This window comes from Haliotis asinina, chromosome 1 (assembly GCF_037392515.1).
Source record: "Haliotis asinina isolate JCU_RB_2024 chromosome 1, JCU_Hal_asi_v2, whole genome shotgun sequence".
Taxonomy (NCBI): Eukaryota; Metazoa; Mollusca; class Gastropoda; order Lepetellida; family Haliotidae; genus Haliotis; species Haliotis asinina.
This window is the reverse complement of record NC_090280.1, coordinates 29,457,182-29,529,270: the sequence shown is the minus strand read 5'-3', so window position 1 is coordinate 29,529,270 and position 72,089 is coordinate 29,457,182. Positions and strand designations below refer to the sequence as shown.

At 38.9% G+C, this 72,089-nt stretch overlaps 4 protein-coding genes and 1 pseudogene across 4 annotated transcripts in view; 1 reads left to right on the top strand and 4 right to left on the bottom strand.

Moving 5' to 3' along the window:
* Window positions 1-2,301, top strand: part of LOC137278323 (beta-porphyranase A-like) — a 6,743-nt gene extending 4,442 nt beyond the window's left edge. The window contains exon 3 of the mRNA XM_067810594.1: window positions 748-2,301. Within this exon, the coding sequence (XP_067666695.1) occupies window positions 748-2,204 (1,457 nt within the window). The 3' untranslated portion in view covers window positions 2,205-2,301. The remainder of the gene's footprint in view (window positions 1-747) is intronic.
* Window positions 2,302-23,003: 20,702 nt separating this feature from the next.
* LOC137278314 (beta-porphyranase A-like) lies at window positions 23,004-34,563 on the bottom strand. Its single transcript, XM_067810580.1, has 3 exons — window positions 34,249-34,563; window positions 33,267-33,411; window positions 23,004-24,494 (listed from the first exon to the last, which is right to left on the bottom strand). Exons 1-3 carry the CDS (start codon window positions 34,480-34,482, stop codon window positions 23,023-23,025), a joined length of 1,851 nt encoding a protein of 616 aa, XP_067666681.1. The 5' UTR covers window positions 34,483-34,563; the 3' UTR covers window positions 23,004-23,022.
* Window positions 34,564-43,131: 8,568 nt separating this feature from the next.
* LOC137278307 (beta-porphyranase A-like) lies at window positions 43,132-46,884 on the bottom strand (annotated as a pseudogene).
* A 5,402-nt stretch (window positions 46,885-52,286) lies between these two features.
* Window positions 52,287-59,480, bottom strand: LOC137278302 (beta-porphyranase A-like). The gene is made up of 3 exons (XM_067810554.1): window positions 59,202-59,480; window positions 57,948-58,092; window positions 52,287-53,762 (listed from the first exon to the last, which is right to left on the bottom strand). Exons 1-3 carry the CDS (start codon window positions 59,427-59,429, stop codon window positions 52,306-52,308), a joined length of 1,830 nt encoding a protein of 609 aa, XP_067666655.1. The 5' UTR covers window positions 59,430-59,480; the 3' UTR covers window positions 52,287-52,305.
* A 6,929-nt stretch (window positions 59,481-66,409) lies between these two features.
* Window positions 66,410-71,830, bottom strand: LOC137278292 (beta-porphyranase A-like). The gene is made up of 3 exons (XM_067810542.1): window positions 71,499-71,830; window positions 70,278-70,422; window positions 66,410-67,961 (listed from the first exon to the last, which is right to left on the bottom strand). Exons 1-3 carry the CDS (start codon window positions 71,730-71,732, stop codon window positions 66,505-66,507), a joined length of 1,836 nt encoding a protein of 611 aa, XP_067666643.1. The 5' UTR covers window positions 71,733-71,830; the 3' UTR covers window positions 66,410-66,504.
* Window positions 71,831-72,089: the final 259 nt, after the last annotated feature.

The window sequence follows — 72,089 nt, the reverse complement described above, 5'->3', positions numbered from 1 at the left end:
AACTTTTTTTAAATGTTGAAAGATCATTGCGTTGTGATATCCTATGCATTTTAGATTGCTATATCAAGGTTTAGATTCAATGTTTTCAATACTGCGGCTGATATGATACAAAAGTCGCCCACATAATTTGAGCGCATAAGATAGCTTTGGCTGTGATACATGGGTCTGAAAACGGACATTTACTATTCCAATATGGGTTTGGCTATGCTTGGAAAAAAACAAGAAATTGGAAATGTTAAATATTTTGTTATCTATTCAAAAACAGGCTAGGTGATAGCTTACAACAATCTTGGTACTCATCAATTAGTGAATCTCTTAAATACATATTATATAACGAGTATGAAACTTTGTTCAATTTTGAAAGATATTTGTGTTGGGATATCCTGTGCATTTAAGAATTGCTATATCAAGGTTCAAATGGAGTGATATCAAATATGCGGTTGATTGTGGCAGGTATGATGGAACTGAATATGACGAAAGACTATGCTCTTTATCAGCATTATATAGACCATGAACATCATGTACTAGATATTTGTAATGCTTATCATATGCACACAACTAAATATACAACAAAGTTCACTAAAGAATCACTTTCTCATTTCTCTTTTGTAAACATTTTGCAAAGCTGTTATATACAATGCTGACCTATACTTTCATCATGTGCAGAGCTTGAGGAACTCCAGGAGTGTCTGTCTCTCCGTTTGACTAATGTTTGACTTTCCGTTTCTCTCACGCTCTTTTGTACAGGACTGAACTGGCCCGACTGGATGAATAAATCACGTCATCAAGGTCAGTTCCCAAACAACGTTGATGCTGCATCAGAATTTGTGTCGCTAATGGTTCAGAGTGCTAAGGACTACACAGGAGGACGCCTTCCTTACACATTTGAAGTCATCAATGAACCTGATTGGGTCGAAAAGATTATTGACCAACAAACAAATATAGATTTTCACAACTCTGTTGCCAAGAAGCTGAAATCACGATTTGGAATGAAAGTTGCCGGACCAACATACACCAGTATGGCCATGCGACAAGCAGATGAAAATAACTTCAGCTATTGGAAAAGAACTGCGAAGTTTATGGACATGACGCTTGATCATTTGGACTTTTTCTCTTTCCATTCCTACAATTATCTGCGGGTGTCAGGTGGAAACTATTCACGTTTTGGCATCAACGAAGCTCGTCTGGTCGCCTCTATTGACATGGTGGAGAATTACTCCCATCTCAAGAAAGGCAAAAATGTTCCGTTAGTTGTCAGTGAATTTGGTAGAGGAAATGTTTTCGGACTTCCCGACGGTTTCGAAAATGGAATCATTGACTTTGAGACCATTTATCAACCCAACGGTTTCATGTTTACTTTCCTGAACTTGAGGGAGTTTATCGAAATAGTTCTAGTTTTTCTTCACGGAAATGTTCAATATCCGGGTCATCCCACCCTAAGGAATTCCTTATTTACCAAAGACGGTCATGCTCTTACCATGACGAAATATTTCACGTTTTGGACAAACTTCGTTTATAACCACAAGTTTCTCCGTGTTTCAAGTCAATACAATGGACAAGAAAGAGTAATTGCACCCCTGGCTCTGGCAAACCCTCTCACCAAAGAGGTGGTAGTTCTTCTTCACAACTATGATAGAAATTGGCAAAATGTACAACTTGACTTCTCCAACAGCTGGATCAATCCTCCCACAGGCGAACGAACATGCGTTCTTTTCGAAAACAGTAATCCAGCAATTCATCTCAACTACCATTTCAACATATCTAAGGATCATGGCTCCGTGGGTCTGCCTGGATCATCAACATGCTTCTACACATTCAAAACCAACTACAACTTTGGCAGAATGCCCACGTGCAACCAACGCACATACTATGGCAAAGACATGGTCATCCCTATCAGCCATGGTCATGCTCAGACAACCATCCGTCTTCCAAGCTCTGGTTACAGTTCTGCGCATCTTAGGGTGGGAGTTAGTAGAAATTTGAATGCTGACGCAAAACCGAAGGCAGTTGTGTTCAATGGCCACACGCTGTCATCAAGCTACATGCTCTTTGATTCTATGAAGACCGACGGAAAAACAAAATGGAACGTGTGGGTGTTCATGGTCCACGAATCACAAGTCCGTGCAACAAACAACGTCAACATGACCTTTCAAGGCGACGGTGGTCATGTATCATCTGTTGGCCTCATTGTCGGCAAAATATAGGTGAAAACACTTATCCTCAGAACATGGCTGATCTTAGGACTGAAATTCTCGTAGATGGCTGCCTGTCATTGATGGAATAAAGATTATTAAATCTCCATGTGGGTTGTGATTTGGTATGTTTCTGTCCAGATTTATTGAAGTCAAAGAAGAAAGACACATGTGCTTTCACGTTGAGTGAGATAGTTAAAGTCTAACGTGGGCAATATTTCATCTTTGACGTTATATAAAACTAGTAATAGTGTGCTTATAAAGCTACATACATTATATCAACAGATTGGGTCTTCACTTATTGTCGCCGAATGATGAGCGTGGGAGAAGTTTCGGTACAAAGGGTACTATGTGTGAAGCGCAGTTGGGGTGTCCTCTGCAGCGATCATGCGAGAATATAGCAACAAGTATCTAGGATTGATCATGCCTTTGTCAAGAAGCCGTCGACAATCTTTGGATCTTAACGACTGACCCAGACAACATAGTGGATGTTATGAGCAAGACAACATTGTGGGTGTTATGGGCTGTGGCACTGGCACAGTGATTGCGATTCTGTTTCAGAACACTCTGCAGATACCTCAGTGAATGAATGAGTAGTCTTTTACGCCGCTTTCAGAATATACCAGCAATATCATGGCGGATAGTGTTACATAATCTTGACATAATTCTTAAGAATCAATTATTGTGCTAGTTTAAATAATGAGTGAGAGAGAGAACTTGTATGTATTGTCACATCGGCAATGTTTCAGCCATACAGTGATGAACACAATCATTTATAATACAATAATTAATATTTACCAAACAAATGTTGACGAAGAACAGTGAAAATATAGTATCAGAGAGAAGGTAAAAGTTCCAGGTAATCATAAAACGATATCATTAAATGAGACCAAGACAAAAATATAAATGGGCTATAGATCACCACAACTAATGATAGAACGCCATACTAGGGACCATAGGAACTTCCATTACTTAGGTTATCTACACGGGCCCTAGTTAAGAAATATAGTTTGTTCTACCACCATGTATAGTGTAATAAAGCACTATTTCGCCCTGAACTATTATACTTGCGTCCGAGTGCTTTAACGTTATAATAGTTCAGGGCGAAAGTGTGCTTTATTACACTATACATGGTGGTAGAGCGAACTGTATTTCTTTTCTAAGATGCCATATTCAATAACTTCTAAGCCTAATTTCGATTAATCTATGGCAGAAAACAAACGACGGTGTCTGTGACCTAAATTAAGAATCCTCGCACAGGGCTATCTGACGCGCTGTTCTTTTAACGTGTCAGCCCCCTACGTTAAGACAAAGATTAACACTTTTCAGGTACCCATGTTAAACAGCTGGGTGGTCTGAATGCAATGTGGACGAGTGAGTGTGTGAGTTAATATTTAACGTCACTTCGGCAATATTTCAGCCATATCGTCACAAGAATATTTACCACTGAAATGGAATATATGTATATCATAAAAACTGTCAACAAAGGACAGTAAAACAACTAGAATATCACAAATGGAATTAAAACTAGCGTGAAAAGTTAAAACGAATATCACGATTCGGACAATACAATACAAAAACAGGCTACAGATTGCCAACAACTAAAGGTAGATCACCATACACATGAACCCGATATCGCACTGTAGGTTAAACATAGACCATGGATATACACTCACGTCATATATAGTAATAGAGTAAAGGAGCAGCAGCTGCCATATTGGATTATCGTGCCGACATCGACTCGCTCCGATTTCAAGCTGAAATGTACGCTAAGAATTCGGTGACATTCAAAACTATGCACACGTACCTCTCATTTATACATGTCCCCACACATCCTGCCTGATTTCCACGACATAACACCCATTTTATTAACTTTAATAAGTCCTCAAACTCGAAAATCAAACCAAAACATCCCTGGAGTGAGTGAGTGAGTTAATATTTAACGTCACATCGGCAATATCTGAGCCATATTGTGACGAGAACATTTAGCAAAGAAAAAGACTATATGTATGTTATAAAATCTGTCGGCGAAGGACAGTAAAACAACTAGGATATCACAATTTGAATTAAAACTAGCGTAGAAAGTTAAAACTAATATCACTATTCGGACAATACAACATAAAATCAGGCTATAGATTGCCAACACCTGAAGGTAGATTACCATACTAGGGACCATGGGGACTTACAGTACCTTTGCTACCTTCATGGACCCCAGTTGGATTTACATCGTCCCCTCAGCCGTTAGCAATTTAGTCCCATCTAGCCAAAATTTAAAAATAGACATATGCTACGATTAAAAACAGTGGAAGTCTAAACGGACAGGAAATGTTTTGGGACTTACGTACCCTCTCAGGAGGACAATAATTTTACGGTACTTCAACCCCCTTTGAGGGTACAGCCACTAACAATTCAAGTTACTGATCTAAACTACCATGAATTACCATAATAATCAAAATTCAACAATGAAATCAATTTCTTTTAAAAATCCAAGAATTAAATGTTAAAGAGTTAAAAAGGTCCTTCATTGTTTTGACATTCAAATATTTATCCCTTATGATGGAGAATTCAACACAGTCAAGCAGGATATGCTTGACCGTGGTTCTCTCATCACAAGGGATACAAAACGGAGGATCTTCACCTTTCAATAGGCATGAATGAGAATATAGCTAGTATGGCCAATACGACATCGCCGCATGATTACCTCTTCAAATCTGGACTGACAACCCAAGTAGGAATAACCAATATAGGGTTTTATTTCATGTAATTTATTGATGCCTACCTGGGTGTCCCACATCTTCTGCATCAGATCACGGATATAAGATCTAATGCTAGCTTTATAATCAGTGTATGGAATAAGAAGTGGTGTCACAGATTTGTTGAGTGCTGCCTTGGCAGCAAGATCGGCTATTGTGTTACCAGAAATGCCTACGTGGCTGGGTAACCAACAGAAGATGATGTCGTATTGGCCAGTAGCAAGATCATTATACAATTCAATAATATCAATTAAAACTGGATGTTTACAAGACATATTTTAATAGCCTGAAGACAAGAAAAAGAGTCGGAATAGATTATATATTGTTTATGTTTAGGATGTCTTTGAATATATTTAAGAGCCGTTAGTATGGCATTGGCTTCAGCTGTAAAAATAGAGGTGTTGTCTGGTAATCTAGAAGATATTGTTCTGGATCCAATGACAGTGGCACAAGCAACTGCACCACCGTCCTTGGAGATCATCTGTAAATAAGGATTTATATTTGCTATATTTATGTTTTAGTTGATTATATTCTTGTTTGTATTGTAATTCATTCGTTTCTGATTTTTTAAATGTACTTAATGTTAGGTCCACTTGGGGCCTAACCAACTGCCAAGGAGGAGAAGAAAGAAGACGGGAAGGAGCTATATTTTCCAGCTCAATACTAGAAGCAGCAAGAAATGGTTTAATACTGAGCCCAAGAGGCGGAACAAGGGAAGACGTTTTGTTATACAAATCCTCATAAAGAGGATTAAAGACACAATTAATTGCAGGATTAAACTCATTAGAAGCTAATTTTGTAATGTACTGTAAAGATAGTTTTATACGGCGATGGTTGAGAGAAAGCTCATCAGCCTCGACGTACAGACTGTCGATAGGAGAAGTTGTAAAAGAACCGAGACAAAGTCTTAGGCCTTGGTGCACAGGATCAAGTAGTTTTAGGTTGCTTTGACAAGCTCCACCATATACGATGGAGCCGTAATCAAGTTTCGATCGCACGAGTGATCTATATAAGTGAAGGAGGGTAGACTGATCCCCGCCCCATTTTGAATTAGAATCAACCTTTAATAAATCGAGAGCCTTCAAGCATTTGGCTTTTAGGGATTTAATATGCGGCAAAAAGGTCAAATGTGAATCAAAAATAAGTCCCAAGAACTTAGCCTCCTTGACAACTTTGATAGGGGTGCCACTTAGAAATATTTCTGGGTCTTTATGCGGTATATATTTACGGCAGAAGTGTACACAATTGGTTTTTGATTTAGAAAATTTGAAGCCATTTTCAAGACACCATTTATCTATTTTGTTTAAACAAAGCTGCATTTGTCGTTCAATAGTATGCATATTTTTTCCACGAGAAGAAATATTAAAATCATCCACAAATAACGATCCATCAATTGAATCTTTTAAAACTTTAGATAAATTGTTGATCTTGATGCTAAAAAGAGTGACAGACAAAATACTGCCTTGTGGAACACCCTGATCCTGATTGTAATGATCAGACAGGGTAGAACCTACACGGACCTGGAACTGTCTGTCATTTAAAAAGTTGGCAATAAATTGAGGCAAACGACCTCGCAAACCGAAGTCATGTAAATCCCTTAAAATGCCATATTTCCAGGTTGTATCATATGCCTTCTCAAGATCCAAAAAGATAGATACAGCGTGTTGTTTATTGATCAGTGCGTTTTTAACAAATGATTCTAAACGCACTAAGTGATCGACTGTACTTGTTTTGACGCACCCGTGAAGGTCCCGGGGTAGAATACGCCTTCAGCAACCCATGCTTGCCATAAAAGGCGACTCAGCTTGTCTTAAGAGGCGACTAACGGGATCGGGTGGTCAGGATCGCTGACTTGGTTGACGCATGTCATCCGTTCCCAATAGCGCAGATCGATGCTCATGTTGTTGATCACTGGATTGTCTGGTCCAGACTCGATTATTTACAGACCGCCGCCATATAGCTGTAATATTGCTGAGTGCGGCGTAAAACTAAACTCACTCACTCACTCACTCACTCACTCTGTTTTGACGGAAACCACACTGTATATCTGTTATGGGGTTATTAGTTTCCAAGTACCAAACAAGTCGATTATTTATCATGTGTTCCATGGTTTTGCAAACACAGCTAGTTAATAAAATCGGACGATAATTGGATGCATCAGTATGATCCCGTCCAGGTTTAGGTATTGGTTCTACTATGGCATCACGCCATGAAGAAGGAAATTTTCCGGCAGTCCAAATATCATCAAAAACCGATAAGAGCGTCTCTAAACAGGATTCTGGTAAGTGCTTCAGGAGTTGATAATGTATGTTATCAGCTCCTGTAGCAGTGTCATGAGCTTGATCAAGAGCAGTATGGAGTTCATGAATAGAAAAAGTTTCATTATATTCTTCCCCATTATCAGAATTGAAATTAATATTTTTTTCTTTTCTTCCTGTTTTTGATATTACTGGAATTTAGGTGCATAATGTGAAGAGGAAGAGTGTTAAGCAAGTGTTTCACCCAGTTTGTTAGCAATATCTGAATTATCAGTAAGCAATCGATCTCCATGTTTAAGATGATGGATAGTGGATTTAGTACCTTTACCTTTAATTTTCTGGACCATGTTCCATACCTGGGACATGGGTGTCCGAGAATTTATTTTAGCTACATAATTTTGCCAAGATTGGCGTTTGTTCTATTTAAAAGTACGCCGTGCTTTAGCATTAAAAAGTTTGAATTTATTTAAATTATGCACCATAGGATGGCGACGGAAATAATGTTCTGCTTTTTTCCTTGCCTTCCTAGCTTGTTTGCACTCATATTTGAACCATGGTTTTCGAATATGTGGAACTACAGAGGAATTTGGTATACACACATCAGCTATGGAATTCAATTCATCAGAAAAACACTTAATAGCATCAGGAATGTCAATAAAACGTTCAGGTTTAAGCTTTTCAGCACACAGTGTTTCATATAAAGCCTAGTTAGCCTTTTTAAAATTCCGCCTTGATGATGGAGGAACATCAGAGGGAATTACAGCTTTTAATATTGTAGGAAAATGGTCACTTCCACAGAGGTCATCGTGGACTGACCATTCGAATTCATTTAGTAGTTCTGAATTTGTGAGTGACAAGTCGAGAGCAGAATAGGCCCCTGTACCAGGGTGTAAATATGTGTTGGAACCATCATTATAAATACATTAATCATTATCAGAACAAAAGTCCTCCAACAATTTACCTTTAGCGTTTGTAGTTACACTACCCCAGAGTGGGTTGTGCCCATTTAAATCTCCCATTAGAATACAGGGCTTCGGGAGCTGATCGTATAGAGCTTGAAGATCGGTTTTGGCAAACGCCGTCGACGGAGAAATATAAAGAGAGCATAGCGTAAACGCTACATGTAAAGTAATTCTCACAGCAACAGCCTGCATATTAGCAGTAAGTGGAACAGGGCTTTGAATAACGTTTTGTCTGACTAGAATGGATGATCCGCCACTGGCCCTATCACCCGGAGGGGAATAACAATGATATGCATTAAAATGACGAAGGTCAAATGTATCTGTTTGCTTTAAATATGTCTCCTGGAGACATATCGCTGAAGGTGTAAAATCTTGGACTAATAGCTGTAATTCATGTAAATTAGTCCTCAATCCTCTGCAGTTCCACTGTACAATATTACTGGAATAAACTGTCTTTTGGGGGGATTTATTGGGGATCTACCCCGCACTCTTTTGGAGGGCGACAAGCTATGTGCCATAGAATGGACGTTTTCAGAAACGTCCATGTCTTCAAGAGACCCATATTTATTGAACAATTGAATTTTGTTCTCTGACCCTTTAGGAGCTCTGCCACTTTGTTGTTTTGAAGCATCAGCCTTAGGCTTCGGTTTCCTTTTTACCGTTTGCTGACTATCAGCTGTCGACTGAGATTTTGAGTTCGACTGAGATGATGACTTGTTAGCAGAAGAAGACTTTGAGGTACTAGGAAGTGATTCCTCAGTCTGAGATGACATAGTAGGGGATAAAAGCTGTGGAGAATCGCAATTTACCCAAGTCAAGGTAGTTTGGCAGCCTGTAGATGATTTTGTTATTTTAGATCTGGACTCAGATGGTGGTTTTGCGACTGTAGCGTAACTGTCTGTAAGGTCAGATCTCTTTACCAGTTGTTTTGCTTCAGAAAAAAAGATGTTTTGGGTATACTTTATTCTGTTTATTTCCATTTGCTCTTTCCATATTGGGCACTGTTTTGACGAAGATGAATGGTCGCCTGAGCAGTTGGTGCATTTTCTAAAGTCACTGTCACAATCTTCTGTTGTGTGTGTCTTCTCACCACAGTGAGCACACACAACAGACAATGTGCAGGTAGATACACCATGTCCATATTTCTGGCATTTAAAACACCTGAGCGGGTTGGGGATGTATGTATCAACCTGAATATTACAGTAGCCTGCCTTCACTGATTTGGGTGCATTTGGAGAGGAAAAAGTAAACAGACTTTTCGTCAAACAATCGGTCTCGATCCCTAACGATACCTTTGCTTGTGTTCAGGGTTTTGTGAGCAGACGCTGTGACGGGAATGCCCACGAAAGATTTGATGTTCATCAGGTTGGTGGATTGTTGTGTTTTACTACATTCAACTAACAGTGCACCCGAATGTAATCGTCTAATGTTTTTCACATCTCCAGCCATACCTTGAATACCTTTGGAGACAGCCCATTCAACCACCCGTCTAGGTGAAGTAAGGGCCGAAGATGGTGTGTTGGGCAAATGGAACACAGTTAAAAACCCAAATGCCCTCAACCACCAGGATCCCGTCCTTCACCGACACGGGACGCAACCCACGGCAAACAGGTTGCCCAATTTAGTCGCCTCTTACGACAATCAATGGGGTGCTGTGAACACATTCTGTCCCGGGTCCACACGGGAGAAAAGCACTTAGCGTCACCCACCACCCACCACGAGGAGGTGGCTCTTCATGGGTGCCAAACACATCTGGGGTGAACATTATACCTAAAAGTGTTAAAAAGGTCCTTAATTGTTTTATCTGTAAAATACTTATTCCTTATGATGAAGAATTCAACACGGTCAAGCGGGATATGCTTGACCGTTACTCTCTCATCAAAAGGGATACAAAATGGAGGATCCTCACATTTCAATAGGTATGCATAGGTATATCGACATCGTCGTAAAATAACCTTTTTAAATCTGGACTGACAGCCCAAATGTAATGCCAAGTAAGTGTAACCAACATGCGGTTTTATTTCATGTAATTTATTCATACCTACTTGGGTGTATCACGTTTTCTGCATCAGATCACGGATGTAAGTTCTAATGCTAGCTTTGTAATCAGAGTATGGAATAAGAAGTGGTGTCTCAGATTTGTTGAGTGCTGCCTTGGCAGCAAGATCGCACATTGTGTTACCAGAAACGCCAACGTGGCTGGGTAACCAACAGTAGCAAGATTACTATACAAATCAATAATGTTGGCAAGAAATATTTTAATAGCCTGAAAGCAAGAAAGAGAGTCTGAAAAGATTATATACTGTTAATGTTTAGGGTGTCTTTGAATATATTTAAGAGCCGTTGATATGGCTTCAGCTGTAAAATTCGAGCTGTTATCCGGTAATCAAGAAGATATTGTTTTCGATCCAATGACAGTGGCAGATAAATAATGATTTTTAATTACTATATTTATGTTTTAATTGATTATATTCTTCTCTCATTTTTAAATGTAGTTAATGTTAGGTCCACTTGGGATCTAACCAATTGCTCAGGAGGAGAAGAACTATATTTTCCAGCTCAATGCTAGAAGCAGCAAGAAATGGCTTGATTCTGAGCCCAAGAGGCGGAACAAGGGAAAACGTTTTGTTATACAAATCCTCATAAAGAGGATTAAAGACACAATTAAATGCGGGGTTAGACTCATTAGAAGCTAAGTTTGTAATGTATTGTAAAAATAGTTTTATACGGCGTTGGTTGAGAGAAGGGTCATCACCTTCGACGTAAAGACTGTCGATAGGAGACTCTGAGGTTCTAAAAGAACCAAGACGAAGTCGTAGGCCTTTAGAATAACTGTTGATCTTTATGCTAAAATGAGACATAAACAGACAAAATACTGCCTTGTGGAACACCCTGATACTGATTGTAATGATCAAAAAGGGCAGAACCCACGCGGACCTGGAATTGTCTGTCATTTAAAAAGTTGGCCACAAATCAGGCAAACGACCTGGCAAACCGAAGTCATGTAAATCTCTTAAAATGCTATATTTCCAGGTTGTATCATATGCCTTCTCAAGATCCAAAAAGATATACACATCGTGTTGTTTATAGATTAAAGTGTTTTTAACAAATGATTCTAAACGCACTAAATGATCGACAGTACCTCTATTTTTACGGAAACCACACTGTATATCTGTTATATGGTCTTTTGTTTCGAAGTATCAAACAAGTCGATTATTTATCATGCGTTTCATGGTTTTGCAAACACAGCTAGTTAGTGAAATTGTTCGATAATTTGACGGATCCGTATGATCACGTGCAGGTTTAGGTATTGGTACTACTATAGCGTCACGCCATGAGGGAGGAAAGTTAACCGATGTCCAAATATAATCAAAAATAGTCAACACAGTTTGAAGACAGGATTCTGGTAAGTGCTGATGATGTATGTTATCAGCTTCTGTAGCAGTATCGTGGGCTTGCTCAAGAGGACCTGTGAAGGTCCCGGGGTAGAATAGGCCTTCAGCAACCCATGCTTGCCATAAAAGGTGACTAGGCTTGTCGTAAGAGGCGACTAACGGGATCGGGTGGTCAGACTAGCTGACTTGGTTGACACATGTCATCGGTTCCCCATTGCGCAGATCGATGCTCATGTTGTTGATCACTGGATTGTCTGGTTCAGACTCGATTATTTACAGACCGTCGCCATATAGCTGGAATATTGCTAAGTGCGACGTAAAACTAAACTCACTCACTTGCTCAAGAGCCGTATAGAGCTTGTGAGCAGAAAATAGTTCATTATAGTATTCCCCATTATCAGAACTGAAGTTAATAGGTTTCCTTTCATGTTGTTTTTGGTACTTTTGGAATGTAGACACATAATTAGAAAAGAAAGAGTGTTTAGCGAGGGTTTCACCCAGTTTTTTTGCAATATCTGATTTATCTGTAATTGATCTCCATGTTTAAGATGATGGACTCCAGATTTAGTATCTTCACCTTTAATTATCTTGACCATGTTCCATACCTTGGACATGAGTGTCCAAGAATTTATTTTGGATACATAATTTTGCCAAGGTTGGCGTTTGTTCTGTTTAAACGTACGCTGCGCTTTAGCATTTAAAATTTAAAATGTATTTAAATTATACACCATAGGATGGCGACGGAAATAATGTTCTGCTTTTTTCCTTGCCTTCCTAGCTTGTTTGCAATCTTCACTGAACCATGGTTTCCGGATATGTGGAACTGCAGAGGAATTTGGTATGCACTCATCAGCAATGGAATTCAGTTCATCGGGAAAGCATTTAATAGCATCAGGAAAGTCAATAAAACGTTCAGGTTTAAGTTTTGCAGCACACAGTGTTTCATATAAAGCCCAGTTAACCTTTTGTAAAACGTCAAAGACGGAGAGATATAGAGAGAAGATAATGTAAACGCAACGTGCAAAGTTAGTTGTACGGCAAGGAATTGGTATTAAGTGAAACGGGGCTATGGATTATGTTCTCATTGACTAGAATGGAAGATCCTATTGTGGCCTTATCACCTGGAGGTGAAAAGCAATGACATGCTTTGTAATGATGAAGGTCAAAAGTGTATGTCTGTTTTAAATACGTCTCCTGCAAACAGATCGCTGAAGGTGTAAAAATTTGGACTAATACCTGCAAATCATGTAAGTTAGTCCTCAGTCCTCTGCAGTTCCACTGTACAATATTAGTGGAATAAACTATCTTTTGGGTGGATTTATTGGGGATCTACCAAGCACTTTTGTGGAGGGCGACAAGCTATGTGGCCTAGAATGGACCATTTGAGACACGTCCTTGTCTTCAAGAGATCCATATTTGTTGAACAATTGAATTCTATTTTGTGACCCTTTGGTGCTCTGCCACTTTGTTGTTTTGAAGCATCAGGCTTAGCTTTGGGCTTATTTTAGCAATTTGTTGTCTGTCAGCTGTTGAGTGGGACTCAGAGCGTGACTGTGAAGAAGAAGGGGATTTATGACCAGAAAAATACTTTGAGGAACTAATAAGTGATTCCTCAGTCTGGGATGATATAGGAGGGTACAGAAGCTGTGGACAGTTGGAACTGACCCAAGTCAAGGTAGTTTGGCATCCTGTGGATGATTTTGTTATTTTCGAGCTGGATTCAGGTGATGATTTTGCTACTGTAACATAACTTTCTGGAAGGTCAGATCTCTTCACCAGATTTTTTTTGCCTCAGAAAAAGAAATATTTTGGGAAAACTTTAGCTTGTTTATCGCCATTTGCTCTTTCCTAATTGGTCATTGTTTCGGAGAAGATGAATGGTCGCCTGAGCAGTTCGTGCATTTTTTAAAATCACTGTCACAATGTTCTGTTGTGTGTGTCTTCTCACCACAATGAACACACATAACAGACATTGAGCAGGTAGATACACTGTGTCCATTTTGACAGACAGACATTTTTATTCGGTAATATACGGGCTTATGGACCAATTTGCAGTTGAGATATACTGCGTTTATAATGTCACGTGAACACAAATTAAAATAATTATCTAGCAATAAATATATGTTTTAACAAAGTTGCAACTGAATGTATCAGAAGGGGATTTTGAGATGTTAGTAAATTTACCATTAACATATTGTTTTTATGCCTGAGCGGGTTGATAATGTGGGTCTCAACTTGGGTGTTACAGTAACATGCCTTCACCGATTTGGGAGCATTTGTCGATGTACATACAGCACACTTTGATCTTTCATGTCTGATGTTTGGAGGGCCACCATTCGATCCTTTTTGTCAAAGATTGAAAACAAAGTGGCTGGAACACCCCCGTTATTACGCTAACGCCGTGTATCGAGATGGGTACACGATTGTTTGTGGACTTGTGTATGCTTGATGTGTCGGGTGACTTTGAAAGCAACCCTGGACCCAGAACTGGTGGTCGGTACTATAATAGTGACTCCAATAATAACGGATTACAAACAACATTGACAACAAAAACGTGGCGGGCGAATGTTTATCGGGTGGGAGTGAACAGGCACAGTCCGACCGGACTAATATGGCTGCCATTGCAAAGAAAACAATTCAGGATGAGAAATCATCTATGAACTCAAAGTTTGATAGACTTTCTGAAGACTTTGGGGATAAATTAGTTGACCTAAAGGCAGAAAAGTAGGATTGCAAACAGAAATTGTTTGATTTAGAAATTAAAACTGACAACATCGAGGCACAGTCACGTAGATCAAATCTGATATTTCTTGGAATCGTTGGAGGATAGTGAAGCCAAAGTGAGAAACTTCTTTTACGATATCCTTAAACTAGAAAACTCCGATACTGTACCGATGCAGCGGACACATCGACTGAAAGCAAAAACAGCCATTCACCCTGCCCTTGTAAAGTTTACCTCTTACAAGGATGAAAGTAACATCCTACAGGCTCGAAAATCTCTCCTGAAAGATGATATAAACTTTCGCATCTCAGAAGATTTCACGGAGAGGGTGAGATGGCTTAGATCACAACTCTTCCCTTTCATGGACAATGCACAAAGTGAGGGTTGTACTGCCTTCTAGAGTTATGACAAACTTATCAACGACATGGTCTTGAGATGCTCACTCTTGGTAAAACCATGCACATGCATATCGCCAATGGGCTAACTGGACATATATTTCTAACACTGGAACCAGTATAGTAGACTATGTTATCTTCAGTACTTGTTTATTTCCTAATATGGAGGATATGTCAGTCCTCACAAGGACAGAATCAGATCACCAACCGCCACCAACCACCTTTACTAATATTTTCTCTACACAGCAATGTACAAATGTCCATAATGACATACCGATGGTTCGAGTACCTCGCTTTAGAATGAATGATACTAGCTATGAACAATTTTAGGCGGTGGTTTCTGATGATATTATAGATACATGTAAGGAGGAATTTGTTTGATCCCTAGACACTTATGTTAATGTCGCTGTGAGCTATAATGCAAACAATTTTAAAGAAAAAAGTAGTAACCAATGAGTGCAAGTTTCTGAAATCAGAGAAGTATAAATATCTCACTAAACTTAGAAAGTATCATTGCAAAAATGACCTAACAAATTATTTGCAAGCTAAAGCAAACTTTAAACGTTACTGCAAGCTGAGGAAAGACCAATACGATAAAGTACATGCAGATGAGATCTCAAATGTCGCCTCTGGAAGGTGATTGTAGACTCTTCTGGAGAACAGTGAAACGTCGATTTTTATCAGACAAAGGAACGGGTAACATCACACCAGACGTATGAACCCAAAGAAAAAAACAACAGAATAATTCGTTCGATGATGAAGTGTATAGTTTTGTTGATAACCACACTTGTGAATTTTGTGATAATTCCCCAATAGACCTTACTAATGACATACTGATTAGTGTAATATCTCAGAAAAAGAGTTACTTAACAATGTTCGGGACTTGACACCAGGTAAAGCCCCCTGGTGATGATGGTATACCACCTGATTTTTTAAAGCTGAGTAGTTCATATCTCTTACCTTTTCTACTCTTATTGTTCCATAAAGTCTTGGATAGTGGTGTATTTTCAGATAGCTGGAATACTGGTATGATAATCCCGTTATTTAAATCATGGCCAAGAAATAATCCAAACAACTACAGAGGCATATATCTCTTGACCTGTTGTGAAAAGACTTTTACATTAATTATAGAAAAAAGTATAAGAATCTGGTTGCATTTTAATAAACTCATTGCTGAATCTCAAGCTGGGTTTCGCCCAGAGTATTCCACTGCAGACCAAATATTTACTTTACAGGCCTTATGTACTAATATCTGAATAAGCACAAAGGTAGATTTTATGGTGCATTTATAGATTTTTAAAAGGTCTTTGACCTCGTTGACAGAAGAAAATTGTTATATCTGCTTGTAAAAAGCTATAATGGTAAGAGCTATAATGTCTTAAGAAACATGTATAATGTCGTTAAAGCAGCGGTCAAAGTCGATAATCATAAGACACCAGCGTTCAGTACATCAGCTGGAGTTAAACAAGGTTGCATTCTAAGTCCTGTATTATTTATATTCTTTATCAATAAACTTGTGCACGAAATGTGTGAGGCCCGCAATTATGGTATATTTGTTAACCAGAGTATTGACGATTTAATGTTGTTGTTATTTGCAGATGATGTTGTTGTTTTCCTTCTTCACTGTTGGTCTGCAAAGGCAATTGGATGTCTTACCTGAGTATTGCTCGAAATGGGGACTAAGTGTAAACATAAACAAATAAAAAATCATTGTCTTCAGAAATGGAGGTATACTTTCCAGACTTGAAAATTGGTCTTATAATAATATAAATCTCGAAATTGTGACTTATTACAATTACCTGGGTATTATGTTTTCCTGAAGATTGATATGGACAAAGGCATGTGAAACTTTGGCAATTCAGGGACGGAAAGCAATGGGACCAGTCTTATCATTGTTTACTTGCAACAAACATATTGATTTTCAAACTGCGTGTAAAATATTTGATTCCAAAATATCTCCTCTTCTCACATATGGGTTACAAATCTGGGGTGTAAAATACCAGGAAGTTATAGTGAGTGAGTGAGTTAATATTTATCGGCAGTATCTCAGTCATATTGTGACGAGAACAATACAAAAACATGATATATATCAATAATACTTGAAACAATCTGTTGACAAAGAACAGCAAAACCACTAGTATATCACAGACATTCATTTAAATCTAGTAATGATATCTAAAACAGTTTAATTACTGAGAACACTACAATATAAAAACGGGCTATAGATTGCCAACAACTGAAGGTAGATCACCATACTAGGGACCATGGGGACTTACAGTACTTTTGCTACCTGCATGGACCCTGGCTGGATTTACATCATCCCTTCAGCCGTTAGCAATTTCGTCATATCTAGCCATATATTAAAACTACACGTATACTACGAGTAAAACAGTGGAGAGCTTTAATTTACTTCGAATGTTATGGGACTTACGTACCCTCTCGGGAGGACAATAATTTTACTGTACTTTAACCCTCAATTTAGAGCTCAGACAACAAATCTAAGTCTTTTAAAAAAGCAATAATTAAATGAGAACTATGATTAATAAAAAGATCCTGCAAAGTTCGTGATATTTATCCCTTGTGATGGAGTACTCAACACAGTCAAGCAAGAGATGCTTGACTGTGATTCGTTCATCACAAGGGATACAAAACGGAGGATCTTCACCTTTCAATAGGTATTGATGTCTATACCTGTTGTGGCCAATACGGCATCGTCGGATGATGACCTCCTCAAATCTGGACTGACAACCCAAGTAGGTGTAACCAACATAGGGTTTTACCGCATGTAATGTATTGATACCTACTTGAGTGTCCCATCTCTTCTGCATGATATCCCGGATATAAGATCTGATAACAGCTTTATAATCAGAGTAGGGGATAAGAAGTGGTGTCACAGATTTGTTCAGTGCTACCTTCGCAGCACGATCGGCCATTGTGTTCCCAGTAATACCAACGTGGCTGGGTAACCAACAAAAGACGATGTCACACTGGCCAGTAACAAGATCATTACATAATTCAATAATTTCTATTAAAAGTGGATGTTTACATGATACGTTTTTAATCGCCTCAAGGCAAGAAAGAGAGTCTGAATAGATTATAAATTGTTGATGTTTCGGGTGTCTTTGAATATATTTAAGAGCCGTCAATATGACGTTTGCTTCAGCCGTGAAAATTAAACTGCTATCGGGTAATCTAAAAGATATTGTTTTAGATCCAATGACAGTAGCACAAGCCACTGCGCCACCGGTGGTCCTTGGATCCGTCTGTGAATAAGGATTTGTAATTGCAATATTTATTTTTTAGTTGATTATATTCTTGTTTATATTGTAATTCATTAGTTTCTGATTTTTTAAATGTAGTCAGTGTAAGGTCTACTTGTGGCCTAACCAACTGCCAAGGAGGAGAGTAAATCAGACGGGAGGGAGCTATGTTGTCTAGCGCTATACCAGCAGCAGAAAGGAAAGGTTTCACTCTTAGTCCAAGAGGCGGAACAAGGGAAAACTTCTTGTTATACAAATCCTCATACAGAGGTTTAAAGACACAGTTAAATGCAGGGTTTGACTCGTTGGAATATAATTTGGTTATATACTGTAAAGCTAATTTTATACGGCGTTGTTTAGGAGATGGTTCATCAGCCTCAACGTACATTGTGTCGACGGGTGAAGTTCGAAATGAGCCAAGACTAAGTCTTAGACCTTGATTGTGAACAGAATCTAAAAGTTTTAGGTTGCTTTTGCAGGCTCCACCATAGACGATGCAGCCGTAATCAAGTTTTGATCAATGATCGATAAAGTTGCAGGAAGGTAGCTTGATCCCCTCCCCACTTACAATTAGAAATGACTTTCAACAAGTCAAGGGCCTTCAGGCATTTAGTTTCAAGGGACTTAATATGTGGTAAAAAGGTTAAATGGGAGTCAAAAATTATACCTAAGAACTTAGCTTCCTTTACCACTTTGATGGGAGTGCCACTGAGAAATAGTTCAGGGTCCTTATGCAGTTTATATCTTCTACAAAAATGTATACAATTAGTTTTCGATTTAGAAAATTTAAAACCGTTTTCAAGACACCACTTGTTAATTTTGTTTAAACACAATTGCAGTTGTCTTTCAATAGTATGCATATTTTTACCGCGACAAGAAATATTAAATCATCCTCAAAAGTGATCCATCAATTGAATCATTTAAAACCTTAGATAAACAGTTGATTTTAATGCTAAATAAAGTGACAGATAAAATACTGCCTTGTGGGACACTCTGATCCTGACTATAATGATCAGACAAGGTAGAACCCACTCGGACTTGAAATTGTCTGTCATTTAAAAAGTTGGAAATATATTGAGGCACACGGCCTCGCAGTCCAAAGTCATGCAAATCTTTCAAAATGCCATATTTCCATGTAGTGTCATAGGCCTTTTCTAAATCAAAAAATATAGAGACTGCATGTTGTTTATTAATTATAGCGTTTTTGACAAATGATTCTAAACGCACTAAGTGATCAATGGTACTTCTGTTTTTACGAAAACCACACTGAATATCTGTTATGAGGTTATCGGTCTCTAAGTACCAAACTAGTCTATTGTTTATCATTCGTTCCATGGTTTTGCAAACACAGCTTGTGAGAGAAATTGGTCGATAATTTGAAGGATCAGTATGATCACGTCCAGGTTTAGGGATTTGGACTACTATAGCATCTCGCCATGAAGACTGAAATTTTCCCGAAGTCCAGATGTCATCAAATATATTTAAAAGGATTTCTAAACAAGATTCTGGTAAGTGTTTCAGGAGTTGATAATGTATATGATCAGCTCCTTAAACAGTATCATGAGCTTGTTCAAGAGCAGTATGAAGCTCATGAATAGAAAATATTTCATTATAATCTTCTATCATTATTTGAACTGAAATTTATAGCTTTCTTTTCTTGCTGATTTTTATATTTCTGAAATTCAGGCACATAATTTGTAGAAGAGTGTTTGGCGAGGGTTTCACCCAGTTTATTTGCGATATCGGATTTGTTAGTCAGTAGCTGATCACCATCCTGAAGGTGTTGAATGCTGGATTTAGTGCCCTTACCCTTGATTTTCTGAATCATGTTCCATACTTTTGATATCGGCGTACGTGCACTGATCTTTGATACATACGTTCGCCAAGAATGGCGTTTACTTTGCTTAAAGGTACGCCGAGCTTTAGCATTAAGAATTTTATATTTGTTCAAATTGTGGACCGTAGGATGGCGGCGGAAATAATATTCAGCTTTTTTCCGTGCCTTCCGAGCTTGTTTGCAATCATCGCTGAACCACGGTTTTCTAATATGTGGAGTTGCGGAGGACTTAGGGATACATCCATTGGCTATGTTGTTCACCTCATCAGTAAAACACTTTATAGCGTCAGCAACATCAGTGAAAAGTTCAGGTTTAAGTTTGTCAGCACAGAGAGTTTCATATAAAGGCCTGTTAGCCTTCTTAAAATTCCATCTGGATGACGGAGGAACGTCAGAAGGGGTTACAGGTGTTAGAAATGTAGGAAAGTGATCACTTCCACAAAGGTCGTCATGGACGGACCATTCAAATTCATTCAGGAGGATTGAGTCAGTGACAGATAAATCAAGACTAGAATAAGTACCATTCCCAGGATGTAGATAAGTGTGAGAGCCATCGTTATAGATGCATAAATCATTATTTGAAATGAACTCTTCAAGTAACCTTCCTATATTGCTTGTATGCACACTACCCCATAGTGGGTTATGACCATTGAGATCACCCATAATGATGCAGGGCTTTGGAAGTTGGTCGTAAAGTGCTTGAAGATCAGTTAATTGAAGCAACGATGTTGGGGGAATGTAAAGATAGCACAAAGTGAAAGGAAGTTATAGAAAAAGTACAAACAAACTTCTTCAAATGATTTCCAGGAGTGGGTAAATATATGCAGCAAACAAAGCTATTCTTGGAGAAACCGAACGATACTGTTTATTCATAACAACACGGATAAAAGTTATAAAATATTGAATTAAGTTGTTAAGAATGAATGTTTCACGTTATGATCGATATGTACATCCAATCCTGACAGCAGAATATTGAATCATCATCATATATATCACACTATTTTAGTAATAAAAACCTATCCCAATGTGAAACATATATACATAAACTTGAAAATAGAAACTTAACTAAATCGATATGTTAATTTCGTTCGTATATCTCTTCATGATTTCAGGGTTAACCAAGAACATAAAAAAGTCAGTGATAAATCCGACATAGAATCGATTTGCTTGCACTGTGATATGAATACCACGTTTTCTTTATCTGTGATAGATATGTTCTGCTACGCAATGAGTACTTTTTGTCCATCAAAAAATATTGCAAAGCTAGATTAACATTACACTGTACAAATAAAAAAATAGTGTTTATGCTCTCACTTTAGTTTGGAGTATAATTCTGTGATAGACAAGTTATTTATTGTCTTTTGTAGACAGGCCAGTAGAAAGACTGTAAGTAACTTAAGTTTCATTTATACAGAAAACTTTCACCGAAATACTGCCAGTGTAATTTTAATTTTAACTTGCTCACTCAATTTGTGATTTGCTGCAAAGATGTGTCTGTTGTAAACACAGAGAAATTCTTTTCTTGGACATTAAGCCACATCGGAATAAAAAGGTAATAGTAAAGCCGATGCCCGGGAGAAATCAGGATAAAAAAGCAATCGTCCTCATACCAATTGAAGTCCCGCAATTAAGGAATTATGTTGGTGTTCAAATTGGAATAAACAAACGACAATCAAGCTGAATAACATTCAGCCAATGATCAGTCATACCAATATCAGTGTTGTCTGCTGAAGAGATGATAATGTGTTACGTCAGTGCCAAACAGGTCATTCCCACTATACTCATGGTGCCCTTCTAACATTTTATAGTCCCTTCCTTGTCGACGTCAGGTAACTGTGAAAGCCATTCTTTTTGACTGTGTGGACAAAATGGTAATTCCTCAATATTATGGCAGTGTTTCTACAATGGCAGTGTTTGTACACAATTTCATTAGTAGGAGAATAAAATAATTGAGAGAAACCATTTTGTGACATGGCATTGATTTTAATCATAATTTCTGAGTTTTATCCTTTTCTGGTATGAGTGACTTTTATCCACTTGTTTGTTTTAACTATGTTAGAATTATCATTAACGAGTTCTCTCATCACAGAGCTGAAATATGGCTGATGCGGCATAAAAAATGATGATTTACGGTTACTTTTGCAAGTTTATGAACTACCCCTGTTATGAACTACCCGTGGTTTGTTTGCAAGAAATTTAATTTAAAGAAAACCATTGCATTTCTGGTAATACAATGCCTATTCTACGGCACTATGTTCAGCAGTGAACAAATCTGTGACAGTTGTCATAACATACTTCCATTTTAAAACCGTGGTTAGATCATACACCCAAAATCCTATGCAAACGATCCAAGAAAGTGTTAAATACACAAAATTAGACCAAATATCGGTTACACCCATTGGGTTGTCCAGATGTGAACGCTTAAGAATAAGAGCATCCTACATTTTGTATCCCTTGTCATGCATTGTTTATCATCTCTTTCAAAGTTTTATTTCAAAGTTTTATCCAGAAGGATCTTTAAAATATGGGTAATTAGTTTTCAGTTAATTGTTGGTTGTTTTTGATGTGTAAAGAGGATATCTGTTGTTTTGTTTCTTTAGATCAGATTAGTTTCACAATTCAGAATGTTTTCATTTCTATTATATGAATTGTTTTCGTCACGATATGGTTGCAATATTGCCGCTGTGACGTTAAGTATTATTTCACTGACTCAGAGTTGCGACACTATTGTTTTCAGATTAGTAACAAAGATTGTTAGAAGTTGGTTCAAAAGTATTTGAAGTATTGAAAATGTTATTGCCTTCCAGTGAAAGTATGTTAGACCATATCTTTTAAAGTAAATAGAATAAATTTGGTGTTCTACAGTCCGTTCTGGAAGCATGATTAAGCGTGCATTGTGTTTCAGGACCCGGACTCTTTTCGGCATCACTTAATACAGCATTCGTATTGTTTATGAATCAAATTAATCACAACTCTACTCTTTTCTCATGTGGCAAAGGCACTGTAAGGTTCCATGGTCCATAGTATTGTGATCTACCATCAGATGTTGCTGATCTAAAGTCCACCTTTATACTGTATTGTCCTAATTTGAAATCCGATTTGAGAGAGAGATGCTAGTTTTAATTCTTGTTGGTCTTATATTCTAGTTGGTTTTATTGTCCTTCAGTCACAAACTATTTTAATAATACCATTTACATCACTTGTGATAAGAATTAAAACAAGTCAGATATTCTCAAAGTGAAATTTATCTACTGAAGTTTTCCAACAACAAGGGCGACAGATGTCACGTGACCACCATCTCCATTAAAGGTCATGCTGACGGTGTTGGTTGTGTTGACCAGTGATTCTGGAACCATGAATTCCAAAACGTTCCATGTTGTTTTACGCAAGCTATCATCATTCTTCATAGAGTCAAATAGCATGTAACCTAAAGACAAAGTCTGACCATTGAACTGCACTGCATGCGGTTTTGCATCCGCATTGAGGTCTCTGCTCACTCCCACTCTCAGGTGAGCGGTATGGTATTCAGAGCTGGGTAGGTGTATGGTTGTCTGTGCATGTCCGTCATTGACTGGTATGATCATGTCCTTGCCGTAGTATGTGGTCTCGTTGTTCGTGCGTAGTTCAGCAAAGTTGTAGTTGGTTTTGAACTTGTAGAAGCAGGTTGAAGACCCGTCCAGACCAACAGTGCCATGAAGCTTCGATATGTTAAAATGATAATTGTCATGAAAAGCTGGATTACCATTTTCGAGCAGAACGCATGTTTCTTCACCCGTGGAAGGGATGAGCCAGTTGTTTGGAAAGTCCAATTTAACATTCTCAAATTTACTACCATACTTGTGGAGAAGAACTACCATCTCCTTGGTGAGAGGGTTTGCAAGGACAAGAGGTGCAACCATTCTGTCCTGTTCATTATACTGACTTGAGACTCGAAGAAATTTTTGGTCATTAGTAAAGTTTTGCCAAAACCTGAAGAATTTGGTTGGTTGAAGGGGATGGCCATCAAGAGTAAATAAGGAATACCTCAGGGAAGGATGACCAGGGTATTGTCCATTTGACGACAGGAAGACGGTAACTCTGTCTATAAACTCTCTCATATTTAGGAAGGTAAACATGAAGCCGTTTGGTTGATAAATGGTTTCAAAGTCTATCAGTCCATTTTCAAAATTAGGACTGACTCCGAAAATGTTACCGCATCCAAATTCAGTGTTAACTAATTGAACATTTTTTCCTTTCTTGATGAAAGAGTAATTTTCTACCATGTCCAGAGATGCAACTAGACGAGCTTCATTTATGCCAAAGTAAGAATAGTTTCCAGCATTTGATATACGGAGATAGTTATAGGAATGGAAACCAAAAAAGTCCAAGTGGTCAAGAGACATATCCAGAAACTCAGCAGTTCTCTTCCAATATGTGAAGTTATCTTCGTCTGCTTGACGTAAGGCCATACTTGTGTATGTGGGTCCAGCAACTTTCATTCCATATCTGGATCTGAGTTTGTCAGCAACTGCCCTGTTGAATTCTATATTCGTTTGTGGGTCAATGATGTTTTCCGCCCAATCAGGTTCATTGATGACTTCAAATACATATGGAATTCGTCCTAATGTGAAGTCCTTGCAACCGTGGACCATCAGTGACACGAACTCTGATGCTGCATCAACATTGTTGGGGAATTTGTCATGATGTTTTGACTTATTCATCCAATCTGGCCAGCTTAAACCTGTAAATAATTATGAGATTAAGAGACGCAGATCAAACATCAAACTACCCTCTGTGTACTATAAGGCATATTTAAAATTTCACTTTCTCAGTAAACTACTGCACCGCTTTGTTGAGTCCCATTCCGGGTCCAAACCAAGCCTATTCTTTGCACTTTGTAACTAATAACCTGCTCAATCTCACCAACATTCGCGTGGCTGGTTGATTCCATGGCCGTTAGGCCGAGGACCAAAGCAGCAGCGCAAATATTGGCGAGTCTGAGGAGTTTATATCGCTGAAACATAAAAGCATAGATATTTACGCCCTGGTTTCGTAACTCTTGCACGCGAACACAGCAATATAAACATTTAAACAATAGTAATAGAAATAAATGGTTTGATAGTGAGTGTGACTATATGAAAAAGAAACGATGCAAATTATGAAAGGCTTTTTGAAAACAGAAAACAACTGAATCCCTCGAAAGCTATCACAGATCTAGAAATGGTTTTCCAGTCGACTTTCTTTACAGAATGTATGTCTTTACTGCTTCCTCTTATGAATAGGCTGTTTAATCGAGTTCTAGATCCCAGTGTTTTCCCAGATGCCTGGAATGTAGGACTGATAGTACCTCTGCATAAGTCGGGAGAAAGTAGTGACCCAAACAGTTATAGAGGCATTGCACTACTGAATACACTAAATAAGATATTTACCACTGTATAAGATAATCGCATTAAGTTTTGGGTGTCTACACGCGAACGTCTATTAGAGTGCCAAGCAGGATTTCGAGAAGAATATTCAACTATGAACCACTTATTGACTCTTAATAGTATTATCCATAAACACCTACAGAAGAAAGGGGGGAAATGTATTACCTTTTCGTAGACTTTAAGAGAGCGTTTGATTCTGTTAAGAGAACGAAACTGTCATATGTTCTACTACAGTCAGGAATACATGGTAAACTCCAAAGTCTTCTACGTAATATGTACACCAACTTAAGAGCATCTGTCAGAATTAGTAAACTTCCAATGAGTGACGTATTTGATACATATGCGGGAGTCAGGCAAGGTTGCATTCTATCACCGGTTCTTTTCTTGTTACATGTCGAGGAACTTGTTAAGGAACTGTTATCAAATGATACGAGAGGTTTACTTATTAACGAACATATCAGAGATCTTGAAGTGCTGCTATTTGCAGATGATGTCGTGATCCTTGCTGATTCTGTTGTCCAGTTACAATGTAAGATAGATACTCTAAATGAATATTGTCTGAAATTGGGCCTCGACATAAATATGGGTAAAACTAAAGTAATGGTTTTCAAAAATGGAGGTAAAATGTCCAATAGTGAAAAATGGTACCTCAACGGCCAAACATTGGAGATGGTATCATATGATAAATATTTAGGTATCATATTTTTCTTATAGAAATACATTTTCCAGAGCCTGTGAAACATTATCTATGCAAGCCGAACGAGTCCTACATGTCATAAAGAAATTCATATGTAAATGCAAAGAACTACCGCAAGTTTTAAACGCAAGTTTTAAACTGTTTGATGGGAAAGGTCAACCAATTTTGCTGTACGGTTCTGAAATATGGGGCACTAGGATACATATGAATATTGAAAAAGTACATTCAAAGTTCTGTAAGTTCCCTGTTACGTGTTGGTTACAGAACCGCGTACAAAGTTATTTTAGCTGAATGTGGACGTTTTAAACTATTTATTAACGCCCGCTGTCGGGTTACATCATCTTGCCTAGAATGATGAGAGAACCAATTTCACGATATTCACGACGTAGTTATGAAATGCTTAAAACATAAGATGATACAGGAGATACTAATTGGGTTTCTTTCGTCAGAACTATTCTTTTCAGTCATGGCTTTGGAAATGTATGGCTTGCTCAAAATGTAAGCAATGCAGAATATTTCATCGAACTATTCAAGCCGAGTTGCAAAGATATTTATCAACAATACTGGTACAATGAAATAACTTCATCTACGTCTGTAAACTTTTATACAGCATATAAATATTGTATTAATACAGAAAATTACTTTTCAAAGATTAAATCAACTTAAGCTTGCGCGCACTAAATGTAGATGTAATGCCCACAATTTTAATGTCCAAGCCGTGCGATTAGCCAAAACTGTAAATACAATAGTACAGTGTCCATTCTGTAATCTATTGCAAGAGGACGAGCACCATGTACTACTTATATGCCCGCAATATTCAGAAATTAAGAGAAAAATATCAGCCTCAATTCTTTCATAACCAACCATCGAGACAAAAATTCTGTATGCTGATCCACACAGAAGATACGGCCCTATTGTTTAAGGTAGCGCTTGTGTTGTACCACATACTTAGGGTCAGAGAAAGTAATGTAAATTACAAATGAGGGTCTATAGATTTATCATGTGACAGCAACATACGAAATTACAGGTAGCGCATATATGCAATGTTAAGATTTTTCACAGATGTACTATTGGCCTAAGGCCACATATACAAATAAACTATATGTCTGTCTGTCTGTATGTATGTCAATACACTAAGTACACTAAGACCTGTAAACGGAAGGAGAAAGAATGTTTTGATCAGAAAAGGGTATACTTAGAAACAAATATAAACGATTCGAAAATATTCTGTTCGGAATTAAAACAACATAACTCGAAAAACAACCCAAACAATACAATAGGAATTGAAAATTGGTATACATATTTTGAAAATCTTTTTTTAAGCCGGAAATAAACGATACTGTTGCAAATAGTAAGACACCAACACACTTTGGAAATACTGACGCAAACCTGGATTATGCCTGTAACATTTTAGATGCACACATAGATAGACAGAACCACAAGTGCTAAAAACCATCAGGGATGGACAATGTTATCCCTGAATTTTTTAAACATTCGTCTGATATATTATGTTATACTAGAAACTGGTTGTTTTCCTTCATCTGGGCCAACTGGTATTATTGTTCCCATACATAAACATGGTGATGTAAACAATCCAAATGCTTATTGTGGAATTACACTCCTTAGTATGTTCGGAAACCTTTTTACATATATCATAGACAGGGCTACATCACAACTGCTAATATATTCATACTTCAATCCATTGTCCAAAAATATTTGAATCCAAGAGGTGGAAAATGCTATGCCCTTTTTTTTATTTTCCTAAGTCATTCGATTCTAGAAAGAGAAATAAGTTATGGGGCCTTTTACAAACTCGTGGACTTAGCCAAAAAATTAATAAACTTCTAAGTAGTATATATCAAAATGTCAAAGTGTGTGCGAGAAACAATAACGAAGTCTAAGAAACTGTTATTTGCCATTTAGGTGTCAGACAAGGCTGTAATTTAAGAACCTTTCTGCTTACATTTATTATCAATGATTTAGCTGTGCAATTATGTGATAACTGTACAATCGGATCCAGTTACATCCCGACTTAATCCAATTATTCCTGTTACTCTTCGCTGATGACATTGTCTTATTTTCTAGCACCATAAGTGACCTACAGAAACAAATTGATCAACTTGAAATCTAATCTGATGAATGGAATTTTGCAGTTAATAGGAGAATGGCAATGGTGGAAAACATTCAAAAAGGGAGAAATAAACTTACAAAAGGCGACAAAATAGAAACTAAAAACTTATATAAATATGTTGACGTCTATTTTCCAACCATCTTTCGTGGACTAACCACACAAAACAGGCATCTGTGCAAGCCCTTAAGATTTGGATAAACATAATTATAAATCTCAACATTTTGGGGGAATTATCGTACAAAACATTCTTCAAATTATTTGATACTTAAGTAAGCCCAATACTGTTACATGGATCAGAAATATGGGGACTGAAAAATTATGAATCTATAGAAAATATCCATTTATATGCATGCAAAAAATACCTCGGCTTGAAATCTAACACATGGTGTACGGCGAGTGTGGCAGATTTCCGTGATGCATATATTCTTCTATCAGAGTTATAAAGTACTGGTTACGTTTGTTAACAAGTCATAGATTTCCTAAGAAATGTTATAATATGATGATGATATATGACAAAAATGGGAAAAGAAACTGGGTGACTAATGTAAGGGAATTTTTATTCAAAACGGGATATGGTTATGTTTGGAATAATCAAAACACCCAGCCAGAAAACTATTTCGTTACGTCATTGACCCAAAGAATGAAAGACATCTGTCAACAAAAATGTCTTGAATCAATCTGTCTTTCCTCGAAATGTCTGTACTATAAACATTGGAAATCTGAACTATGCAAAGAATAGTATTCATCAAACATCACTGTAAGGAAATTCCGTGTGCCTTTATCTCGTTTTCGCTGCTCATCGCACGAGTTATTTGTTGAAACTGGTCGTTATATTAATATTCCTCGTAACCATAGACTTTGTAACCTCTGTAACGATAATGTTGTAGAAGATGAATACCATTTTCTTTTCATATTTTCCGCCTATGGAAACCTTAGAAAGAAATATCTAGCATCCAAATGAAATAGAAATGACAATGTTATGAAAAGTGAATTACAGAATTATTGAATTACAGAACCTGTCAGTGTATATCTATATTGCATTCATACAAAGAAAATCTAATTTAAATTTGTAATTTCTAAATATCCCACACGTGTTTTACTGCTGCTCAGTTGTAAATGTCGTGTATACAAATGTACTATAGGCTTTTTGCCTCGTTAGTACGGAATAAAGATTGATTAAAACTAAAACATTGGAGTCCTACATCCTACGATGCGACGCTAAATATTAACTCTCTGACTTAAAACTTAAAATAAGAGAAAGAAATTAATATCGTTTTAAAAAATAGGGTTTTTTTAATTACACATAACGGCGGCTAAAGTGTTTGCATGCAATGCATATACAACCTGATTTCAGGACAGTGGGTTATGATAATTTTTACCTTCCTCCACTCAAGTATCCTAAGCCTATCAATTGGTACTCTACAGCTCTTATAGGGAGACACATTCTGGCTTGGGTGGTTCAAAGGCTGTGTGCCAGGACCGGATTTGAAGGATTCTATAATAACCTCTAAGACCTACAACGCCCACATGTGTGTGCGAGAGCGGTTTAGGTGGACTGCTCAAAGAACAGGTGCCAGGGCGACAGAAAGTCGTGTCAAAGTATGGGATTTGTTTGACTGGCATTATTAGAAGCTGGTGAGTGAAAAGAGGGTATGATTCTTTATGGATAACAACTTCTTTATTACATATGACGCGACGTTGCGGTATGGATCCGTATGGTCAAGCAAGGGTGGAGTAATACATCACAGAACAGACTTATATACATGGACAGGGATAAAGCAATAACAACATGTAGGTATGAATGAAAGGCGGGGGATTAACAACAACAACAATTGGTGGTAGTAATGATGTGGCAATGAGAGGAAGCCAATAGTAGCTGTAGCTGTAACAAAGTATACTTGGCTGATAGGGTAATTAGTAATGATGGCTGGTGAGCTCTAATCTGTTATTTTTATCAGTTCATGTTATGCAGTTGGGATGAGATATCCCTGATCTCTGTTGATTGAGGGCTTGTGTCTGCTGATTTGAACTGCTTCTGCCAGTTTTCTTTGGGTGAAATCCTTGTGGTTTTTTGGATAATATCTCTACATTGTCCCAAATTATGCAGTGATTGGGACATTTGATGATGTGGTCGGATTTAGCAGATTTCCGATCTGATTTGGTTGTGGATGATAAGTGTTCTTTGATTCTGATGTTTATGGGCCGTGAGGTTTCACCTACATATTCACCCACAGTCGCAGTTGATTTTGTAGACGACACCTGTCGGTAGCTGATGTTGTTTAGAGATGTTCCTGCCATTCGCTTTGAGCAGGGTTTTCAGTGATGTAGAGCTGGTAAAGTAGGTTTCAATGCCGGCTTGTTGCTTTAGGAGACGGCTGATGTGGTTGGAGGTTTTTCCAATGAAGGGCAAAGCGATGCGGATAGGTGCTGGTTCAGGTTTGTTGGTGGCCTCTTTTCTTGTTGGGTGGAGCGTGGATCTGATCATTTTAACAACTAGCTTTGGTGGGTAGTGGTTGAACTTGGTGAAAACACGTCGGAGGTGTTCTATTTCTCCACTGGGACTTATGGGGGAGAGGTTTATGGCCCGTCTGGTGAGGGTAGAGATGATTCCAGTTTGGGTTTTCAGAGGATGGTTGGAGTCGAAATGAATGTATTGGTCAGAGTGGGTTGGCTTTCTGTAGACACTGGTTTCTATCTTGTTGTCTGGGGCTCTGGTTACAAGGACATCTAGAAAGGGAAGCTGACCATTTGTTTCTGTTTCTAAGGTGAACTGGACACGGGGGTGCTGTTGGTTGAGGTGTTGCAGGAGGGTAGCTGGGTCTTGGTCTTGACGTAGGATGACAAAGGTGTCGTCAACCTTTCTGTACCAGCAAGTAGGCTTGATGGTCGAGGTGTTGAGGGCTTGCTTTTCAAAGGAGGTCATATAGATTTCTGTGAGTAATGGGGACAGAGGGGAGCCCATGGGCAGGCCGTGGATTTGGCTACAGCTACTATTGGCTTCTTCTCATAGTCACATCATTACTACCACCAATTGTTGTTGTTGTTAATCCCCCGCCTTTTATTCATACCTACATTTTGTTATTGCTTTATCCCTGTCCATGTTTTTAAGTCTGTTCTGTGATGTATTACTCCACCCTTGCTTCACAGCGGTATAAGGATCCATACCGAAACGTCGCGTCATATGTAATAAAGCAGTTGTTATCCATAAAGAATCCTACCCTCTTATCAAAGTATGGGAATATTGCATTTGAAATACCCATATACTGAACTACATATGGATTTGATCACAAACTGACATTTGTGTAATCACACATATGTGCCTGACCAGGGTGTGGCCAAAACGGAGCATTTGCCAAGTTAGTGCCAAGCTATTGCTCTGCCATGACATGTCTATAGTGTTGTCTAATTATGCCTGGTTCTGCTTCCAAACCACACGAATCTAATATCTCAGTCAGTTAGGAATTATTGTTTATAACCGGTTATATTATTATTTATTTTACTACCTTTCTATGTACGTTTACTAAAGGATGTAAGATCCTTAAAAGATATCTTGCTATCAGTTTTAATGACTGTATTATTCCTAAAGTGTACCAATGTACCTCTCCTGCATGAACAAATTTATGTTGTAACAAAAATTAAACAATATTCTCTTCGTTAAGAAATACAATTGTATTTAATTCCCTCCAATATTCCAGAAAGTCACTATTCTTCTGGCATAGCTTTCGTCTCGATCCACATCTCCTTTTGGAAATTCCGAAATATTTAAGGCATGGTCTTATAGACACTCAATGCTTTTCATATTTTGGATATTGCGTGATAGGCATCTGCTTACACTGTCCCTTTGAATTAAAAATATTACTCCTCAAATATTTTGAGCTATTGACGGATAGTATACTGCAGAGAAGCCCTTCAGATTGTGCTCTTGAAACTTGACAACATCATAAAATGTGTGACAAATTTAAGAATATGTAAGATCGAAGGCAACCATATACATCACATTGTTCTGTAACAATGTAACAAATTGTGCCATTTAGGTCTTCCTTAACCGAAATCAGATCGCTGTCAGATTTGTTTACATTGTGTCACGGCCTTCTCGCCTGTCTCGTTTCAGTTTTATGGTCTACCAAAACAATGCCCAGTATTGACTACAACGTTATGCAAAAACAAATTTTTTACTTACAAAATTTATCCGTGTTATAACACTTGCGAAGCCTAAAGCTGCTAGTTGTTGTCATACAAATGGTAATGGTTTTGCAAACGTTCGAAAGTGTGGAAATTCATGCAAATTCTCAACTTCGAGCAGACGTAGGTTTCGAGAACGATGGTGCCGACAATTAACTGATCGTGAGGCCTATCGCATTCCTTGATCCACCTAAATTTTGTTTGTCTTCACCAAAATGGTTTTGTTGAAGGCACTCATTAAATTGCAGTAATGTATAACAGATACTACGAGTGTGAATGGCATAATTCGAAGCACATCGCTTCGGAGGCTTCGATTAACTCCGGAAATTAGTCTAACAAATCCACGATGCACACCCGGCCTGCTGATTGGCCGAAATCGACGCATGCGCCAGTTTTGATTGACAGACTGGATCGGTCTATTCTTAACTTTGATGATAGCCTATGTGGTAAGAATGGGCTTAAGATGTTCGTAGGGCTACGGACGTTTCGAGAATGGCTAGCATGGACCATCACCATGTGAATAAAAACCAACATGTACAGTTAAAACTAGTAAAACTATTATTGGGGCAACACGTAACATAAAAGCAGGCTATTGATCACCTGGAGTGAGTGAGTGAGTGAGTTAATATTTAACATCGGCAGTATTGCAGCCATATCGTGACGAGAACATTCTTGAAAAAAGTATTTATGTATATGGTAAAAACCTGTCGACAAAGGACAGTAAAACAACTAGAACATCACAATAAGAAATAAAACTAGCATGAAACGTCAAAACCGATATCACTATTCAGACAATACAACGTAAAAACAGACTATAGATCACCAACAGCTAAATGTAGATCACCATACTAGAGGTCATGTGATCACCTGGAACTGAAGGCATATCACCATGCGTTAGGATACAAGAACGGTCCTTGAAACAAATGATTGATGAAGGTATTAGAAAATTGATGAAGGTATTAGAAAAGTAAGAAAAAACTAAACATTCATTCCGTCTAGGACACTGACTGCTCTGTCTTCTTTCTATCCATATATGTTCCTATATTATATCCCTCTTCAAACGTTTGATTCACTTGCCGTGTAAGGTCCAGACCATGTTAGAGATGTTATTCCCGTAGCCATTCAGTTGGTTCATGTAGGTCGCAAATATCGCTTGCTGACGTCCATGGTCCTGGAGGTAAGCTGGATCTGGGTAATCCGGCCGACTAGGACTTTGTGGCCACTGAAGGAAAAACGATGAATAACTGTGCACAGCTTTCATGAGATGACAAGATACAGATACATTTTCCCAAGACAGTGAGTTAGTGAGTTATGACTTAATATTCCAGCTATATGGCTGCGGTCTGTGAATAATCTAGTCTGGACCAGACAATCCAGTGACCAACAACATGAGCATCGATCTGCGCAAATGGGAACCGATGACATGTGTTAACCAAGTCAGCGAGCCTGACCACCCGATCCCGTTAGTCGCCTCTTACGACAAGCATAGTCGCCTTTTATGGCAAGCATGGGTTGCTGAAGACAGGATTGTGAAACAACCGTTCGCTTTGAAATAGTGACGACATCCGATAAACTAAATGAGATATTTCACCTGCTCAGATACGTGTACTTCTATACCACTGTCTTTATGTAATATAAATTAGGGCAGGACTATTCTAAAATAGATCCAAATAGGGAAGAACTGTTAGCGTTACATCTTCTTCTAAGTTTGTGCTTAGGACAGCTTAACCCACTTAGGTAATACTTGTTTATGTGTTTGTTGCTTAACGCCGAACTAGACAATATCCTATTTGTGTGGCCGGAAATGTTCGTAACGATTCGGGAAGGAACTGATCATGTTGTTGATCACTGGATGGTAAGGTCCAGACTCGATTAATTACAGACCACCGCCATACTGGTATAATATCGTTGAATGCGGCGTTAACCACCCAACCAACCAATATTGTTGTAAGAGTTTGTCAGATATTATCATCTACAAGTACATAACACCATGCATGGGAGATATTTCCCAATAGAAAATACAATCATATATGCACAAGGCCTTTTACATAGTACTTACATTTGCAAAAAGGCCGTCGTTCACGTCTCTGTTCAACCACCGTCCGGTCTCCGTCGCGATAGATTTACACTTTGGAATTAGGTTCTGTTGGGTGAGGCCGTTTATTTTTTTCCATCTTTCAGGTTCATAGTGGACACGTCCACCTTGAGAGAGCCATTCGTTGTAGATTGTGATAGTTGTGTCAGCTAGCGCTGCTCTACACAACAACAAAGGGAAAAGGACCAGGGGGAACATTTTGCAGTGAAAGTATGATACTTCTGTTCACCAGCAGAAACTGTTAAATTGACACATGGGAGAACAGCACGTGACAGTTTTAGATAGACACATTATTAGAGATAAGTAGAAAAAACGGATGATAAGACTGCAGACCGCGGCCATCTAGCTGGAATATTCCTGAGTGCTGCAAAGCAACCATATTGCAGACTGGGCCCACTTCAACATAGTGTACCCCCACCGTGCCCACGTTTCTTAAAACAACAAAATGCAATGACCCTTAGAGCAATAGGAGCAGCTTAGTTAGTCTGTGTCAAGGTAAGTGTGGTGACGCGTGACCACACGTCTGAATTGGTGAACACATGTCACAGTTATTTATACATATGTTAGAAAGAAACCCCACTTCGTCATTCAGCACCGTGGCTAATGTTCAAGTTGACTTTTCAGTTCAGTGCAAATGTTCAGGGTGGACACAATCTGATTTATTGCAACTGAAAGTTTAGGGTTACGAACCGAAATGATAATAAAGTCTACTGATTATTTCAAACTCATTACACTTATGCCCTTTGCAAGTTACATAGTACTTTATGAATTAAGTAATTTATGACTTATGGGTTAAGTAGATATTCCACTGCCCACTAGCCTAATGCAGACTATACACTAGTTGTTTTAACACAGCCTGTTATGACGTAAATTGTAATTAAAAAAAACCCAAACAAATTGTAATACTTGCAGGCAACTGTAATACACTTGACGTAAATATTAATAAACACGTAAATTGTACGTACACTGACGAACATTGTAACAATTTTAGTTGAGGTAAATTGTAATAAAAATTTACGTAAATTGTGAAAACAGTTTAATCATTCATAAATACGTATGTCTTTGTTTCCTTGTATTTCATGCATCATATAAGCTTGTTACGGGGATAAATCAAGAAATGATGGATTTCCCTCAAAGTTGGTACCAATAAGTAACTTTCTTGAGTTATCACTTTAACAAGCTTATATGATGTATGAAATGCAACAAAACACCCCTCAAAACATGCGGAATTACGAGTCAATTTACGTCAATTCCTATTACATTTTGTGCATTGCAATTTACTTTGACTTGTGCAAATGGCGAGGAATTAAATTTAATTTTCACACTCCAGTTGAATTCTTCAATAGATGCCTTCGACGACACTCTTGAACGTTCAGGAGTTTTCATATACAATAGGGCACCCATGAAGAGCCACCTCCTCGTGGTGGGTGCTGGGTAACGCTAAGTGCTCTTCTCCCGTCCACAGCACCCCATTGCTTGTCGTAAGAGGCGACTAAATTGGGCAACCTGTTTGCCGTGGGTTGCGTCCCGTGTCGGTGGAGGACGGGATCCTGGTGGTTGAGGGCAGTTGGGCTTTTAACTGTGTTCCATTTGCCCAACACACCACTTCGGCCCTTACTTCACCTAGACGGGTGGTTGAATGGGCCCGATTCAACCAATCGGCTGGTCATGCCAAGCCCTGTGCATAGACTACATGTGTGTCATTGCAGAAATCTGATTTGGAATTATTTTGAAGTTTGGTCTTGGCACTATTGTTAATCTGTACATTTAAGTATTGTGCATTATGATCATATGAACTTTGCCTAGAGTCTTGTGCCAGAAGGCGATGGCTCAAGGGCCAATCTGGTAGATTAATTTCTTATAATTCTTCTACTAGAGTGTATCATCCGGGTATCCTTGGTGCTGCAGGCTGGAGGCCCGCTTGCTTTAGCATTGTCCTTGTGATACTCCGTGGTGGGTGGGGAGCTCGGATGATGAACCAAATTAAACTAACCATGGCTTATGAAATTCCACCCAAGAAAACAAAACGTTTACTTGAAACTGACCCTTATGATACTGACCATAGACCGTCTGCATTGATTGAGTATTGGCCGCGTTTCGTTGTGATTGAGACTCCTGACAAAACACCTTTAAAGCTTAACCCCTTTGCTGTCTCCAAAGGTATTCAAGGTATTGCTGGAGATGTGAAAAATATTAGACGATTACGTTCGGGTGCACTATTAGTTGAATGTAGTAAAAAACAACAATCCACCAACCTGATGAACATCAAATCTTTCGTGGGCATTCCCGTCACAGTGTCTGCTCACAAAACCCCGAACACAAGCAAAGGTATCGTTAGGGATCGAGACCGATTGTTTGACGATATGTCGGAACTTGATATAAGATCAGAAATGAAGGATCAAGGTGTACTCCACGTCAAGCGCTTTTCAACCCGAAGAAACAACGAAACCATCAAAACCAATACGTATCTGTTTACGTTTTCCTCTCCAAATGCACCCAAATCAGTGAAGGCAGGCTACTGTAATATTCAGGTCGATACATACATCCCCAACCCGCTCAGGTGTTTTAAATGCCAGAAATATGGACACGGTGTATCTACCTGCACATTGTCTGTTGTGTGTGCTCACTGTGGTGAGAAGACACACACAACAGAAAATTGTGACAGTGACTTTAGAAAATGCACCAACTGCTCAGGCGACCATTCATCTTCGTCAAAACAGTGCCCAATATGGAAAGAGCAAATGGAAATAAACAGAATAAAATATACCCAAAACATCTCTTTTTCTGAAGCAAAAAAGATCTGACCTTACAGAAAGTTACGCTACAGTCGCAAAACCACCATCTGAGTCCAGATCTAAAATACCAAAATCATCTACAGGCTGCCAAACTACCTTGACTTGGGTCAACTGCGATTCTCCACAGCTTTTATCCCCTACTACGTCATCTCAGACTGAGGAATCACTTCCTAGTACCTCAAAGTCGTCTTCTGATCACAAATCATCATCTCAGTCACACTCAAAGTCTCAATCCACAGCTGATAGTCAACAAACTGTGAAAAATAAATCGAAGCCAAAGCCCGATGCTTCAAAACAACAAAGTGGCAGAGCTCCTAAAGGGTCACAGAACAAAATTCAATTGTTCAATAAATACGGGTCTCTTGAAGACATAGACGTTTCTGAAAACGTCCATTCTAGGGCACATAGCTTGTCGCCCTCTAAAAGAGTGCGGGGTAGATCCCCAATAAATCCCCCCAAAAGATAGTTTATTCCACTAATATTGTACAGTGGAACTGCAGAGGATTAAGGACTAATTTACATGAATTACAACTATTAGTCCAAGATTTTATACCTTCAGCGATATGTCTCCAAGAGACATATTTAAAACAAACAGATACATTTAACCTTCGTCATTTTAATGCATATCACTGTTTTGCACCTCCGGGTGATCGGGCTACTGGCGGATCATCCATTCTAGTCAAACAAAACGTTATTCAAAGCCCTGTTTCACTTAATACTAATATGCAGGCTGTTGCAGTGAGAATTACTTTACATGTAGCGTTTACGCTATGCTCTCTTTATATTTCTCCGTCGACGACGTTTGCCAAAACTGATCTTCAAGCTCTATATGATCAGCGCCCGAAGCCCTGTATTATAATGGGAGACTTAAATGGGCACAACCCACTCTGGGGTAGTGTAACTACAAACACTAAAGGTAAATTGTTGGAGGACTTTTGTTCTGACAATGATTTATGTATTCATAATGATGGTTCCAACACATATTTACACCCCGGTACAGGGACTTATACTGCTCTTGACTTCCCACTCACAAATTCAGAACTAATAAATGAATTTGAATGGTCAGTCCACGATGACCTCTGTGGAAGTGACCATTTTCCTACTGTACTAAAATCTGTAACTCCCACTGATGTTCCTCCATCATCAAGGCGGAATTTTAAAAAGGCTAACTGGGCTTTATATGAAACACTGTGTGCTGAAAAACTTAAACCTGAACGTTTTATTGACGTTCTTGATGCTATTAAATGCTTTTCTGATGAATTGAACTCTATAGCTGATGAGTGTATACCAAATTCCTCTGCAGTTCCCCATATTCGAAAACCATGGTTTAATGATGAGGGCAAACAAGCTAGGAAGGCAAGGAAAAAAGCAAAACATTATTTCCGTCGCCATCCTATGGTGCATAATTTAAATAAATTTAAAATTGTAAATGCTAAAGCACGGCGTACTTTTAAACAGAACAAACGCCAATCTTGGCAAAATTATGTATCTAAAATAAACTCTCGGACACCCATGTCCAAGGTGTGGAACATGGTCCAGAAAATTAAAGGTAAAGGTACTAAATCTACTGTCCATCATCTTAAACATGGAGATCAATTGCTTACTGATAAATCAGATATTGCTAATAAACTGGGTGAAACCCTTGCTAAACATTCTTCCTCTTCAAATTATGTACCAAAATTCCAGCAATATCAAAAACAAGAAGAAAAGAAAACTATTAATTTCAATTCCGATAATGGGGAAGATTATAATGAAACGTTTTCTATTCATGAACTCCATACTGCATTTGATCAAGCTCATGATACTGCTACAGGAGCTGATAACATACATTATCAACTCCTGAAACATTTACCAGAATCCTGTCAGGAAACTCTCCTAAATATTTTTGATGGTATTTGGACATCGGGTAACTTTCCTCCTTCATGGCGTGACGCCATAGTAGTACCAATACCTAAACCTGGACGTGATCATACGGATCCATCTAATTATCGTCCGATTTCATTAACTAGCTGTGTTTGCAAGACCATGGAACGCATGATAAATAATCGACTTGTTTGGTACTTGGAAACAAATAATCTCATAACAGATATACAGTGTGGTTTCCGCAAAAACAGAAGTACTGTTGATCACCTAGTGCGTTTAGAATCATTTGTTAAAAATGTACTAATTAATAAACAATATGCTGTGTCTATCTTTTTTGATCTCGAAAAAGCATATGACACAACCTGGAAATATGGTATTTTAAGAGATTTACATGACTTTGGCTTGCGAGATCGTTTACCTCAATTTATAGCCAACTTTTTAAATGATAGACAGTTTCAAGTTCGAGTGGGTTCTACCCTGTCTGATCATTACACTCAGGATCAGGGTGTTCCACAAGGCAGTATGCTGTCTGTCACACTTTTTAGCATAAAGATAAATAGTTTATCAAAAGTTTTAAACGATTCAATAGATGGATCGTTATTTGTGGATGATTTTAATATTTCTTGTCGTGGGAAAAACATGCATACTATTGAACTGCAGTTGTGTTTAAACAAAATAAATAAATGGTGTCTTGAAAACGGCTTTAAATTTTCTAAATCGAAAACTAATTGTATACATTTTTGCAGAAAATATAAGCCACATAAAGACCCTGAACTATCTCTAGATGGCACTCCCATCAAAGTTGTAAAGGAGGCCAAGTTCTTGGGCCTAATCTTTGACTCCCACTTAACATTTCTGCCTCATATTAAGTCCCTTAAACCTAAATGCCTGAAGGCTTGTTGTTGACTTGTTGAAAGTTGTTTCCAACTCAAAGTGGGGAGGGGATCAAGCAACCCTCTTACATCTATATCGATCACTCGTGCGTTCGAAACTTGATTATGGCTCCATCGTATATGGTGGAGCCTGCAAAAGCAATCTTAAACTTCTTGACTCCGTCCACCATCAAGGCTTAAGACTTTGTCTTGGGTCTTTCAGAACGTCACCTATTGATAGTCTCTACGTTGAGGCCGATGAACCATCTCTTACTCAACGTCGTATAAAACTGTCTTTACAATATATTACTAAATTATATTCTAATGAATCTAACCCTGCCTTTAACTGTGTGTTCAATCCCCTTTATGAGGATTTGTATAACAAAAAATCTTCTCTTGTTCCACCTCTTGGGCACCGAATTAACTACATTTAAAATATCAGAAACTAATGACTTACAATATAAACAAGAATATCATCAATTAAAACATAAATATAGCAATTGCAAACCCTTATTTACAGATGGATCCAAGGACGGTGGCGCAGTGGCTTGTGCCACTGTCAATGGATCCAGAACAATATCTTCTAGATTACCCGATAATAGTTCTATTTTTACAGCTGAAGCTAACGCCATATTAACAGCTCTTAAATATATTCAAAGACACCCTAAACGTAAACAATATATAATCTATTCCGATTCTCTTTCTTGCCTTCAGGCGATTAAAAATATCTCTTGTAAACATCCACTTTTAATTGAAATTATTGAATTGTATAATACTCTTGCTACTGGCCAATACGACATCGTCTTCTGTTGGTTACCCAGCCACGTGGGCATTTCTGGTAACGCAATGGCCGATCTTGCTGCCAAGGCGGCACTCAACAAATCTGTGACACCACTTCTTATTCCATACACTGATTATAAAGCTAACATTAGATCTTATATCCGTGATCTGATGCAGAAGAAGTGGGACACCCAATTGGGAATAAATAAATTACATGAGATAAAACCTTACATTGGTTATACTTACTTGGGTTGTCAGTCCAGATTTGAAGAGGTTATTTTACGACGATGTCGCATTGGCCACACTAGATATACTCATTCATACCTACTGAAAGGTGAGGATCCTCCGTTTTGCATCCCTTGTGACTGTGTTGAATTCTCCATCATAAGGGACAAATATTTCAATGTAAAAACAATTAAGGACCTTTTTAACACCGTAAGTTCTCATTTAATTCTTGGCTTTTTAAAAGAAATTGATTTCATCACTGAATTTTGATTATTATATTCTGTACATAGCTGCATTTTAAGCTGCAACTTGAATTGTTAGTGGCTGTACCCTCAAAGGGGGTTGAAGTACCGTAAAAGTATTGTCCTCCTGAGAGGGTACGTAAGTCCCTACACATTTCCTGTACGTTTAAACTTCCAGTGTTTGTAATCGTAGCATATGTGTATTTTTAATATTTGGCTAGATGGGACTAAATTGCTAACAGCTGAGGGGATGATGTAAATCCAACTAGGGTCCATGCAGGTAGCAAAGGTACTGTAAGTCCCCATGGCCCCTAGTATGGTGATCTACCTTCAGTTGTTGGCAATCTATAGCCGGATTTTATGTTGTATTGTCCGAATAGTGATATTAGTTTTATCTTTCCACGCTAGTTTTAATTTAAATTGTGATATTCTAGTTCTTTTACTGTCCTTCGCCGACAGATTTTATAATATACATATAATCCTTTTCTTTGTTAAATGTTCTCGTCACAATATGGCTGAAATATTGCCGATGCGACGTTAAACATTAACTCCCTCACTCACTCATATACAATACAAATGAGTCAATTCTAAAGTAATAACAACTCACAGAGGTCTTGATGTGAGAGTGATGAATTGTGATTCATATCTTGTGTTAAGAAGTATATTTTTAGTTTTAGTGATTTAAATTAGAGATTTCAATTTTAGTGGTCACGCCTTCAAAGGGGGATGCCGTAGCGTAAGATGATTGTCCTTCTAAGAAGATGCACAAGTCCCAAAACATTTGAAGTACATTTAAGCCTACCAGATTTTTAATCGAAGTACTTTTGTCACTTTAATGTAGAGCTAAATTTCAGCATGAACGCCAGTGTCTGAAGGGATGGTGGAAATCCAGCTGGGGTTCATGCAGGTAGCAAAGGTACTGTAAACCCCAATAGACCCAAGCATAGCGATTAACCTTCAGTTGTTGGCAATCTATAACCTATATTTTATACCGTATTGTCTTCTTAAATTACAATAATGTAGTTTTTCATGCTAGTTTTATGTTCATATCTGTGATACTGTAGTATATTTTTATTGCCCGTCGTGGACTAGTTTTACACTTGAAAATGTTTTCATTTTCATTATATGGACTGTTTTTGTTACGATACGGTTGCAATTATTGCCGATGTGACGTTAAATATTAATTCATTGACTCAGAGTTGCAAAACTGCTGTTTTCAGATTAGTAACTGAGATTGTTAGTGATTGATTAAAAAGTATTTAAAGAATTGTAAATGCAATTGTCTTCCAGTGAGAGTATGTTAGACTTTGCCTTTCAAAGTAAATTTAAGGCTACTATGTTTTTAATCGTAGAATATATTGTACTGTACTTCCCCGTGGTCTTTAGTGTGGAGTTTTACAGTCTAGTTTGGAAGCAGGAGTGTATTGAGTATCAGGACCCTTCTCTGTACCCAAATCAACATCACTTCATACATCATTCGTAATCTCCATGGTCCCTGGGATGGCGGTCAGTCATCAGTTCCTGGTAATTTATAGCCAGTTCTTATTTAGTTTTGTTCTTTGTACAGTATCTCATTATGGTTACCTGGTAGTTTTACCTTGTCTGTGATATTTGTTTTTTTTAATTTATACGTTTATTGATGGTGATTCATTGTTCGCGTCACGATATAGCTGAAATATTGCCGATGTGACAAAAAATAAACCTGCATATGAATCAAATTGATCACAACTCTTAGGGTGCCTTTTGCCACGTGGAAAAGGCACTGTAAGGCAGCTTGGTCTCTTCTATCTACCTTCAGTTAGTGTTTATAGCCCAGCTTTACACTGTATTGTCCAAATTTGAAATGCTTTCTTAATTCTTAATTCATGATACAGTGATATTCTATTTGGTTTTATTGTCCTCTGTTCTCATTTTGAAAAATAATTTCAATAAGTTTATTACGAATATATAAATTCTGAAGTCACGATATGGCTGACATATTGTCATTAAGCCTATAAATATCAACTCCCCCTTTTATCTTGTGTGATACGAAATAAAAACAAGCACAAAAATTCTCAAAGTGAAATTTATCTACTGAAGTTTTCCAACAACGAGGGCGACAGATGTCACGTGACCACCATCTCCATTAAAGGTCATGCTGACGGTGTTGGTTGTGTAGACCTGTGATTCTGGAACCATGAATTCCAAAACGTTCCATGTTGTTTTACGCAAGCTATCATCATTCTTCATAGAGTCAAACAGGGTGTAACCTGAAGACAAAGTCTGACCATTGAACTCAACTGCATGCGGTTTTGCATCCGCATTGAGGCCTCTGCTCACTCCCACTCTAAGGTGAGCGATATGGTATTCAGAGCTGGGTAGATGTATGGTTGTCTGTGCATGTCCGTTATTGATTGGTATGATCATGTCCTTGCCGTAGTATGTGGTCTCGTTGTTCGTGCGTAGTCCAGCAAAGTTGTAGTTGGTTTTGAACTTGTAGAAGCAGGTTGAAGATCCGGGCAGACCAACAGTGCCATGAAGCTTCGATATGTTAAAATGATAATTGTCATGAAAAGCTGGATTACCATTTTCGAGCAGAACGCATGTTTCTTCACCCGTGGAAGGGATGAGCCAGTTGTTTGGAAAGTATAGTTTAACATTCTCAAATTTACTACCATAGTTGTGGAGAAGAACTACCATCTCCTTGGTGAGAGGGTTTGCAAGGACAAGAGGTGCAACCATTCTCTCCTGCCCATTATACTGACTTGAGACTCGAAGAAATTTTTGGTCATTAGTAAAGTTTTGCCAAAACCTGAAGAATTTGGTTGGTTGAAGGGGGTGGCCATCAAGAGTAAATAAGGAATACCTCAGGGAAGGATGACCAGGGTATTGTCCATTTGACGACAGGAAGACGGTAACTCTGTCTATAAACTCTCTCATATTAAGGAAGGTAAACATGAAGCCGTTTGGTTGATAAATGGTTTCAAAGTCTATCAGTCCATTTTCAAAATTAGGACTGACTCCGAAAATGTTACCGCATCCAAATTCAGTGTTAACTAATTGAACATTTTTTCCTTTCTTGATGAAAGAGTAATTTTCCACCATGTCCAGAGATGCAACTAGACGAGCTTCATTTATGCCAAAGTAAGAATAGTTTCCAGCAGTTGATATACGGAGATAGTTATAGGAATGGAAACCGAAAAAGTCCAAGTGGTCAAGAGACATATCCAGAAACTCAGCAGTTCTCTTCCAATATGTGAAGTTATCTTCGTCTGCTTGACGTAAGGCCATACTTGTGTATGTGGGTCCAGCAACTTTCATTCCATATCTGGATCTGAGTTTGTCAGCAACTGCCCTGTTGAATTCTATATTCGTTTGTGGGTCAATGATGTTTTCCGCCCAATCAGGTTCATTGATGACTTCAAATACATATGGAATTCGTCCTAATGTGAAGTCCTTGCAACCCTGGACCATCAGTGACACGAACTCTGATGCTGCATCAACATTATTGGGGAATTTGCCATGATGTTTTGACTTATTCATCCAATCTGGCCAGTTTAAACCTGTAAATAATTTCCAGAGACAAGCAAATCAAGCATTCATTCCATGTTAAACTACCTTCTGTGTACTATAAGGGATATTTAAAATTTAGTTTTGTCAGTAAACTACAGTACCGTTTTGCTGAGTTCCATTCAGGATCAAAACCAATGTTCTCTGCCCTCAGTAAGGAACAAACTGCTCAGACTCACACATATTCCTGCAGCTGGTTGCGAGTTAATTGTGCTTTAACCTAAAATCACACATACTGGCGCCCTGGTTTCTCAAGACTTCACCCAAACACAGCAATATTAATAATGGCGACCTATAAAGCTAACAAAAAAATGCAGTCACCAGTAGAAGTATTGGGGGGGGGGGGGGGGGGGGGGAGTTCCTTTATAGGTGGCACAGGATGCATGATACAGACGCTATGGACGCGCTCTTCTGTGCAGGAGACAGACTGTTGGAAGGATAAAAAACATACCACAATAATTTACCTCATCCATTTCACCAGATACTTTCAACCATGTCAGATGAATGAGATTCTTTATGTGATATCTTAAAATGAAAAAAAGGAAGTAGGGTGCTTCGGGGTTTTTTTGCTAATATGATATGACGACAGCTACATTGCAGCTTACATGGAATGTATGTACAACTTGATTCCAGGACAGTTGGCTGTGATGAGTTTTACCTTCGTCCACTCAAGTATCCTAAGCCTAACCATGGGTACTCTATAGCCCCTACAGGAGACGCTTTCTGTCCGGGGTGGTCCAAGGGCTCTGAGCCAGGGGATTCTGTAAAGGATTCTTCACTACCCACTCTCTAAGGGCTGGAACGGCTACAAACCGTGAGTGTGGTCTGGATGAACAGCTGGTTGAAATAGACATATACTGAACAAGAAATTCATATAAACATGTGGGCACTGGTATAAGTGGACATATATGCAGTATACTTAAGGATGATCAATCACGTCTATGGGTGGCGAGTTAGCCTAGCAGTTATACTGCCCGGGGTGCGGGTTTCCCTCAGAGGCAGAATGTGTAAAGTCCATACGTTGTGTCTTCTACTTTATACCACCGGAATGTTGTTTCAAGGTGTAAAGCCACACTCAATCTCCAATAATTACCAGTAAAATGTCTGTTAAAATACCAATGAATATGGAGGGAGTGACATATTTGAATAAGTATTTTCTATATACAATACAGGTGCAAGGAAACAAGCGAGGACATGTTAAAGATTGTTAATGGTGTTGTCCAGAGGAAAACACCAACAACTGTCACATCAACAATATATGTTCCTATTATATATCTTTCTTCAAACGTTTGATTGACTTGCCTTGTATGTTCCAGACCATCTTGGAGATGTTATTCCCGTAGCCATTCAGTTGGTTCATGTAGGTCGCAAATGTCACTTGCTGACGTCCAGGGTCCTGGAGGTAAGCTGGATCTGGGTATTCCGGCCGACTAGGACTTTGTGGCCACTGAAGGAAAAACGATGATTAACTGTGCACAGCTTTCATGGGATGACAAGATACAGATAAATCTTCCCAGGACAGATAAACCATTAGCTTTGAAATGGTGACGCAATCCGAATTACCAAAATAAGATATTTTAACCTGCTCAGGTACCTGTACTTCAATACCACTGTGTTTATGTAATATATTTTAGGGACGGAACTATTCTACCACAGATCTACACGGGGAAGAACTGTTAGCGTTACCCACCTCTCACCACGGGTGCCCCACGCCTAATGAGTGCTCTAAGCATTACAGTTTGTACTTTTGCTCACTTGGGTATTGCTTGTTTAATTGTTTGTTTAACGCAGAACTAGACAATCCAATCTATGAGGTAGTAAATGCTCGTGAGGATCCGGGATAGAACTGATCATATGATCACTGGATGGTAAGGTCAACCAACTTTGCTGTAAGAGTTTGTCAGATATCATTATCTACAAGTACATAAAATCATGCATGGGAGATATCATTTACAAAATTATCATTATATATGCACAAGGCGTTTTTCATAGTACTTCCATTGGCAAAAAGATCATCCCTCAGGTCTCTCTATGCCCTCTCTAAATGCCCTTCAAAGACCTCAGGTCTCTGTTCACCCACCGTCCGGGAGCTGTTCCGATAGATTTACAGTTTGGAATTAAATTCTATTGGGTGAGGCCGTTTATTTTATTCCATCTTTCAGGTTCATAGTGGACACGTCCACCTTCAGAGAGCCACTGGTTGGAGATTGTGATAGTTGTGTCAGCGAGCGCTGCTCCACACAACAACAAGGGCCAAAGGAGCAGCAGGAACATTTTGCAGTGAAAGTATGATACTTCTGTTCACAGCAGAAATTTTAAAATGTTTTTTTTTTCAAACATGGGAGACATGGGAGAACAACACGTGACAATTTTAGATAGTCCCATTATTTCAGATAAATAGAAAAAGTGGATGATAAGAATGTTCTGGTCCAGACTCGATTACTAGCATTTACAGGCCACCGCCATCTAGCTGGAACATTCCTGAATGTGGCAAACCAACCGTGTTGGAGAACTGACCCAATTCAAAATAGTGTACTCCCAATATGCTAACAACAAAATGCAGTCACCAGTAGAAGTATTGGGGGGGGGGTCCTTTATAGTCTGTTTCAAGGTAAGTTTGGTGACACTGTGACCGCAAGACTGAAGAAATTGGTGACCAATAACAAATGTCACAGTTATATATATATGATGAACCCCCACTTCATCATGGTCACGTTGACGGTCAGTTCACTGTAATGAGTGAGTGAGTTAGTGAGTTGATGTTTAACGTCACATCGGCAATATTTCAGCCATATAGTGGCGTCTGTTCTTTGTAAACGTACAGGGTGGACACAATCTGCTTTACTTCAACTATAAGCTTAAGGTTAAGAACAGTAAGAATAAGAAGAATCTACTGATGATTCTTAAAACCATTATATAATTATTTCAAAATCATTATACACGTCTTGCTTAGTTAGTGTAAGGTGCATACTAGTATATGATGTACGTATGTAGCTTATGACTTAAAAGTTAAGTAGACTATACCATATACCATTGCCTACTAGCCTAATACAGACTTCACCCTAATCTCTCTGATATTTCAACACAAAAATGGGCACTGAAGAGTAAACCTTTAATGGTTCACTAGCAGGAAGGCGACTCTTTTGGACGTGTATAAACGTGATTTGTTTTTCGTTTTCGACTTCGTGCGAAAAGTGTGGACGTTTGCAACAATGGGTTCGGGTGTTTATACAATGACCCTAAAATCAAAGGAAGGCGACAGCCACAAGACGTTCACTTTCATTCTATTCATACATGTGCATTTACAAAATATTTCTCTTCTTAATTCTAATATTAACTTCCTTCTTAATCATTAACATATGTTTAAAATATGTACAAAGTATCATCTAACATGCTATCATAGTATCACTTTATAATACTTTCACTTAAAATATGTACATTGGTCGTTTACACTGCCCATCTTAATCATTACAATATGTACAAAGTATCATCTAACATTCTAATAATTCAAGTTAAGTGCATGTATTAATAATATATTATATATAGCACAAACAAAAAGGAACACCCTAAAATCTGATCGTCATATATACACTTAAACATGGTTTGGTCATTCATACTTCAAAGGTGAATGCAACTTTTTTTGGTGTGCTGAATGAGCACTTAAATTAACATCTTAGGGCTTGAAGTGAAGCAACTGATACAGTATTCGTTGAGTTTGAGTGAAATGAAACATTGCCAAAAACAGTGAAACTCAAATGTGTTGAAACACACCATGTTCGATTCAAACGCTCAAGCACAACAGACTGGTGCATGTGGAGGACAGACTTCCCAAGCAGCTTGAGTTGACATGTACTTTAAAAAAACTCAACAGACAGTTTTAAAGCCTCATAATGTCTTCTACAAATCGTTACGCGCCCACGTCAGAAGCAGGGCCATTGCATGGTTACAAGCTGGTGAATTCTTAAGAAGCGTTGTTCGCCGTCCGTGTCTCCCTCTGTGCTTCACAGACGAGGTGTCAACTTGAACGACCCAAGAGCTGTGTTTAGTCGCCACTCTTATGTTTATCATATCATCATCACCCGTGAACCCCATAAACATTACTAAAACAAAAATGAGACATGCAGCTTTATGGATGACAACTTCTTGTTTATTACATTGAGCGACGTATCGATGTAGATTCTTACATCGTTTTCATTACATCAAATCAAATGTGTTACTTCGTGCGAATAACTAAGGGATGCGTAGACACGCCTTCAATATTACGGCTGGTATGCCAATCCCTGAGCAATCCATTTTCAAGGGTCTTTCACTGATTGGATATATTATTGACTGGGTTGTTGTGAGTGAGTGAGTGAGTGAGTGAGTGAGTGAGTGAGTGAGTGAGTGAGTGAGTGAGTGAGTGAGTGAGTGAGTGAGTGAGTGAGTGAGTGAGTGAGTGAGTGAGTGAGTGAGTGAGTGAGTGAGTGAGTGAGTGAGTGAGTGAGTGAGTGAGTTGATATTTAACGTCACATCGGCAATATTTCAACCATATCGTGACGGGACAATAACATTGAAATGGAATATATGAGCACCATGAAAACCTGTCGACAAAGGACAGTAAAACAACTAGAATATCACAATTTCAATTAAAACAAGCATGGAAAGTTAACACTAATATCACTATTGAGACAATACAATATAAAAACAGACTATATATCGCCAACAATAGAAGGTAGATCACCACACTAGGGACCATGGGGACTTACAGTACCTTTGCTACCTACATGGACCTCAGTTGGATTTACACCATCCCTTCAGCTGCTGGTGAGTGTACGAAACGTTAGCCAAAATTTAAATAACATGAATACTACGATTAAAAACGTGGTAGGCTTAAATTTATATCAAATGTTTTGGGACTTACGTACCCTCTCAGGAGGACAATAATTTTACTATACTTCAACCCCCTTTGAGGGTACAGCCACCAACAATTCAACTTATTTATCTGAGCTACCAATATTTAAAATACAAATATTTACAGAACATATTACTCAAACTTCAACCAAAAAATCAATTTCTTTTAAGAAACCAGTAACTAAATGAGAAGCAACAGTGGTAAAAAGATCCTTGATGGTTTTGACATTCAAATACTAATACAGGATATGCTTGACCGTGACTCTCTCATCACAATGGATACAAAATGGAGGATCCTCACTTTTTAACAGGTACGCATGAGTATGTGTGGCCAATACGACATCGTCGTATAACCTCTTCAAATCTCGACTGACAACCCAAGTGGGTATAACCAATGTAAGGTTTTATCTCATGTAATTTATTTATACCTATTTGGGTGTCCCACTTCTTCTGCATCAGGTCACGGAAATAACACCTAATGGTGGCTTTGTAATCACTGTAAGGAATAGGCAGTGGGGTCACAGATTTGTTGAGTGCTGCTTTAGCCGCAAGGTCAGCCAATGTGTTACCAGAGATCCCTACATGGCTGGGTAACCAACAGAAGACGATGCCGTATTGGCCAGTAGCAAGATCATTATACAATTCAATAATGTCAATTAAAAGTGGATGTTTACAAGAAATATTTTTAATAGCCTGAAGGCAAGAAAGAGAGTCGGAATATATTATATACTGTTTACGTTTCGGGTGTCTTTGAATATATTTAAGGGCTGTTAATATGGCGTTAGCTTCAGCTGTAAAAATAGAACTATTGTCTGGTAATCTAGAAGATATTGTTCTGGATCCAATGACAGTAGCACAAGCAACTGCGCCACCGTCCTTGGATCCATCTGTATATAAGGATTTATAATTGTTATATTTATGTTTCAATTGATTATATTGTTGTTTATACTGTAATTCATTGGCGTCTGATTTTTTAAATGTAGTTAATGTAAGGTCAACTTGTGGCTTAACCAACTGCCAAGGAGGAGAAGAAAGAAGACGGGAGGGAGCTATATTTTCCAGCTCAATGCTAGAAGCAGCAAGAAATGGCTTAATTCTGAGCCGAAGAGGCGGAAGAAGGGAAGACGTTTTGTTATACAAATCCTCATAGAGAGGATTCACAATGTTTGGATTGAGAGGAGAACGTGATTATTGCCAGTACACATATCTTGCACTTCACAAGATCAGGCATGTTTTATCTATGAGTTGATTGATTTAAGATAGTCCAGTTCGACGTCGCAAGATGCCATATTTCTGCTTGGTGTTAACTTCCGGTGCAAGCCAATTTATGATCTCGTTTAATCAAGTGTTCATGTATTATTTTAATTTCCCTTATACTTGCCCCTTCATCAGGTGAATGACAGTGAATACATTATTATTGCTGTTTTTATTATTTGTACTGTGTGTTGTGGCTTGCGCGCATTAAGTAAGTGCTCTTTTCACTTGATTTGCTTCATTTTCACTCATGCTTCATATGACAGACATATTGAATTCCTCATATTAAAGTCAACTGAGAGTTTAATCAATACTACTGACCGTCCTTCAAAACGTTGCTGTGTGTTAATGATGTTTATCATATCCCAGATATTGTACTGTGTAAAGAAAGATATGTGCATGATTATTAACAGTTCAACCATAGTATTTATTACATTCCGCTGTATATTTTCTATTATTCATTTCATTGTCTGTCTCGCATACCGTGTAAATGAACATTCTATCGATGTAAACAGGTTACTAATAGGGGCTCCTGCTTGATAACCTTTTTGTGCATATTTTTAGGATCACAATTCTAAATCTATTGGGTTGATTTATAACATCCGCAAAACCAGAATGTATCTAACAGAGACCACCTCCACAGTGTACCAGTTAAGAGCGTCCGCCCTAAGAGGGGTAGGTCGCGGGTTCGATCCCCGGCTGCATCATGCTAAAAGACGTTAAAACATGATACTTGTTGTTCCGTGTTTGGTATTAATGAGTACAACAAGGACTGGTCGGCTCGGAGTCAGTATAATGTGTCTGAGTGCATACATGCACACACATGCATATGATGTGGCATTCTTTGTAGTATCTCTGTCCGCCAGCACTATACGACAGCTTGAGACATCACGCCGTCATATGAGCGTAATGTAAAGAGCGACGTTAAACCTCATCAATGTTTCGAGCGTTTTTTTCTAATTTGCATAATCATTGATTAGGTGATGGTTATTAATGGTTCGCAATGTTTGGCGTTTTGAGTTGTGGGTCACATTTGGCAACAGTATTTTTAGCGGCAGGCCTCTTTAGATAACACACCAGAGTTAACTATCCTTGTTCGAGAAATTTCAAAGTGAATGGCGATAGCCGCACATTGCTCCAATGTTCCAGACATTGTGTCAGTGTATATCAAGGCTTGTTGTCGTGTTGAGGGACACACACAGGAATTTACACTCGGAATTACTGGAGTTGTGTGCCGCTGCCTTTTGTAACGCCTATTTGTCAACAACATCATCTACATCACTATCGTTTGACAAAGTCTGACTGCTGACTTTTTGAACAAGCTTCAATTGGTATTTCTGCTCTCTCTGTGCAATACCAAGATTCTGGTGAGTTAATTTTCTTGTCCTGTTACCTGACTTTTGACTCAGTTGCACTGTACTAGAAATCTGCATTGTGATTCATTGTAGCTTGCTCATCGTTTGCTCAGTATATTTCAGACTTGTCTGCTTTTTGTAAATGGCACCCTTTTTATATATACACAACGAACAAAGAACTGAACAATGATTTTATCTAATGAAGCTTGCCAGCAACCAGTGCGACGGATGTCACGTGACCACCGTTTCCATCAAATGTCATGGTCACTGTATTTGACGTGTGGACCTGTGATGCCGGAACCATGAAGACCCACACGTTCCACTTTGTTTTCCTGTTAACCTTTGTGGCATCAAACAACATGTAACTCGAAGATAACGTGTGGCCATTGAAGACAACGGTCTTGGGTTTTGCATTGGCATTCTTGTCGCGGCTAATTCCTACTCTAAGATACGATGAATGGTATCCGGAGCTGGGTAGATCGATGGTTGTCTGTGCATGTCCGTTGCTGATAGGGATGATCATTTTCTTGCCATAGTATGTGTTCTCGTTATCCGTGCGTATTCCATTAAAGTTGTAGTTAGTTTTAAACTTGTAGAAGCAGGTTGACGATCCAGGCAGATCGACGGTGCCATGAAGCTTAGACCTGTCGAAATGGTAATTGGCATGAATAGATGGATTGCCATTGTCGAGCAGAACGCATGTTTCTTCACCAGAGGAAGGGTTAAGCCAGTTGTTGGGAAAGTCCAGTTTAACATTCTCGAATTTACTTCCATAGTTGTGGAGTAGAACCATCATCTCTTTTGTGTGAGGATTTGCAAGGGCGAGTGATGCAACTACTCTCTCCTGTCCATTGTATTGACTGGAGATACGGAGGAATCTGTGGTCATAAATAAAATTTTTCCATAACGTGAAGAATTTTGTCATCTCACGAGGTTGTCCTTGCATTGTAAATAAGGAATTCCGAAGGGAAGGATGACCTGGATATTGCTCATTCGAAAAGAGAAATACGGTAACTCTGTCGATAAACTCTCTCAGGTTAAGGAAAGTAAACATGAAGCCGTTTGATTGATAAATGGTCTGAAAGTCTATTAGTCCATTTTCAAAACCGGCTGGAACTCCTGACACGCCTAATCCAAATTCAGTGTTAATTAGCTGAACGTTCTTTCCTTTCTTGATATGGGAATAATTCTCCACCATGTCAAGAGAAGCAACCAGACGAGCTTCGTTGATGCCAGAGTTGGTATGGCTTCCACCTGAGATATGCAGATAGTTGTAGGAATGGAACGAGAAAAAGTCCAAGTGATCAAGAGACATGTCCAGAAACTTTGCAGTTCTTTTCCAGGAGCTGAAGTTATTTTCATCTGCTTGTCGTAATGCCATACTAGTGTACGACGGTCCGGCAACTTCCATTCCAAATCGTGATTTCAGCTTGTCGGCCACGGCTCTGTGAAAGTCTATATTCGTTTGTGGGTCAATAACATCTTCGTACCAGTCAGGTTCATTGATGACCTCAAATATGTGGGGAAGGCGACCGCCTGTGTAGTCCTTGGCACTCTGAACCATCAGCGATACAAACTCTGATGCAGCGTCAACATTGTTTGGGAATCCGCCATGATGATGAGACTTATCTATCCAGGCGGGCCAGTGTCTACCTGGAACATGAGCGAGTGAGTTCATTTTCATTCTACTTTTAGGAATTTTCCATCAGTATCATTGCAAAAACTGGCCTTCACGCATTATTCCCGTATTATTCCCATATACGGAACTGAACAGGGGTCTTCAGCATGACAAGTGAGTCTTTACCACTACGTGACAGAAACATGTGTGAGAAGAGATAATGTAAGGGTCGAGTGACTGAGTTAAAAATTTAACGTCATCCTCGCAACATTTTTGATGAGAAATATTTTGCATGCACAATAAATACAATACATTAGAACATAAAAAGAGGCTATAGTAACGCCAAAAACTGAAGGTAGATCACCATACTTGGATCCATTAGGACTTAAGTACTGCTGGATTTACACCATCCCTTCAGGCACTGGCGATTGTATTGATCTTTTGTTATAATCATAAACAACAAATGTAGAACAACATTTGCCTCGAATGTTTTGGGATTTATGAATGGCAGACACCAGAAGTCCGTGATAATAAAATGACTGAGTAAATAAGAAAGTGAATTGCTGGGCCGTAATAATTTCCAGTTGCAGGTTTTGTGTCCCCAATGCCCATTTACTAGCTGAATAGAACTCGCACAAGAGTGAGTGAGTAAAGTTATGTTTATGCCGCACTCGTTTGGATCAGACCAGCATGAAAACTGATATGCGCAGTGGGGAACCGATGACGTATCAACCAAGTCAGGACGACTGACCAACTGATCACATTAGTCGCCTCTTACAACAAGGATAGTCGCCTTTTGTGGCAAGCATGAGTTTCTGGACACCTATTCTACCCCGGATCTTCAAGGACCAGTACCTGCACCATAGACTGATAGGACAAAAACTGTAAAAGGTAAAGCATTCAGATTATCATTAGACACTGGGACACCTGTTCGAGGTTGGCTTTGTCCAAGGTATCTCTCTCTAACGCTATATCACTCTTTTTATACTCACCGCCAAAAGAAACGCGACATTCCTCAATATCTACTGTGACGTAAATCAACAGTGGCTTTCTGATATGTAATTGATTCCGTTAATGCTGTTTTTCGAGCCAAAACCTGTTTACTACAGACACAGCGTATGTGACGTCACACATCGCTGATGTGAACGTAGTGCCGAGACAGGTCTTGAAATAGAATGACATTATTTCCATGATGCTCTTGCTCTTATGATGCCGATGATAGATGTTACTGCTTAACGTCTGTGTTCGCATGTTCACAACAGTGACCGTTTAACAGTCCCGTTTAAGAGCTACCGAACGTCAGAGAGCTGTAGGGACTATTGAGGCAGCAGGTTGGAGCTTCCAACGCGTCGCCAGGCATTATGGAACTCATCAGTTCATCTGACCACTATCAGCAGACAAACACTGTTGCTGACCACCCTCGTGGCGGACGTCCACGTGTAAACGTCACACTGGCAAGACCACTCCATTGTGACCTCTCATTTGACAAGTTGCTTCATACCAACTACCACAACAGCATGTAAGACCGTAGGAAGACACAGCAGACCCACACGTCGCCATCATACTCTGGTTTACTTTGCCTTCGAGCACTTTTGACGTGCTGGACTGAACTGGGCGGCAGTCCATCGCAAATGGTGCAATGGATAGTGGCAGAACATCGTCGTCTCAGATGAAAGTCGCTTTTGCATCGTCATCTCAGAAGGCAGAGTGAAAATATGACGTCGTCAAGGTGAAAGATTCTCAGAACCATGTGTTTTGGAGAGAGATCATTGAGCAAGGCCTTCCCTCATGTTTTGGGGTGAAATAAGTTTGGGCGACATGTACAACATGTAATCTTTCAGACCAATTCGCACGGTCTTGGTAGGGGTGTTAATGCGCAGCCCTGAATCGACGAAGTGTTGACACTAGTAATTCGTCCAGTTTTCTTTCGAAGACGTCATCTTGTTTTTCAGCACGATAAAGCGGGAGTGCACACTGCAAGACTGACACAGACATTCTTCCAGATCAACAACATTCATACAATGATTAGCCAGCTTTGATTTGAATCCCATCGAACGCCTCTGGGATGAGATGGAAAGACAAGTTCACCAACAGTAAGCACGCACAGATAACTTGCAACGACTACAACGGAATGTTGTTGACGCTTATAACAACATTCCCAACAGGTCCATTCGACGTCCCTTCAACAGCATTGGGAGGTGATATGTTACTGATGCCAATGGGGGTCACAGCCGTTATTGACGTTAACTCCATCACAAGGGACAATTATTTCAAATCAAGAACTATGATGGACCTTTTTAGTAGCTTAAGTTCTCATTTAATTTTTGCATATTTAAAAGAATTAGATTTGTTATCTGACTTGTAAATATATAAACATTTTATGATAGGAAGTTGAATTAGTAACTGAGATCGTTAGCGGCTGTATCCTCGAAGGGTGTTGAAGTACCGTAAAATAATTGTCCTCCTGAGAGGGTACGTAAGTCCCAAAACATTTGAGGTCAAATTTAATCTTCCATTTTTTTGTAGCTGTAGTATTTCTGTCATTTTAATTTGTGGCTAATCTTGCATACAATCTCCAGCAGCTGAGGGGATGGTGTAAATCCAGCTAGGGTCTATGCAGGTAGCAAAAGTCCCCATGGCCTCTCGTATGGTGATCTACCTTCAGTTGTTCTCGATCTATAGAGCCTGTTTTTATGGTATTGTCTGAATAATGATGTTAGTTTTAACTTTCCAAGCTAGTTTTATTTATTATTGTGATACTCTAGTTGTTTTACTGTCCTTCGTTGACAGGTTGTTTACTATATATATATAGATTCCTCTTTTCAAGACTGTTCTCGTCACGATATGGCTGCAAGATTGCCGATGTGACGTTAAATATTAACTCACTCACTCACTATTGACGTTAACGTGTGTTTCCCGTTAAGGTTTCCAAATTGATTTATTGGATTTTCCTGTCATGTGAAAAATAAACATACCAAGTGCTTTTTTCGAGTTATCGCTGACTTTTTTGAAAGTAAAGTTAGTCAAAAAAATGCCATGTTTTATTCATTGTCAATACCTTCATTTCACACTATTCACGTTACTTTTGGTGGTGATTGTATACATCGCTGAGAGAGTGAGTGAGTGAGTTCAAAGTCACAGCGTCAATATTTCAGCCATATCGTGACAAACTTGGTGCCACACTGGAGACCATGTGGAATTACAGTACATTTACCCTATATAGGGTCTAGCTAGATTTACACTTCAGCTGTTATCGATTTAGACACATCTAGCCCAAAATTAAAAAGACACAAATGCTACGATTATAAACAGTGGAAAGTTTAATGTAATTGTAATGTTTTGCGATTTACTTACCGTGTCAGGAGGACAATAATTTTACAGTACCTTAGCCTCCTCGATGATTCAGCCACTAACCATCTGAGTTACTAATTCAAAGTTCCAATCCTAAAATATTTATCTAATTACAAATCAATTTAATAATAATAACAATTCTCATTTTTTTTTACCAATGCAATAATTAAATGTGAACTGATATTGTTAAAAAGATCGTTCGTAGTTCTTGATTTGAAATAGGTATCCCTAGTGATGGAATACTAAACACAGTCTATCGGGATGTTCTAGACAGTGATTCACACGCGATGGAAAAGGAGGATCTTCGCCGTTCATAAAATATTCGTGCGTATATCATATATGGCCAATGCGACATGGTTGCATAACGACGTCTTCAAATCTGGACTGACAACCCAAGTGAGTGTAACGGATATGGTTTCATTGCATGTTATTTATTGATACCTGCTAGGGTGTCATACTTCTTCTGCATCGGCTAGCTTTGTAATTAGTGTATCAAATAAGAAGTGGCGTCACAGATTTAATTTGGCATTGAAGTCGCCCATCGTATTACCAGGGATTCCAAAAAGATAACCAACAGATCACGATGTCGCATTGGCCAATAGCAAGATAATTATACAATTCAATACTTTCTATTAAGAGTGGATGTTTACAAGAAAGATTTGTGATAGTCTGAAGACATAAAGAGAATCGGAAAATGTTATGTGTTGTAAATATTTACGATATCTTTTATATATTTAAGAGTTGGTAAGATAGCGTTAGCTTTTCTGTTGTGAAAATACAGCTGTACTTGGGTAGTCGAGAAGATATTCTTCTATATCCAATGACAGTGGCACAAGCTCTCTCTAAAAGAGTTTAGTAACGTCTCATACCTTCTATGTTCCAGACAATGTTAGCGATGTTGTTCCCATAGTTACTGAGTTGTTGCATATACCATGACCACGTTTTTGACTGGAGCGCGTGGTCCTGGAGATATGTAGGGTCTGGGTAGCCATGGTGACTGTGGCTTTGAGGCCACTGAAAAAAAAATACATTGACAAGAACTTAGATGCCGTTCCATTCTGGGGACATCATCAATGACATAATGTCAAACGTAAATACTTTACAATGTGATGTTACAAAATCTGTCACCAAAGTAGAGATTGAAACTAGCATGGAACGTAAAATGATATCATATTTAGGAAATTATAACATAAAAAGTGAGCGAGTGAGTCACACTGGCAATATCTCAGCCATATCTTTACCACTTAGCATCACTGAATTTATCTTTGTTTGAAACCACTGAGTATCGCAGAATATCCTATGTTTGAAACAACTAACGAAATAAACACCGATGAATATCTGTGTTTGAAACCACTTTTCAACAGAATATCTCTGGGTTTGAAACAGATAAATCTTTTCAACAAATAACAGATTGAGTGAGCGAGTTAAAATTACAATCACATGGGCAGTATTTCAACGGTATCGCGACTTTCAAAGTTTTATGTATAAATGAAAATTATGTTACATACAAACTTGTGTACTTACCTGTCTACTAAGGACAGTGAAATAACCTATTTTTCACAGAATTATACTGCAAAGTAGCATGTGAGCATAAAACACTATTTCTATCTTTATGCAAACGGACTATAGATTACCAACAGTCGAAGGTATATCACGATACTTGGGATCAAGGGGACTTACAGAAACAGAGATTCAGCAGTGTAGCAATGTAGTCTGTTCCAGACATACCGATAGGAGACCTGTCCCGTGATCATTAAAGTATGTATTATTTCCTACACATTAACTGCCTCATTTCCATCGCATGGCAAAGCATAGACTTTGTTGGAGTGTGTGAGCGAGTTAGGTGACATTGGCAGTATTTCAGCCATGCGAGTAAATCAAATCATAGATTCATAAAAAATAAAATTGAACTAGGCATCCCTGTCAACGGTTGGGTTAACAACGTAACACTTACAGATGTATACTTAAAAGTATTTAAGAATTAAGGCAATATAGATGGAGAAAGTCAATGTAGATCACCTTACTAAGCACCGTGGGGAGGCGTCTGCTTGAACAGCAGTACATCGAAATCACACATTTTCCAAAATCTTTTCTTTCTGTATAATGTTTTACCTAATACGTACATTTGGAAAAAGGTTTATGTCTCTGTTCACCCAGCGCCCGGCAGCTGCTCGGATGGATTTCATATTTGGTATTAGGTTCAACTGGGTGAGCCCATTAACTTTGTTCCACCGTTCAACTTCATAGTGCATACGTCCACCCTGGGACAGCCACTCGTTGTAGATCGTGACAGTTGTGTCAGAGGACGCTGCTCCCCACAGCAATAAGGTGTACAGAACCGGTAGCAACATTTCACATGCTGCTATCAAGAAATTCTGCTTTTAAATGTTTGTTTCAGGGTTGTGGCCAACGTGGGAAAGTAGCACATGACAGTCCTCAGGTAATAGTCAAAACATGTTTGAGATAAGAGTAGATAAAGTAAGTGGTATGGAAACGTGTCTCTGTCTAAACAGAGTCATCCCCTCAAGCATCATATCTGTAAAGGGTTAGAACTGGTCTTCAGCAACCCATACTTGTCGCAAGAGACGACTAACTGGATCAGGTGGTCAGGCTCGCTGACATGTCATCGTATTTCAGTTGCGTAAATAGATGCAGAAGCTGCTGATCACTGGAGTGTCTGGTCCACAATCGATTATTTCCAATCGACAGGCGAGTGAGAGCGTGAACATTTAAAGTCACATCAGCAATATTTCAGCCTTGTTGTGACTGGAACTAGTTTATTCTTGTTATACCTGAATATCTGCCATCGAGGGACAATATAAAAACTATTAGTATATTACAGGATGTTAAAACTAGTTGCAGGAGGATAAAATAGCTCATTGTATGTTACGATACACAAGTAAATATGGGTCTATAAACTAGGAGTTCAGAGATCATTGTATGTTTTCAACCATTTCATAGGTGTATGTTCATGAATTGCTGTCAGGTATCTTATTTGAATAATGCTCTATCGAAGGGGTTGCATGCAGTGGATATATCACTGCAACCAATTGATATGTAGTTTCCAACAGGCATGAAACGATCTATGTTACTGATAGATAGATTCAAGTATACGACCTCTCATGTTAATCCTTAAAACTTCCGTGCTTCCAGGCGGCCTCATATGCTTTTTTTCAAGATTGAAGAAAACTGATACTTATGTGTTTTGTAGTTCTGGCAGCACGCTCGGATAAGGATTCTGAATGTTTTCAACGATCGATAGCATGTCTGTTTATCTGGCAAACGTATTGAATATTTGTAATAAGGTTATTAGTTTCCAGATTCCAAACGTATCAATTATTTACAAATTGTTCATGGTTTTACCAACACAGCAAACCTGGATTCAGATACGAAAGGTCAGGCTGTGGTCACAGGCACTCTGAACAATCAAAGAGACAATTTCACTATTGTTCGGAAACATACTTAAATATATGAGACCTATACATCAGGTATTACACATTAGATGGTATCTTAAGTAAAACATTCAGCCTTCAGTAGAAGTTCCTGAAAAGCCCCCCAATAAATTCCGATATCTCGTATAATTCCACGTTGAAACAAGGTAAGTAATGAAGCTTTGTGTGGACAGGCGTTTCAAAAAGAGGCACTTCAATCTTTTAAGGGTTACTATAAACAGTTCCATACGTTCCTGCCATTCCTGACAAGGAGATAACGGTAAAGATATTTTCTCCCATAACCTACTTTACGTTTTTCTGAACTAAATACTTGACAAATTCCCATACGGTCTCATAGCAAATGTTTTTCACCAACGTTTTTCAGAGTTGGATTCATAATTCACAAGTATCTAAGTCTTCACATCACAGGCAACAAACCCTTTTGCTCTCCGGGTCCGGAGGTGAATACTCATGGATGTTTTCTCTGACCATTTGGCTATATTTGCCAGACATATGTAATGGGAGGGTCATATACTAACCTGATTCTCTTGTGTTGACCACAATAGGGCGTGTATGCAGATCAGTGGAAGGTACCCTGTTTGATAAGTGTCTGTTTTCTCACGCTCAGCAATCTTGTGGATGTATACTGTATGGCGGTCACAGTTCATGCATCATCAATTATCCAGCATCTCCACCATGGGTTTAACAAATGTCCTGGCCTCCTCCAGCTTCATGGGTTCATTAGTGATGTTACGTTTGGGCCCTGTCGCACCATGATGTAAAAGTTGAACGCATGCTGAAGCATCGTGGTATGGTGAGGACGTCGAAAAGTGCATGCTCAAAATTGTAGGCGCATGCCAACGTATACATCCTTCATACGGGGGCCACAAGTTGTAAGTAAATTATGCAATCGTCGTCACACGTTACTTCTAAGTTGGTCAGAAGTGGACATAATGTCTAGTCTACGTAAAACGTGCTTTGACCGTATAACCTTGATCGACTTATCTCCAACGCATGCTGGCGTACATAGACGCATTTGACGGCTACAGAAATTGCTGAACATGTTTCTAACTTACAACTACCGCATGATGGCGTTTATCGGGTCTCGTGGATAGAAATTGGGTTAAACCATCACTATTACCGAAGACTCCACGTTGACCAGATGGTCATGTCATCCACGAGATGGAGGATACGACAAGGCTGAGACGACAATACCTGCCCTTCAACATCAGCATGACCTCATCCTTGTGACACGGTACCAGTTTTGTGTCAATTATGTCAGGGGAAGGAAAAGTGAACGATACAGAATTAACATGGTGTGACCACGGATCGTTAGGCGATCTGCGAGTTCCAGGGCGTCGTCACTACTCTTCGTCTTAACGAGACGGGACCTGAATAACCCTTGAAGGCTTGACAGGGCATTTACTATGTGCATGTCTCCTATTGGAAAACTGTTACAAGATTTTCCAAGCTCATCTTAGGTATTGGGTTCCAAGGTTATAAAGTCGCTACATGCAAATCGATCACACACGGGAGGTCCAGGGTTTCGGACCTAGTTTTAGTAACTGCCTAATGTTTCACCATGTTGTTTCTTAATCTCATTTCTCATTTCACAACATATAATTCCTCTCGTGAAAGTACCTGCGTGTGGGATGATATTGATTCAACCGGCTGCAGTCTGAGTCTAGAGAGATGGTATGAATGTTTGAAATGAATTATGGAAAACAATGATCTGATTTGAGTGAGGGAGTGAGTTTGCTTGCTCTCATGTCAATTGTAAAGATATTCTGGTGATAACACGGCGGGGGACACCGGAAATGGGCTTCACACATTGTGATCATATGGGGAATCGAACCGGTGTCTTTTACGTTTCTAATCATTAGGCTACCCCACCACCCCTATTCCAAAAGAGACGGGAGGCACTAAGACAAAGTATATCTAAATATCCGTTTTACTTGAAAACGGAATTCGAGTATGATTTAGTATGATCACGATATAGCTAATATCTTGAGAACATTGCCGGCAGTGTGTATATATTATTGGAGTGAGTGAGTTAATATTCATGGTCACTTCGGCAATATTTCATATAGTAATTATATTTTACATCACGAAAATTAGAAACTAACACCCAGCTGACGACAACCAGTAACACCACTAGTGTATCACAGATAGCCATATTAAACTAGTAACTAAATCTAAAACATTTAACCAGAAATGACTACACAATGTAAAGTGAGGCTATAGACTACTAGCAAATGAAGGTAGGCCACCATGCCAGAGACCATGGTGACTTAAGGTACATTTGCTTCCTGCATGGACCCTAGATGGATTCATAAAAGGGCATACACGCTACGATTAAGAACATGGAAAGTTTCAGTTTACTTGGGATGTTTTGGGACTTACGTACCCTCTTAGGAGGGCAATAATTTTACAGTAGTTTAACCCCCTTTGAGGATACAGCTACTGACAATCTATATAAGTTACTAATTTAAACTGCTAATGTTAAAACATTTGTCTATTTACAAATCATTTAACAAATGTATTTTTCAAAAAAATGTCATAATTACATAAGAACTGACAGTGAAAAAGATCATTCATAGATCGTGTTTTGAAATAGGTATCCGTTGTAATGGAAAACTCAACACAGTCAGGCAGGACATGTTTGACCGTCATTCTTTCAGCAGAAGGGATACAAAGAAGAAAATCTTCGCCTTTCAATAGATAATCGTGACTGTATCTAACATGGTCAATACGACATCGTCGCATCATGACCTCTTCAAATCTGGATTGACAACCTAAGCAGATGTAACCAACAAATGGCTTTATTGTATAAACCTTATTAATACGTACTTGGGTGTCCCACTTCCTCTGCATCGGACCATGGATGTAAGTTTTTGTGCTAACTATGTAATCAGTGTATGGAATAAGAAGTGGCATCGCAGATGTGTTGCATTACCGATCAAAGAGGTTGGGGCAGAAGAAACAATTTTGAGCTAGTTACCGTCGACACAGTCGCTTTGACACAGGGATGGCTTTTAAGGTAAGGTAAAGAAATTATTGCTTTTTTCTGCGTTGGAAACACACATATACAAGGGATAGATACAGTAGGTATTTAGCCCATGTGAAGTTCTGCTTTCCAACAGGTGACTTACATGAAACCACTCAGCTATCTCTTTGGAATGACATGGCCTTCGGTCTAAATAAATGTTCCAAATTTTACGTGTTTTTTGATTGGTTGGATATGTCAACTACCTTCCACAACTCCTGTTGGAATTCTGTTAGAGAGCATGGTAGAATTCCTTAAACTGTTACCTGACATTGAATGTATGGAATACCAGAAGGGTCAAAATAGTCATACAAAAGAACAGCTTTATTACATGCCAATACTGTATCATCGGGAGGGGTTAAGGTTTTGTAAAAGTATTGCCCTCCTGAGAAGGTGCACAAGTCCTAAAGCATTCACAGCAAATTTAAACTTTCCACTGATTTTAAGCGTAGAACACGTGTATTTTTAATTTCCGGCCAGATGTGTCTAAATTCCAGATGTGTCTAACAGCTGAAGTGATGGTGTAGATCTAGCTGGGACCCACATTCTGCCTTCAGTTGTTTCATATTGAATTGTCTTGTTGTTTTATACTGTGTTTTCTTCTTCAAATACACTTTTCATTTTTATACACTAGTTTTATGTTCATATATGTGATAATCTAGTATTTTACAGTCCTTCGATGACAGCTTTTCTCAATTTATTGTTTTTGATACGGAAATAAATTAATGACCGAGTAAATATTTAGTGTCACATCGTTACCATTGTTGCCATATCGAGACCAGAACATCGAATTTATATGAATATCAAAAGCAATATATTGAGAACGTAAAAACCTGCCACTGAAGTTTTTGTTGATTAATTATCAGTGAAAATCAATACTATTAAGAGCTAGAAAACTGCTTACGATGAATAGTAGTTCTACGGATATATCACATATAAACATATAAAACTAACATTTAACTAAAAATATATACCATGAGGCAATATAGAAACGGACTATAAATCACCATTGAAGGTAGATCATCATACAGGGGACCATGGGGACTTTCAGTACTTTTGCTAACTGCGTGATCCCTAGATGACTTTACATCATCCCTTCAGCCGCTGGCGGTTGGAGAAACAATTTAGCCGAATTTTAACAGAACACAAATTCTACGCTTAAACATCACATAAACTTATATTTAACTTCGAATGTTTCGGGATTTACGTACCCCCTCAGGGGACAGATGAAGAAGGGCCTCTCAAGTGGACCCTTGTGATATTCAACGTCAAGAGAATGTCCCTTTACTAAGTGTATTGTAAAGCTACAAGTGATTCAAAGTACGTAGCTATATATCTAGACGATCTCTTTCCTGTGTCAGCATCCAGTACCAGTTTAACCAATATCACTTGATTGATATTGGTATGTATCATAAAATGTACAAAACATGAGAAATTGATAAAACTGAAGTCTTTGTCTGCATTTCAATGTGGTGTGGTGGCTATTGAAAATTCTGTCCAGGGAGGTGAATAACTGTAAAAACGTCCATACATTCGGAGTACCAGACTGTCTGACACTACAGATGTAAACAGACATATTGTGAAACAACAATGCGCAGAGAAGGAGACAACAATGGACAAATAAAGAAACAATAAGATTGCCTTGAATTAACTGACGTTATGACAGACGCGGTCAAAGTGACAACCAATTAATCAAGACCTTGAGGCTCAATGTGAAGTAGTCTAAATTTCACTAACGAGGGTAGTGGTTAGGCTTTAACGCTGAAACTCTTCTATGGTGTCCCTACCGTGATATTGCTGGATATTGAAATAAGAAGACTCAGTCACAATCATAAGTGACGTCATTTTCATATCTGTTTCATGTTGATGTCAAGTTGGTCTGTTCCTCATGACTCGAGGATTTTTTTCCGTTTTCATCGTCCCGCTTGAACAAATACTTAGTATTTTACAACGATTCGAAGCAAGATCAATACACCCATTGCACACACACACACACACACACACACACACACACACACACACACACACACACACATATATATATATATATATATCACGCAAAAGCGTACATTTGGAGAGTGGCGTCATAATTGTCTGACGTCACAACGTTGTTCAGGTTAACTTGTCTGAAATCTGACGTTTGCTGTTTTTACTGCTAACATTACTGGGTACTTGAATGATTTGTTTTAAGCTTGTCCAATATTGACCTATCTGGACCCGCCGTGATATTGCTGGAAAATTGCTTCGTAAAATACTATTCATTCATTCATTTGCTGGCGTGTTCCAAAATATACCACAAACAGTGTGCCTGTGCCACAGCCCACAACATCCACTACGCTGTCTTGGTCATTCGTTAAGGTCCAAGGTCATTTGTCGGGGCATGATCAATCATAGATTGCAAAACGTTTTGCTACCATAAGTGTTAGTGAGTGGGTATGGTTTGACGGTTGCTGCTGTTTCTCGCAGTATCACTGTGGAGGACATCCAAAATGAGCTTCATACATTGTACCAATGTGGGGATCGAACTGGGGTCTTTGGCGTGAAGAGTTAATGCTTTAACCACTAGACCATTCCACTGCCTTTAACACAAGTGTGGGGCAGTGAGCAACATCTTCCAAGTTCATTATACGTCAATAACAAGTAAAAGCCCTATCTGCTGATTTAACTCAGAGTGCAATGTGCAAGCATCTTTGTAAGCACACTATTGTTTCCTTTTTGAAACGTCGTAGCTGAAATACTGCAGAGGTGACATTAGACTTTAACTAGCTAACTCATCACGCACTTTGACACAGGTGTCGTTCTTCTTTGACTGTAATAGCTGTGGGCAGAGGCATACCAAATCCCAACACACATGGTCATTTAATAAACTTTATTCCTTTATTGACAGGTAGCCTCCTACTGGAAGTTCAGTCATAAGAACGGCCATTTTCTGAGAGGGAGAGTTTTCTTCTATATTTTGCCGACAATGAGGCCAACAGATGACACATGACCACCGTCGCCATCAAAGGTCATGTTGACGTTGTTTGTTGCACGGACCTGTGATTCAGGGACCATGAACACCCACACGTTCCATTTTGTTTTCCCGTCGGTCTTCATAGAATCAAAGAGCATGTAACTTGATGACAACATCTGGCCATTGAACACAACTGCCTTGGGCCGTGCGTCAGCATTCAAGTCTCTGCTAACTCCCACCCTAAGATGCGCAGAACTGTAACCAGTACTTGGAAGACGGATGGTTGTCTGAGCATGCCCATTGTTGATAGGGATGACCATGTCTTTGCCATAATATGTGCTTTGGTTGCACGTGGGCATTCTGTCAAAGTTGTAGTTGGTTTTGAACGTGTAGAAGCATGTTGATGATCCAGGCAGACCCACGGAGCCATGATCTTTCGATATGTTGAAATGATAGTTAGAATGAATTGCCGGATTACCATTTTCAAAAAGAACGCATGTTTGTTCGCCCGTGGAAGGATTGATCCAGCTGTTGGAGAAGTCCAGTAGTACATTTTGCCATTTTCTGTCATAGTTGTGAAGAAGAACTACCACCTCTTTGGTGAGAGGGTTTGCTAGGGCCAGGGGTGCAACGACTCTTTCTTGTCCATTGTATTGACTTGAAACACGAATAAACATTTGGTCATAAACGAAGTTTGTCCAAAACGTGAAATATTTCGTCATGTTAAGAGCACGACCATCTTTTGTAAATAAGGAATTCCTTAGAGTGGGATGACCCGGATATTGAACATTTCCGTGAAGAAAAACTAGAACTATTTCGATAAACTCCCTCAAGTTCAGGAAAGTAAACATGAAACCGTTGGGTTGATAAATGGTCTCAAAGTCAATCGTTCCATTTTCGAAACCGTCGGGAAGTCCGATAACATTTCCTCTACCAAATTCACTGACAACTAACGGAACATTTTTGCCTTTCTTGAGATGGGAGTAATTCTCCACCATGTCAATAGAAGCGACCAGACGAGCTTCGTTGATGCCAAAACGTGAAAAGTTTCCACCTGACACCCGCAGATAACTGTAGGAATGGAAAGAGAAAAAGTCCAAATGATCAAGCGTCATGTCCATAAACTTCGCAGTTCTTTTCCAATAGCTGAAGTTATTTTCATCTGCTTGTCGCATGGCCATACTGGTGTATGTTGGTCCGGCAACTTTCATTCCAAATCGTGATTTCAGCTTTTGGGCAACGACCTTGTGGAAATCTATATTTGTTTGTTGGTCAATAATCTTTTCGACCCAATCAGGTTCATTGATGACTTCAAATGTGTAAGGAAGGCGTCCTCCTGTGTAGTTATTAGCACTCTGAACCATTAGCGACACAAATTCTGATGCAGCGTCAACGTTGTTTGGGAACTGACCTTGATGATGTGACTTATCCATCCAGTCGGGCCAGTTCAGACCTGTAAAAAAGAACGTGAGAAAAAAAAGGAAAGTCAAACATTATCAGCTTGCCTTAAACTACGTTCTAAGTACATTGTTGTGAGTTGATAGGCTGACACATATTTACAGTCAGATTGTACGTCTAGTGAGTGCAAAAAACAACTTTGCAGCTATTTGTCCTGGAGTTTAAGATCTGTACATGTTATAAGTATAGGTCAGCATTGTGTGCAGTAGCACGATTTGACTTTGCGAAAGGTTTACAGAAGAGTAATGAGCAAGTAGTTATTTAGGCACTATAACTAGACCCGTAAAGATCCCGGGGTGGAATAAGCCTTCAGCAACCAATGCTTGCCATTACAGGCGACTTTGCTTGTCGGAATAGGCGACTAACGGGATCGGGTGGTCACGCTTGCTGACTTGGTTGACACATGTCATTGCTTCCCTGTAATGGGAGTCTGTCACACTCGCCAAGAACCATACAAGTTAACTTACTTCGCTTCACCCTAAGGTACTGCTTACAAAATTTGCAGAGCCTCTATTATTTTGTAATGACATGCCCATCACAAGGGATGCATGCTTTACTGTTAAAACAGTTAAGGATCTTTTTAACACAATCAGTTCTCATTTAATTATTGGTTTTTAAAGGAAATGGATTTAATTGTTGAATTCTGGGTAATATGTTGTGTATGTAATATGTAATATGTATTTTAATAATTGGTAATTTAGATTAGGAACTTGAACTTTTAGTGGCTGTACCCTTAAAGGGGGTTGAAGTAATGTAAAATTATTGTCCTCCGGAGACGGAATGTAAATCCCAAAACGTTCATAGTCAATGTAAATTTACCAGGATTTTCAAACGTAGTTTTCTTGTTATTTTAATTTAGGCCAACATTTCTTACATTCACCAACGGCTGAAGAGATGGTGTAAATCCAAATATGGCCCATGCAGGTAAGTAACGTACTGTAAGTCCCCATGGTCCCCATGTTGGTGATCTACCATCAGTTGTTGACGATCTATAGTCTATTTTCATATTGTGTTGTCCCTTATAGCTAAAATGTTTTAGATTTCATAACTAGTTTTACATGTATATCTGTAATATTCTAGTTATTTTAATGTCCTTCGTTGAGAGAATTGTATAATCTAACGCTCATTGTTGTTAATCTGTATATTGTTTTAGTCACGATATGGCTGATATATTGCCAAAGTGACTTTAAATATTAACTGACTCACTCACTCGCTGTAATGATATGTTCCCCAAATGTCAGAGCCATAACAAAGAATAGGGTACAACCATTGAATCACAACTATTAAATGTATCAGTTCAAACTGTGTTACTAATTTTCCTCATTTAAGGACATCATAGCTTTAGAGGCCTGAGGTGCAAGACATGTCCTGGCTTTACTCCTGACAAGCTTAGTTGTGAAAACTAATCCTGTGTACCAGCTGTAAAAGGAAATCATTTCAACAGCGGAACCATTATAAAACCACTTCTCAAAATGACGAAAGATAACACACTTTTACGACTGTTGGTGAAGTAGTTAGCGTGTGTAATTATAAAATCACATCGGTAATATCTTAGCCTAATCGTGACTGGACTAGGCCATTTGTTAATTATGGTGTATGTTACAATCTGTCGCCGAAGGATAGTAAAGCAGACATATAAGAAGAGCTAGAAGCCCAGCAACTGAAGGTAGATCACCATATCTGGAACCATGGGGAGGTACAGTACTGTTGGAACCATTCCTTTAGATGCTAGCGATTTGGGACACGTTTAACCATAAACAAAAGCGTGCATATTCTGCGATTAAAGTGAGGTGAGGTTAAATAGGGGTTTCACGTCGCACATAAAATATAAATATTTCGCTCATATGACGACGTGCATGTGTGTGTACGCGTGGCTACTTGCACAGGTCCAGACTGGTTTTCTTGTGCCAGCTCAGTGAGATACCATGTCACAGTTAAGCATGAGTTCCACCGTCAGACATATTATACTGACTGACTACGAGCCGACCAGTCCTTGTTGTATTCATTAATGACCAGAGCCAGACAGGGACCAACAAGTACGCTTTAACATGTTTAGCTATGACGCGGCAGGGATCGAACCCACGACCTTCTGCTCTCCGGTTGGACGCTCAACCCACCACACCACGGAGGCGGTCGTCTGTGATTGAAATCGAGGTAAGATGAAATATTACTCGAATGTTTCGGGACATACATACCATCTAAGGGGTACAGTATGTTGGTGTAGTACAAGATTACGGGGGATATAAGTAGCTTGCTGTTCCTTATATGGTTTTGGTTCAGTTATCTCTGAAACTTTAATGACTTTAGACACCTCTTATGTTCCAGACCATGTTGTCGATGGCACTCCCATAGCCATTTAGTTGTTGCATATACGATGCCCAAGTCTTTGACTGAAGTGCATGGTCCTGGAGATAGGTGGGGTCTGGGTATCCAGGTTGACTTGGGCTTTCTGGCCACTGAAAATGAAATGATACATTACAGTATGGGTGTGTTAGTTTTTCCGTTGACAACGTCGATAAGTGACTTCCATGTTGTGATGAAGCTTATTTCTGTTGTTCCCGCCGTGATATGCTGGAATATTCCTAGAATACTGATATATGCTGCGTTAACCTCACTCACTCACCCCATGCTGGAGTGAAATAAATATAAACAAACCGAAAATTTAGTCTCATCAGCTCGTGGCGAATGTCCTCGTGTGAAAGTGAAGAGTGTGAGTCACAATGCCTCTAGCTCACTGGTTACAACTGTGCGCTTATTAAGCGTATTTTTTGTAACGAACAACGTGACTGATATAATATTAAGTTCGTACGAGACCGTCAAAGATTTCTAGCGACCGAACCTCGTTTTCCAGATTTCTAGATTTCCTTTTGTGAGAGCACGTTTTATGACAGAGCACACTGCACGGCGTTTGCAAGAACTTGATGGAGCTCAGTATTGCAATGTGCAGGTGACTATGTGTATCAAACGGTACTGATTATTATTTATAGATCCAGTTGAATAAATTGGTGTAAAAATTCGGGACTGTTTATAGTCCTAACTTGCGCAGTAGTAACGTTCCCGAACGTTAATAAAGAAAAAACATAGGGAAATATTCAAGCTGAAAAAGACAGATAATTTACTGAATGAGTGAGTTTTACGCAGCACTCAGCAATATTCCAGCTATATGGCGGCTGTCTGTAAATAATCGAGTCTGGCCCAGACAATCCAGTGATCAACAACATGAGCACTGATCTGCACAATTGGGAACCAATGACATGTGTGAACCAAGTCAGGGAGCCTGACCACCCGATCCCGTTAGTCACCTTTTATGGCAAGCATGGGTTGCTGAAGGCCTATTCTACCCCGGGACTTTCACGGGTAGATCATTTACTGAAAGTCATTTGGGCTAGCTGATATTTGGAACTGCCGGCCCTATACAATAACAACCGGCGCTGGCTGCAATATTACATGAATGGCTCTTTGTCCAGTGACATCATTCAATAATCAAAATATGAAATCATTTACCAGTATATCTTTTGCATGTCATACATACATTAGGAAAGAGGTTGTCACTCTCGTCTCTGTTCAGCCAACGCCCAGCAGCTGTCCCGATAGATTTACATTTGGGTATTAGGTTTTCTTGTGTCAGTCCATTAATTTTGCTCCATCTTGCAAATTCATTGTGAACATGCCCACCCTGGGAGAGCCACTCGTTGTAGATTGTGACGGTTGTGTCAGAAAACGCCGATCCCCACAGCAACAAAGTGCACAGAACCACTAGGAACATTCTGCTGTAGTGCAATCCCTCTTTCGTTCTCTAGCACGAGCTTTAAACTTTAAGTTTAGAGCAGAAATGTACTTGTGAAAATGACTTGTGCAGCGTCTGGTAAAAACGTGTGAGTTAACAGACGACTGAAGACCTGATAACGAACGGTGCCTCAGACCCAACAAATAACCTCCCTCTGCTCTCGTTGTCTTAATCCATTTCAGCTTCAGGATGGGACGTGGTTTTTAGTTGGCAGGGCCCTTTGAACCTCTATACAGGAATGTGCATGTTAAAATGGCTAGTGCTGTTTAGTAAAAACGTGTGAGATAACCGACGATAGAATAATTGATAACCAGAGGTGTATCAGACCAACCCACC

Excerpts from the sequence above, each read along its gene's own strand:
- LOC137278292 (XM_067810542.1), bottom strand. The coding sequence starts at position 71,732 with ATGTTCCTAGTGGTTCTGTGCACTTTGTTGCTGTGGGGATCGGCGTTT. Across the intron at positions 70,423-71,498 it reads GTGACAACCTCTTTCCTAAT|TGGCCAGAAAGCCCAAGTCA; the intron begins GTATGTATGACA and ends TTTCATTTTCAG. Across the intron at positions 67,962-70,277 it reads CATGGTCTGGAACATAAGAG|GTCTGAACTGGCCCGACTGG; the intron begins GTGTCTAAAGTC and ends TCTTTTTTACAG.
- LOC137278314 (XM_067810580.1), bottom strand. The coding sequence starts at position 34,482 with ATGTTCCCCCTGGTCCTTTTCCCTTTGTTGTTGTGTAGAGCAGCGCTA. Across the intron at positions 33,412-34,248 it reads ACGACGGCCTTTTTGCAAAT|TGGCCACAAAGTCCTAGTCG; the intron begins GTAAGTACTATG and ends TTTTTCCTTCAG. Across the intron at positions 24,495-33,266 it reads CATGGTCTGGACCTTACACG|GTTTAAGCTGGCCAGATTGG; the intron begins GCAAGTGAATCA and ends AATTATTTACAG.
- LOC137278302 (XM_067810554.1), bottom strand. The coding sequence starts at position 59,429 with ATGTTGCTACCGGTTCTGTACACCTTATTGCTGTGGGGAGCAGCGTCC. Across the intron at positions 58,093-59,201 it reads ACATAAACCTTTTTCCAAAT|TGGCCTCAAAGCCACAGTCA; the intron begins GTACGTATTAGG and ends TTTTTTTTTCAG. Across the intron at positions 53,763-57,947 it reads CATTGTCTGGAACATAGAAG|GTAGACACTGGCCCGCCTGG; the intron begins GTATGAGACGTT and ends CTCATGTTCCAG.